The following is a 60948-nucleotide window of genomic DNA, read 5'->3' as shown; positions in this document are numbered from 1 at the left end:
TCAAACCTTTATCCTTTTACACATGGTCAATTCCAATCGGGTTCAAACTTAACCCACCTATAGTGGGTGATTGCACCAGAGCTGCCAACTTTGTTTGAACTTCTTCTTCTTATGGACTGGATATGATGATGAAACACCTTACCTTCAACAACTTGGTTGTAGAAGAATAGCGCCGGAGTGTTCGACTGAAACGAAGAAGAAGCTCTCTGGTTCTGCCGGAGTGTTCAACGAGAGGAAAAAGAGGAGAACTGAACTTCTTGAAGTTCTCTGGTTCTGCCGGAGTGTTTGAACGAAAGAAATAAGATTCGTAATCTCTGATATCGCTGGAGTGGTCGAACGAAATGAAGAATATCTTCGCTGGTTCTGCCGGAGTATTCGAACGAGAGGGAAACTTTCGCTGGAATGTTCGAACGAAATGGAGAAGAAGAAGAGATTTTGTCTATTTTTATTAAGGGGTATTATTGGTATATCAGAATAATAAGGGCATTTTGGGGTTTAAATGAAAATATTTTGGGTGATGTCATCACTTAACAGCCCTTTTTAACGGAATGGGTACGGTTGTTAGAATCTTGGGAATGCAAGGGAGGGGAGAGTCATTACTCAAAACCCAGGGGAGGGGTTTGTCATTCAGGCATAATCGAGGGGAGGGGGGAGTAATTTACTCAAAGCATTAACAACCCAATCCTTGTAGCTATTAATCGCCATATCTACTCATCAAAAATCGGGATCCGTGACCCCATATTTCAATCCGAATAGGGGAGGGGGGATTCGCAGATTCTTGAAACCAACCCTTGTTTAAGCTAATTCCCGTTTCAAGACTCGGGAGTCATTCCTCTTTCTGTAAAAAGAAGCAAAAAGTTAGAACTTCCCCTGCTCAGATTACAAGCTAGCTAGTTAATTGGGAGAGAGAGAGAGAGAGAGAGAGAGTCTTCTTTTAATAATAATAAGAGCAAATTACATGCACCCCTGGTGTTTGAAACAATAACAAAACACTCCCCTAGTTTTACTTTTCACGTATAACCCCTTGATGGCTCACGGTGTTAGTGAGCTATTAATTTTTAAAGTAAAAAGACTGTTTTACCCTTTTAGTTTAATGACTTATTTTAAGTACCATTTTACCCTTATTCCCATTCTTCTTTTCCAAATGTGAAAACCCCTAAATCGAGTTAGGGATTTGTTGCACAGCAGTTCCGGCGAAGTTGTTGCCCTTATCCGGCAGAGTTCCCCTGCCCCAGCCACCCTCCGGCGAAGGTAAGTTTAACTCATTATTTGCCTTTTTTGTTCATGCTTTTATCAGTCCCTCTCCCTCTCTCTCTTCCTATTGTTGATTCAAGTTCAATTGTGGAACTAGATCTAGATTGAACTCATTTTTTTTGTAGCTGCTGCTATAAATCTCCAAACAAATCTTGTTTTGTAGTTGGTGCCTCCTTTGATTTTTTTTGGCTGAAATCAGAGGAGGCTCCAACTATAAAACCAGATTTGTTTTCAAACTAAAATCTCACAACAGAGGGTGTTATGTACAATAGTCCCACATCAGTCCCGTAAGGGCTTGGATGTGGGCATATATTATATTGGGTCCCCTCCCCTTGTAGACCGGTTTATGAGGGTGAGTTCTTCCAATCGTATCAATTGGTGTTTTCACTGACCCGTCCTTTGCGGTTGGCTACTTGGGAGGGGCGACCTGGTGCCAGAGTGTGAGCCACTAGGAAAGAGCTCCCTGCCGCCGAGAAAGGGTCCTGGAGCAGGGTGGAGCCGTCTAGAAAGGGCTATTTGACCCGGAGTGGGCCGACGAGGACGTCGACCATTAAAGGGTGGGGTATTGTCATGTACAATAGTCCCACATCGGTCCCGCCCTCCCCCCTTGTAAACCAGTTTATGAGATTGATTGGATTTGTAATTAGAGAGTTTAAACACTATATTTGGAGCTGCTAGTGCAGCCCAGAAACAGAACTCAACAAAGAAAACGTCTCAAATGGACAGGAGATAATAGGAAGGAAGGAAGAGATGGAAGAAAAGGACAAAGGAACAGCCAAAGAAATAAAGAAAGAGTTATAGAAGAGAATACCTGAGGGAAGAACAATTGAAAGAAGAAATTCCAGTCAGGGAAGGACCACTACCATCATTAAACTTAAATAAATATTCATTCCATTCAAATCCAAATCTCCATATTCGATGTATACAAGCATATATAGACTTAAACTGAAAAAGTCCTAATCCTAATCTGCAAACTGAATTTGGAGCAATGTTTGGTTTGGAGATTTATAACAGCAATTTCAATTTCCTCTCTTCAATAGCAGCAGCAGCAGCAACGACGATGAATTATAGCAGCAATAGCATTGGCGATGATAAAGATACTTTGCAATTAACCAGAGAAGAAAGGGATAGGGGGAGATGGATTTGGAACGTTGGTTTTGGGGGAGATGAGTTTGGGCTATGGTTATGTTCTATAAGGGTAAAATTGTCTATGGAAAAAATTGAAGGGTAATATAGCTATTTTCAAAAGTTTAACTACACCTAACGGTTTAAACTTAACATTAGGGATTTATTTGTACGCCTCCCAATCCAATGGGATGCACATAAGAGTCTGGATCAGCTTTGTTATTGTTTCAAACATCAGGGGTGTATGTAATTTGCTCTAATAATAATAATAATATTAGATTTTATTATTTATTTTTTTCTTTTATGAAACACACAAACCACACACCAGTACAAAAACTTAACCGACATCTAAGGCCGTGCAATGACAGATATACACAACAAACACCATACTCACAAACCCAATGTGGGACTAAACCCACACAAGCGCACTAAGCGCAACTTGTTTTTATGAAGGTAAATACATAAACCAAAGTCCAGCACCCAAAAGGTTAACCGATTTTAAGGCCACGGATTGACAGATATACACAACACACACCATACTCACACAGGGTTAGGGTTTTACTTACTTTCAAGTTTGAACTAACTAATTGGGGGGTCGATAATACCCATAGACACTGTAAAATGTCTGAACCGAAGTGAGCAACAACAAGATGAACCCAGCAAAAAGGGAGATGATAGTCCATGGGTTCCTGCAGTGGTTTTGCCTAAAGATGGCTAGCCATTCGTTCCGCCTTTTGTTGCAGTAATTGTTCAAGTCCACCGACAATTCAGAGATATAAGTGTCCTGGAAATCAAACACTACCTGTGTACACAAACTGTTGAAGAACTCTGCCACTTGCTCATTACTACCCAACCAGTGCGCCAATATCTTGCGTCTATTCAGGTAACTCACGTCCTCAGCCGAGTTTATCAGATTGTCCATCAATATCAAGTAAGAGGTGACCTCGTTGCCACAGTCCCGGTGGCAGTGCTCGTAAGCTTTCATGTTCAGTAAGAGCGATTTGGTTTCCTCATTGACAACCAGCCTTGGGATCCAAAGGGTTCCTTTTTCGAACTTCACGTCCCACAATCGATCTGTCTTCCTCTTCTTGAACTTCACCCCGGCCGCTCTCAACTCTGTTGCGCACCGGACCTGTTGCTGCTTCTGCGGCAGCTTCCATCTCAAGGGCTTTCTGCGTATATGGTTTCGTCGGAATATGTCGAGGCAATGTAAGCCACGGAGGTCTGTGGATGAGTTTGCATGCCACTTCCAATTCCTATTCCACAATGGCTCGTCATCGTTCCCCACGAGAGGGTTGAGGAACCGAAGTGTTAGCTTGGCTGCTGCTTGGGATTTCTCGTGCGGTTCTTGGAGTTCAAGAAGGCGATTGAGGATGAAGAGTGGGATTTGGTTCTCGAGCATGAGCATGTCCTTACGGATGGAGCGCATAATGTTGGGTGATGTCATCAATTTTAAGATTGGGTTGTTTGGGTCGTTACAAGAGTATCCCAGTTTCTCGAAGCCATAGACATCGCCTCGGAAGAGCTCGAGCATGAAGCAACCGTCTAGCACCATCATCTGTATGAAATCATGGCTGCTGTAATCGATTTGGCCTTCGTAGCAGCTGCGGGCTTCGGTTTCTACATCTCTGATCGAATTGTGGTAGAAGTTGTCGTCTTTAGCGGTCCGTTTGAGAATCTGCCGGAGGAACAGTTGTTTGTACACGTCCATGTCACGGAGGCGATCGTCATGGTGATGGTAAGGACCAAGGGAGACGACTTGGGGGACGAAGGCGTCCTCCTCTCCAAGGGATTTGGGGACTCTGTAGATGCAGACCCTCGACGATGAAGAAGCGCGTTCGTCGTGACGGGCTCCTTGTTCAAGCCTCTCCCACTCCGAGCCCTCCGTTGTGATGACAGCGTTGACTGGTATTGACTGGGGAAAACAAACGCTTTCGTCGTGACGGGCTTGTTCAAGCCTATCCCACTCCTCCGAGCCCTCTGTTGCGTTGCCTTGTATTGACTGGGGACAGGATGAGGGCCTTTGCGGGTTCTTCTGCTCTGGCTGTTGCTGTTGCGGTTGCAGTGCTGGTTTGAATGGCAAATCGTGGCAGCTTGATGGGTTGGACTTGGCGTTTGCGAGGCCAATCTCCACGGCTTCCATCGTTTTTCCAGTCCAATGGATCGCCTCTCTCCTCCCTGTGTGGCTTAGCAACGATTAAAAACACGAAAGCATACTTATGGCCAGTGACTCTAGATCATTTACCGGTTATAATAATTAATCCAGATCGTCTACGGCCTATCTACCCGAAGTAGTTATAATAGTGCATTAATGAGATGTGGTGCAATGATCGTTTTACTTCTATTTGAATACTTTGTCTAAATAAAGGTAAGGTGATCATTGTATCGTGCGGTGCACTCACACACTGCTATGACTGCTATGGGCTGTAGGCCGTAGAGGCCTAGATGATCATTATCCTATAATAATTTATTGTGTATCTGATAAAGGATCCTATAATAATTACGGGACAATAATTATGTGCAAGTGACGCGTTTGTCACGAGGGAGAAGAATCTTTGCGTAAGCTAAATGACGTCACAGTACGTTTTTGACATGACATGCGTCATTTCTCAATTATAAGGATTTTTTTTTTTATATAAGAATTCTTATCTCTTAACACTACCATTTCATGTAAAAAATGTCTTTAAAACTTAAATGAAGATTCTTAAAATCTCTTTTGTTTGACGGATAAAAATGAGTGAGGGTGGATCTCACATGTGAATTAAATTGACAAAAAAATGAAATAATAAAATATGTATTTTATACCAGAGTGGGATTTAATAGAAAAGAGTACATAAACATGGGGTGAAATATCATGAGAAAGAAATGAAATAGAATAAGAAAAGACAAACTCAAAACTAAATTTTTCATGAATATGCTTGGTAGGATTTTGAAAGTACATGGGGTGGGAAAACAAGGGGTGCTACCATGGTTCGTAATCTCGGTATCGACTGGATCAGATTGGATCGATCGATACGGATTGGGATCGCCCAAACTCGAGAATATATGACACTTTTGTCCTTGTTTTTTTATTAAAAAAAAACTATTTTTTTACATTTTTACACCTTTCCGTATAGCTAGATCGGATCGACAGATACGAATCGGGATCGCCCAAACTCAGAAATATAGACACTTTAGTCCCTGTTTTTTTATATAAAAAAATTTTAATTTTTACATTTTTTACCCCTTTCCGTATAACTGGATTGGATCGGTCTCGACCGATATCGATACCGATCCGATCCGACCAAAATCGGCCGATCTGATCCAATACCTCAAACCATGGGTGCTACTTTACTAGACAAGAATAAATACATTAAATGCGTTTGTCTGGAAGTTTCCCACCCATCTAACCAAACAGTCCCAATTGTGACAGTTTGTAGTAAATAAGTACAAGTTTCTCACCCTTTTTATCTTTTCTATTTTTCTTCGTCTAACAAACAGATCCCAAACTACTGCTCTTTCACTTATTTGTACGAAAAAAAAAAAAACTCCTCTCCACAGGCAATTACTATCACTCCCCTACATTTTTAGCCTACATTTACTAAAATTTTCGTACCTAAACTTCTTTTCTTTTTCCATCTCTTTTTCCCTTCATATTTTCAAATGCCTAGTTACTCCCCTCTAGGTAAACCCATCACCCCTAACTTGCCATCCACATCACTCCACTTCCCCACCCCACCCCTCCCCTCTCCTCTAGTAGCCCTCTTTGCAGCGTATCCTGACCCGCCACCACCCTTGCCTCCACCCGGCTATTTGCAACCTTGTATGTCAATCCAACACAACGTGATGGACTGAACCAGACATTGTTAATCCTCCATTCTTCCTGTGGAGCCATCAGTCCAGGCTCCTATTCTCCAAGTATTCATAAAAAAGAAGTAATTATTCCCAATATCTGAACCTCTGCTTCAAATTCCTTCTCATGCTTCTGATCTAACCTAGTCTCCAAGTATTCATCTATGTTTACTTCTGCAATTTTCTTATGATACCCCATTGTTCGATAATAGTGCAATTGATTGAAGCAACTCATAATGATCAATCTGAATAGAAAAATAGGGGAAGAGTCTCAGAAAATAGAATCTTGTGGTGGTAGAAAACAGAGAAACCATTAACAATCAAGAAGAGTAAGAGAGTTATTACCTTTCAAAAGAGAGAGAGAACACCTTTTACAAGAGTCCAGTTGTCTACAAGGAGACAAGTGTTAGTGGGAATAAACAAGAGTCTAAAAAGTTAGGATATGATTTGTTGAATTCTCTAGTAACGTTAAAAATGGAGTGGTCCTTTGCATTTTCTTGGTTTGGTAAAAAAGACTTTTGAATCAGTCACTGTTTGAATGGATTAGTAGGTTACCGGATAAAAAGGAAAGGCAATCTGGGTAATTAAAAAAAAAGTTTAAGTACGCGAATTTTAGTAAATATAGACTAAGTTTGGGGGAGTGATAGTAATTTTTCTTTTTTTAAAAAGATTATTATCGGTGTCACCATTCTTGGTACCATAGAATGCTAATCATATTTTTTTATAATGAATATATTCTTCAATTTGGAAAAGAACTCCTTACCCTCCTGTGATTGGTGTATAACGCTAGCTCACCGAAAGCTTGTAGCACACCCAATCCTTCCATTACTTAAAATATACACGTTTTCCTAGATGTAACCGATGTAGGATACAAACGATTTGTTATCGATTTTCCCATTCCTTTCTACTAAAGTCATCTTTGGACAACAGTATAAAAGACATATTTTCACGGGAGAGAGATAGGTATGCTAGTGGTAAACCGTATGCTAGCAACCTTGGTGTCTATCTCTCTCTTCCACCCTTTGAAATGACTCCCTTACCCCTCAAAGGGAGGAAGAGAGAGATAGACTCAGAGGGTGCTAGCATACAGTCTACTACTAGCATAGCTAGCCTTTTCCCTGTTTTCACATATCTGAACTAAAAAGGGGGAAAACTTTGATGGTGCGGTGCACTACCGCTACACCCAGACACAATTATGTGAAATGACCGCTGGACCGACATGGAAAGGGGGAAAACTCCGATGGTGCGGCGGCTATTTTGCACGCCACAATGTCTGGGGGCAGGGGCAGCTGAGGACGATTCGGGTGGAGATGTGGACCTGGATGGTGCTTTCCCAGGAACAGCGGCTTCTGGTTCCATTTGTTCCGGGATTTGAAACCAAGTTAAAGGCCTATCTTTGAAACCAAGTAGGAGGTTATACATATCCACAGCTCCTTCAAGAGAAATTTACCTTGGGTTTTAGCCTTGCCTATTTACATATGACATAGCTAGGTAGGCTTAATTGTACAAATTATTCTTATGCACAATAGTTCTTCATTGATCAGAATTTGTCAAAGAAAACTCTAGGAATTGCATTAAGATGGAGGCCACCATCGATGTGGAGTGTGAGCATGGTTTTGTATGTTACTTGTTTCTTTTCATCTGCTAGTCTGAACCGAAAGAAACGAAGAAGGACCATGGCAAATATCTTCATCTGCCGATAAGCGAATTCCTTCCCCAAACAGATTCGAGGGCCAGCCTGTAAATCAATGAAACAAATGAATATGTTAAATTCTTGCTTAGTACTTATCATCGAACATGTTGCAATGTTGGGCAAGGTGCATCAAATATGAGGGATTGTGGGAACAAAAGAAGCCATCTTCAATGCCTAATTGGCTGCTTAGACCTATCCAGGTTATGGGAAACAAAACCTCTCTGTATGTTTGCGCTGGTGGGGTAGGGGGGAGGATGCTGTAACACTATGTGAGGATAGGGGTGATGGGATCTACTTGAAAATGATCATTAGGGCAGACATTGATAAATTTTGAAACAAACTAAGCTTGAACCTTGCCTGGCGCCGCATGGCTTATCTTGGTTCAGAGTTGGGAGGAACAGAGTATAATAATGGTCAATCCAGGTTTGCAGCCATTCCAATTACAAAATTGGAATGAAGCAACAAAGTCTCCAAAGAAGGAACTGATTGTTCTCTGGCTTTGTGCAATGTGATCATGCCTAGTAGAATTTGGGAGGGGAATTGAATACATGTATCATGATGGACTGATTGTTTGAGCATAGGTTACTAACATGAAATGACACGAATTTGAATGGTGAATCGAATTGGAATACTCCATTGTCGAGCCATCTCTCCGGTCGAAAATCCTCGGCATCCTCTCCCCATATGTAAGTCATCCTGCCCATGGCATAAGCCATGTAATACACATCATCTCCTTTCTTCACTTTGAAACCATCAGGGAGAACATCATCTGTTTCTGCACACCTCCCATCCTGTCATTTTTGCCCAATTAGTAGACCATTAAATCAATTTTCAATTCATTAACTCTCAGAGGTTAGCAAGTCACCGTGGGGACAGCAGGGTATAGTCTCAAAGTCTCTGTTAGGGTCGCATGGAGATAATGCATCTTATCTAATGCTGAATCAGTTAAACACTCCACGAAAGCATCGATGTCAGTTTCGTTCTCCTTACAATTGATGACTTCTCTTACTTCGTCTGCAACTTTTTCTTGTATCAGAGGGTTCTTGCAGAGGAGGTACAAGAACCAGGAGAGTGTGCCTGCAGTAGTATCTTTGCCAGCGATCATGAAATTTAGAATTATGTCCCTGAGATACCGATCGGTCATTCTCTGTGGATCTTTCTTGCTCTCCACCAGAAACCTTGAAAGTATGTCCTCCTTGTCGTTCTTGAATTCAACAAACAACATTCAACCATTCAATAGTAAGAAGAAGAAGAAGAATCTACTGTAATTGATATCTACTCACCTCGTTTTGTTGTTCGAACATCTGTTTCCTCTTGTTACTTATTACCCCAAACACAAAATTATCCATGATCTTTACATTCTTCTTAAGAGCACCTTCGGATCCCAAATTAAGAATCCTCTTCAGCTTCCAAAAGGGATCGGCATAGCGGCACATTATAAATCGATTTGAATCATTGAAAGCCTTGATGAATGTTCTCCCCTCTTTGCTTGAACCCTCCAAGCAATTCAAATCCACCCCAAACCCAACTTTGAATATGGAGTCCAGAGAGCATCTCATTAACAAGTCCTGCAAAAAAATAAACATATACTTTCAACAACATTTCTCTTATGTGTGCCTCGAATTCTTGTACCCGTTTTGAAGATTGACCCCCCCCCCCCTCTATTTTCTGGTTTGATGGATGAGTATTTATATTCTTTAGCCCTCTTGTTGTGAGGAGAGTTGAAATTGGAGTTTTGGATGTTTGAGGGATCTCCACATTGTAATTTTCTTCTATTACATGGTGAAACATCTTCAGCTTCACCCGTGGATGTAGCACATCGTATTGGTGTGTGAACCACGATAAATCTCTGTGTCATCTTGATCTATTTGTGTTTCTGTTCATATTTTGCTTGGTGTTTGTTCTAACAATTTCGATTTAATCAATTAGCATCAATGGTGTATTGGGATACTTACTTGGATGTCAAAGATCTTATTCATGGCTGCAAACCCCGAAATAGCCTGACCCAATTTGGCAGCTCTTTTTCTGAACACAGCACAGCTGAAATCCCTGAGAACCCTAGTAGAGAACTCGAAGCTTGCAATCTTCCTCTGTTGACGCCAATTGTCGCCATCAGCATTAAAGATACCATTACCAAAGAGGTCTCCAAGATTTTCATGGGTGTAGTGCCCCTTGCTGTATTTCTCAAAGTTGGTTTTGAGTATGTGTTCGACGTTTCGAGGGTCTACAGTGTAGATCTCGCTCTGTGAGGGAGCGAGGAGACGGAAGGTTCGATGCTTGCGAGCGGCATCGGTGTGAAAATCGTAGAGACGGTTGAAATAGAGTAGTTGGTGGAAGACGGTGCCCATTACAGGAGGGTACTGAGGGTGATTCAGTGACTTACCCATGAAGATTCTTAGTAACAGAACACAGAAGCATATGAGAACAAAGCAGAATGAAGCCATTAAAGCACCCACTGTGGCAGATAATAAATCCATCTCTGCAAGTAACTGATGGAGGAAAATCATCGGAAGGCTTGTGAGCAAGGGAAAGACAAGAGAGTTTTAAATTGCTTCTTACTTCTGAGCTACAAATTAGTAGTGAGGGAAAAGTTAATCGATTTCATCACCCTTTTGAGTCCCAACTGCCAACTTCTATCCAATAGCAGTAGGTGAAGAAATAACTTCCACCATTGAATTTTGAAAACGAAATAAAGACTTTGAAGTTTTCCTTCAGCGTACGACTCTGGTGGCTAAATGTCATTGGAGAGGATCTTTACCATATAATTTTTTTTTTTTTGGATGAAATCTTTACCATATTTTTGCAAGGCATTTAATAAGGGAAAAGGTTTCTGAAAGGACGACAAAGGAAGGCCAGAATACACTATCACCCTCTGCCTTTCATCCGTGATTTTAGTGCACATAGGATCGGGTATCGATCACCTACAAAACCGATATGATACTATATTGGTATCGGCATGGATCAGTTGTATCGGACAAATTTATTCCTGATCCTTTTAAAAAAAAAAAAAAAAAAACAGAAACTGGAAGCACAAGCGACAAATTATGTGAAAGTGGTGGCAGCATGGTTCGTAATCTCGTATCGGATCGGTATCGGTCAAGGCCGATCCAGAGATTGGACCAATACAACAAGGTTTGATTGGATCGGCCGATCCGATCCTTGGCCGATCCAACTGAATTTTATTTTTTTTTGCGAAGTTTTTTAAGTTTTTTTATATTATCTTGATCAATACCGATCGATACTGATCGGTACCGACCGATCCGATCCCGAGATCACAACACCCACCAACTCTAACCGATACTACGATACATGACTCGATCCATAAAAAAACGATTTTGGAGGGTTTTTTGACCAATCTTGACCGATTCTTACCAATCTGATCCCGATCCGAAAAGGTTTCGACCATGACCGATCTTGAGTCCGATACCTGAATTTTGAACCTTGGGTGGCAGACCTTGAAACTGCAAGAACAAAGATAAAAATGTTGAAGAAGAAGCTAAGGTCAGACGAAGAACAGAACAAGGAACTCCAAAAATTCCAAGAAGTCAATAGCCTAAATTCCCAATGTGTATAGTTTGCAGTAAAACCAGTTAAAAAAACGTGATGGAAAGGTTCAACTATGGTGTTGCTCTGAGTTTTGGGAAAGAAGCAGAGAAGAACGATAGAACTTTTAGGAGATTTTTCTTTGAAACGTTTTGAACTTTAGTTTGGTTTAAGGGTTGATGGGTTTGGTTTGAGTGAACTTGAGCCGATTTGAGTGAGTGTTGGGATTTAAGGTGATTCAAACTTACCATGGGTGATTTTCAAAAAAAATTTAGTTTTACTAATCTCAATCATTGGAAATGAGTCGGGCCATGTAGCTCTCTCAAAAGACATGGAAGTAAGATGGGAATACAACCGACGAAAGTAGAGGATCCGAATCCCACTTTTGGGAGCATTTATAAACAAGAAGGCATAGTATAGACCCGTTGGGATCATAACTGATTAGGAATCATCCCGATTGGCATTCTTACAACCACCAAGTTCGTGATTGATTGGTATTCTCAGGCAAGGCTCCTAGTTGCAAAGGAAAGGGAAGTGAAATTAATCAAAACTATGATAGAAGTTTTTTAAATTAATATCTAAAAGTGAATTAGTGATAGACATAACTAGCATTGGGCTTGGGTAAACTAAGATTGCAAGCTTCTCCTTTTTTTTTTTTTTTTTTGGGTAAGAGAAACATCTATTGATGATCACAGTTAACATTCAAGCCTTCTGTAAGAAGGTCTACAGATAGGCAAGGGTCGGAATTGGGCCAAACAGTCCTACCCGTGACAGACTAAGCTCTCCTGGCCAGGGAATCCGCTACAACATTAGTGGCCCTTAGAATAAAACAAAACTGGCATACATCAAGATTAGACACAATATACCAACTATCCTCCACAATAGACTTGGGTAAACTATGATTGCAACCTTCTTACTAGTATAAGCCTGCAATGTTAAAGGCCTACTTTGAAACCAAGTAGGAGGTTATGTATATCTACAGCACCTTCAAGTGAAATTTACCTTGGGTTTTAGCCTTGCCTATTTACAAGTGACATAGCTAGGCAGGCTTATTTGTACAATTTATTCCTTATGCACAATAGTTCTTCATTGATCAGAATTTGTCACTCTAGGAATAAGATGGAGGCTACCATCGAGGTGGAGTGTGAGCACGGTTTTGTATGTTACTTGTTTCTTTTCAACTGCTAATCTGAACCGAAAAAAGAAAAGGATCATGGCAAATATCTTCATCTACCGAAAAGTAAATCCTTTCCCCGAACAGATTCGAGGGCCGGCCTGTCAATCAATGAAACAAATGAATATGTTAAATTCTTGCTTGGTACTTATCATTGATGTTACAATGTTGGGCAAGGTGCATGTGCTGCGAGGGATTGTGGGAACAAAAGAAGCCATTTTCAATGCCTAATTGGCTGCTTAAACCTATCCTGGTTATGGGATGGGAGTCAAAAACCTCTCTTTATGTTTGTGCTGGTGCCTGGTGGGGTTGGGGGAAGGATGCTGTAACACTATGTTAGGATAGGGGTGATGAGATCTGCTTGAAAATCAAGATTCGGGTAGACATTGATAAATTTTGAAACAAACTAAGCCCAAACCTTGCCCGCCATGGCTTATTTTGGTTCAGAGTTCGGAGGAACAGAGTATAATAATGGATAATCCAGGTTTGCAATCATTCCAATTACAAAATTGGAATGAAGCAACAATGTCTCAAAAGAAGGAATTTGGCGATGGTTGGAAAAATGTAGGACAATAATTACTGGCTTTGTGCAATGTGATCAAGCCTAGTAGAATTTGGGAGGGGAATTGAATTCAGGTATCATGATGGACTGATTGTTTGAGCATATGTTACTAACATGAAATGACACGAATTTTCATGGTGAATCGAATCGTAATACTCCATTGTCAAGGCATATCCCTGGTCGAAAATCCTCGGCATCCTCTCCCCATATGTAAGCCATCCTGCCCATGGCATAAGCCATGTAATACACATCATCTCCTCTCTTCACTCCGAAACCATCAGGGAGAATATCATCTGTTTCTGCACACCTCCCATCCTGTCATTTTTACCCAATTAGTAGACCATGAAGTCAATTTAAATTCATTAACAATGTGAATATAGAAACTATAAAGGATAATGACTATGAAGAATTCTAAGAGTTTAGCAAGCAAGTCACCGTGGGTATGGCAGGGTATAGTCTCAAAATCTCTGTTAGGGATGCAAGGAGATAATGCATACTAATGCTGCATTAGTTAAACACTCCACGAAAGCATCGATGTTAGTTTCGTGCTCCTAACATTGAGATCCCTGTCCAATTTTGATCCCCCTACATTCCATAAGTTGCTCTATTTCTGTCTCAATCATGTCACAATGCAGAGTCCTAGACTTAGAGAACATACGAAATTCAATCTAACATCAAACTGCATTAAAGAACACATTCTAGTTTTAAATGAAAGTTCCAAGCTCCATCAGATTTTCTGATAACTTCTATATTAGGAAAATTCAAGGTGTAGAAAAGTTTACCGGTACAAATAGACTTTCAAAATATAGGACACAATCTACAGTGGCCTCAATTATCAGCTGCTCAAATGAATAGGAAAGTAAAATCAGTATACCAAGTAAATCACCTTCTTCTGGAGCTTGATTCTAGCTGGGACGAAACCCCACGACCCATCTTATCTAAACTCCTAATAGAACTAGGAAAACAGGGAATTTCCCTTCCTCTCCTCTTCCCTGTTGCTGCATCACCTCCGGAACAAAACCATCATAGATGTCGCAAAATTATACCAAATCCCTCACAAAATTAAGAAGAAATTGAGAAAGCTCTGTTTTATCAAGCATTAGTGATTTGGGTATCATGGAATTGGGAGAAAATGAAAATCGGATGGATTACTGGAACTTACAACTTTGGAATCATGACTGTATGCTGATGAGGAGGACTGAAAAAGGAACTCGAAGGGAAACACTTATCATCACCCAAAAGATAGATTGATTCAAAGAACAAAGAATATTTGAGAAAAGAGGACTATTATTCACAACAACTTAATCAATACACTGCCAGCATCAACAGAGTCATAATTGACCCTTGCTAGAAAATAGACCAGCTCTGTCACTGTTATTAAAGGGCATACCCAGTGCACAAGGCTCCCACCATTGCGGGATCTAGAGAGGGTCATAATATACGCAGCCTCACCCCCACTTTTGTGGAGAGGCTGTTTCTAGAACCCTTGACCAATTGGTCACAATGGAGCAACCTTACCATTGCACCAAGACTGTTATTACTTATATACAAATAATAACTACATAAACATGCTTTACTTCAGTTCAAAAGAAAATAGAGCACACAACATATAAAGAGCTTCCCCCTTCGGTATTTCTGTTTCTCACTAGACTTCTATGTATTACATCCTTTACCAAGTGTACTACTTATAACTTATCTGATCATCACATAGTTGGAAAAATATGAGTTTGATTACTTTTGATTCGAAGAACTCTTAATACCTGGTGCTCACACCACGAAGATTAGAATGGTCAACATTTATAAATGGAGATTCCTCTATTGAAACATGGAGACACTAAGTACATCACCTAGATGTCTTAACGGATCCATGAAGTTTTACAGACGTAGTAGATCAGGTATCTGCTCCAATTCCCAAAAAAAAAAAATCCCTCTCAATCTGAGCTCTACATATCCAGCCAACTACAAATCACATGCCCTTATAATCAGAGTAGTATAAAGCTCCACAAACATGAAAAGACATTATAAATAGGTAAGAAATGATTTCCCATCTCTTGCCCTCTTTAGGAGACTACTAAGAATAAGCTTATCAGTGCTCTGTATTTGGAAAATTTTGGGCGTAGAACAGAGAACCAATCACCTCTTCAAATTCTCATCTTATCTCAATTATTTAAAACCCTAGAGGTTTCAGAAGCTCTCTTTCTCCTTGGATAATGAAGAGTAAGAATGAACTCCAGAAACCAGATACATATAGCTCTTCATCTGGGACAGTTACTAACAATCCTCGCACCTACCCGATCAAGTCTCCGAACTATAGCAGACGCCTTCAAACCTCCATCATTGATGAAACCTTCCACCATTCGATACCCAATCTTTTTCCCCGTCTCCTCATCATCCGTCACTGCAACTGCCGTAGGCCCTGCGCCACTAATTGTACACCCGAACGCTCCCGCATCGATTGCGGCTTTCTTCACAGCTTCCATCCCAGGAATCAGTGGCGCTCGTTTCGGCTCCACAATCGTATCCGACGACAATGCCGACCCCAATAATCTCAAATCCCCCTGCAACACAGACGCCACCAACGCCCCTGCTTGGCTACAATTCCATATATGATGTGACATTTCGATTTCTAACGGCAACACAGCCCTCATTTTCTTCGTCGGAGCTTCAAATTCAGGAGTGACGAGAACGAAAAATAGCTCCTTATCGATGGGAAAACTCAATCGGATCAAATCAAGAGGCTCGTAGCAGCGGATAAGCACAAACCCACCCATAACCGCCGGTGCTATGTTATCAGCATGGTAACCTGAGACCTTAGCCTCCGATTCCAGCCCTGCGACGACAAGATCTGAGCTGGACAGTTTCCGACCAAAAATCTCATTCACAGCTACAACGGCAGCGGCGGCACTTGCAGCGCTAGATCCGAGACCGCTCCCTAGTGGTAATCCTTTCTCTAGAGAGAGCGAGAGACCAACCGATCTTATCCCGAGCATTTTCATGGCGGACATCGCTCCGATTCCGGCGCAATTCAAAAGAGGATCTTTGCTGAGCCTTGAGGAACTATCTCCTACGCCATTAATAGAGGAGATTGAGAGCTCACCTGGACAAACATCTGGATCGACTCGTAAAGAGACGAAATCGCCTACACCATCGACGGCGCATCCGAGGAAGTCGAAACCCGGACCGAGATTAGCGATCGTTGCAGGTGCGAAGGTTTTGACGGCTGTGAGGACTGGTTCTGGTTCGGCCTCTAGGGTTTTGGAGAGAAGAGTGCTGTTGCATCTGAAGCTGTGGAATCGAAAAGTGAAGGTTGAGGAAGTGGGTTTGGAAAGGAAGAGACTCGAAGTCGACGGAGGAGAGAGGGAGATGGAACGGAAATGAGATTGGTTACAGATCGCCATTAGGGCACAGTGAGTGTCGTAGAGTTTGGCCACTGTGAATTCTCTAATCTCTTATCTCTCCCATTCACGATTTGTAAAATAGAAATGGGAGTTGGTGGTTTTGTCCTCTCGCTGGGGATTTTGTCCCATCCAAAGGTGTGCCACCATGCACAAAACCTTCATTGATCATCTTTGTGTCGAGGCAAACCGCTAAAAAACGGAATTGGACCGTTTTATTAATAAATGTGATGATTCTTGCATTTGATTTTGGAATCGATTACCTTAACAGTTTTTTTTTGGTAAAAGATTACCTTAACAGTTATGTCATTATGGAAGATGTTTGGGCTGGATTTTTCAACCTGATGGGTGGGTTAGGGTTGAGATTTTAAGGCCCTAAGTCAGGGTCGGCTTGGGCTAGGATTGTGGCAAGATTGAGGCCCCAGCTCAGCCCGATGTTAGGTTATGTTTTACAATTTATTGTTTATATTTTTTAATTTTTGTTTAGTACCTAATTATCTATTGGTTTGCTTAAAAAAAAAACACTAGTTACCTATTAAACAAAAATATTTAGAATTTTAAGATTGGGTTAAGTTTTTTAACCAAAAAAAAAGTCTAATAGTCAATTGAGTATGAAACAAATCAAAACCAGGCCCTAGCAAAAATTAGGGTCAATCAGGGCCAACCCAGCCCTTGGCAAAAATCAGGGTCAATCAGGGGCGGGCTAGGCTGGGCTGGGCTGAGCCCGACAGGATTGGGCCTTGGCTACGATATATCAGCTCGACCTAGGTTGAGCTAAGAGGACTCAAGGTTGGGCTAGGGTTTTAAAAAACCCAGCCCAAGCCGGCCTAGTTTCACCTCTAGTCTACACGTGCACGCTGGCCAATGGAAGTGCATGCGTAAGCATTGCTTTGGTCAGGATTTCCACCTTTCCATAGTGGGAACGTGGTATTATTGCACACTTTTGTATTTATGTGCAAGAGCCACGCGACCAGGTAGCATTCTTTTCCCCTAATTAAAATTATGATTTTATCAAATTATTCAGGCAAAAAGAATGTTGATCCGGTATATATGTATTAAAATGACAAATTAAGGCATTTGGTTTATGCTATGTGGCATGCCAATTAGACAAATCTAACCATTTAATGAAAAGTTAAACCTTTTTTTTTCATAGAAATGAAAAGTTAACTTACATGTATTTTTAAGTCTCAATACATTGATTTTTATCCTATGGTCAAGGAATAAAAAATTGGATTGGAATGGGATCGGGATCAACCGATACAGATCTTAGTTCCCCTTACAATCCAACTTGGATTGGAATCGACCAAGGCCAGCTTGGATCCTAATCATAAATACCAAATAGCCGCTTTTAATGTAAAACATCCATATTCATCCAAGGCATTATTTAACATAGGGGTGAAACGGGGCTGGGTTGGGCCCAGTTTTTTAACACTCCAGTCCAACCCTGAGTTCTCTTAGTTCAGCCCAAGCCCAACCTAACCATGAGGTCAGGTTGAGAGATCTCAGCCCAGGCTAAAACATGTTGCACTTAGTCCAGCCCAGCTCTAAGTGACCCTGATCAGGCTGGGCTGGGCCAAATTGACCAAATTTTGCTACGTGGGACTGGCCCTGATTGACCCTAGTTGGTCTTAATATTTTTTTTTTTTATCATTTGTGTCCTTAAATGCACTGAAGGGGGAAGTGGGGGGGGGGGGGGTTTAATCAGTTAATGAGTTGAGTTGGGCTCACGTTATTATACAAGAATGGCTCACAATCGTTCAGATGGAATCACTCAATGTGGGTCCCACAAAGTGAATTCCATCTGAACGGCTGTGAGCTGTTCTCGTATGTTACGTAAGTGAACATGATCCTGATTCGAATGAAACATCATCAACAACAACCATTATTAAAAATAATCCTAAAGACTTGACTTAAATCAGGGATTATCAAAACACCAAACCATCCAACACAAAAGACGGTTTTAAATTTTCCAGTCAAGAGCCAATCTCCAAGGCAACTGATTCTGGAAATAAGGAACAAGGAGTCAAGACTCAAGAGGAGAGGTGTATTGGTTTGGGCTAGGCTGGGCTCAGCATGAGGCTTCAAAATAAGCCTGGCCCATCCTGGGCTCAGCCTGAGGCTTCAGCCCAGGACTGGCCAGGCCTGACCTCAAACTCCCAACCTAGGCAATGTCCGAACTCAGGATGGGCTTTGACGAGCTTGGGTTCATAGGGCCAAACTTACACCCATAATTTAACATATTGGGAATTGGGATCAGTCCATCAGCAACAAGTGATCCAAATTACATTGTTCCATTTCACTCCTACTTGCATCTTCTGCTATTGTTGTAGAAATGGAGGTTAGGCCTACATAATCACGAATCATAAACCTCCCTTGGGTGTTAAATGGTGCACTATCGGTTAAATAGTATGGTTCTGTTCATAGTGTCAAAGGTAGAAACCAAAATTGACCTATTTATTAAATGGTTCTATATAATGAAACTAAAATCAAATCGTTTATTAAATGGTTTCAAGGAAAATGACGCAGAAAAAAAATCGTTTCATAAAAAAAATTTAAATAATTATTTAAAATAAATCGACTCTCATACAAAAGACATAAGTAATTATTTAATATAAACTCAATTCATATTTTTGAATTTTAAATGATTACTTTTGAAACAAATACATAAATAATTTCATCAATGTGGGGATAATAAGGTCATGAGATGTCGAAGATTTGAGGGTGTTATTTTTCAGAGAAGAAGAACGTTGCTCGGTCATGTGGCCCCTACACTAGCGCGGGGACCGATGAGAGGACACACATCAGCTCAACCATGGGGAGATTTTTCATTTTGTACGGCCAGATGGTCATTTCAGAGGGTTGTGTCTGGGCGTAGGGCCACGTGATTAGGCATCGTTCTTTTTCCCTAAAACTAAACCAACTCTTTAACCAAGCTTAACCCATAAACTAAACAAACCATTGCATCCAACCAAATCAATTCACTGCACAATTAAACACAATACAACCAAATCAAATAAATCCACAATATACATAATAGGGAGAATGTTCTCTGTATGGGAGTGTGGCCTACGCCAGCACTTCCATGAGTCTATCTCTCTCCTCTCCATTTGAAAAGACACCTTTGCTCCTTGTTTTGAGGAGGAGAGAGATAGACACAAGGGAGTGCTGGTGTAGCCCACACTCCCGTACAGAAAACTATTTCCCTACATAATATCAAACAAACAATCCTTATTATGACATTCCACCACAAACATAGAATTCAATGAGAGATCCTTGAGGTTGCAAGCGGCTAAGATCAATTAATGACTGGAGTGCTCCATGTTCATACAAACAAGAGGGTTTATCAAACAAAGCTTCATGATCTGGTGGAAGCCTTTCTTCCCATCCAAACCAATCTCCTCGTATTGGTTGGGATGCGACGAAAGGCCTCCACCGGATCTTGAAGCTTCGTTTGATATACCCTCATGTTTGTATGAACATAGATCACTCCTTTCATTGATTTTAGCCACTTGCAATCTCAAAGATCTCTCATGGAATTCTATGCTTGCGGTGGAATGCTATATAAATCTCCCTCTTGGAGAGTGGAGAGTATGCATGTCCTGGCTGCATCTTTGAAGGCAGAAATGATATGATCAGGATTAGAAGGGAGTCTGAAAGAAAAATCAAACAGATCCACATTCCCAAGCATGGCTATGATGGACCCAACCCAAGGCGATGAAAAGATTCGCAGGGATCGAGAAGACTAATAGTTTGAGGGGAGGAGAGAAAAGATGAGGATGACAAAGGAATTGTTGATGGAACTTACAAGGAGTTGTGGGTGGGTATTTAAGCATCTAAGAGAAGAGGTTTTTGGACATGTAAGCATGTGTTGGAAACCGACGCCTTATCATCACTGGAATCCTTATCAATAATCCTATTATGGCTGGAGTCTTTATCATTTATCCTCTCAGAGATCCTCTTATTACGAGCGGGCATTATCACAAGTCCTCTTGTTGATCTGTTCAAGTTCGGCCTTATCACAAAAGACCTTGCCGAGGGGGTAAGGCAGTCATTTCCCCCCTTGTTGTGTCTGCGCAACACAACAAAATGCGGCAACTCGGCAATAAAGGATCTGGATCCTTCCGAGCTGGGGACTAGCCGTTAAGGCAAGATTTCCTCTTATAGGATGGATACACATTTCTCATTTCTCTATGTATTTACCTCGGAAACTTTGCCTTAAGTGTAGAAAAATATTCATCATTAATTGTAAGATTTATCATGGGTTCTTGCTATCTTTGTCTTGGCGCCTTTGACTGATACGTACATTGTACGCTTTAGTCAAATACCAAACCATGTACTCTCCATGAGATTTACCCTATACGAAGGTTATGTTTGTCTCAAAATTGACAATTGTGTAAACAATTAGGATAGTATATAAATGATTCCTGCTATTAAAGCTGTGTTGAACCTATTTGAATCCCTGTCTGGCCAGCAGCTTAACCTTAGTAAGAGCAGTGTCATGTTCAGCAAAAACACGCATCCTAGCCTCAGGAAGAAAATTTGTAAGGCCCTTGATATACAGGAAATGGGGCTAGATTCTAAATATTTGGGTACCACCTTGTTTCTGGCACGCTCTAAAGCCATAGCACTATCTCCCATTATCACAAGAATCCACAACAAGTTATCCACCTGGAAAGGAAAATTCCTCTCCCAAGCAAGACGCTTGACTCTTATCAAATCAGTGCTCCACTCCATTCCAACCTACCACATGTCGTGTTTCCTTTTTCCTAAGTCTGTTTGCACCAAGTTGGATTCTATCAGTTCCAATTTTTTCCATTCTGGGGCTTCTACAGGTAAAACCTTGTCCCTAATTTCTTGGAACTTGATTTGTCGACCAAAGCTTTCGGGTGGGCTTGGCGTCCGAACTCATTAGAATCATAACCAGGCCTTGATTCTTAGGCTAGGATGGCGTCTCCTCAATGAACCTCACTCCTTATGGGCTCGTCTGCTCAAAGGTAAATATTTTGCCAAGGACTCCCTTCTTAATCCTCTGACAACACTCAAACTTGGTTCTTGGACATGGAACAACATTCGTGTGATTACACCAATTTTATGAGGGTGTGTTCACTGGAGGATTGGCACCGGCTCCTCTGTTCATCTATGGAAGGAACCTTGGATTCCACCTGGAGCCTTTAATTCTCAAGGCCTCACCTCCCTCAATCAAATGGTGCCTGTAAACCCTCTTTTCCGAACGGTGAGTGAACTCCTAATTAATAGGGAATGGAATAAACCCTTAATTGTATCTCTTTTTCCACTAGCTATATGTGCCTCTATTCTCTCCATTAAACTTTCGGTTAACCCATTCAGAGATCATTTGTTCTCCCCATTGACAAAATCAGGTACCTTGACCACCAAAAAGATGGCTGCTCTGCTGGCTTCCCGACCATCTTCCATCCCTGCTACCTTACCCAACAACTTTTGGAAGAAACTGTGGGGGTTAAAGATCCCACCCAAATTTACACTCTTTGCTTGGAGGGTGATTCATGATGGGATCCCCACTCAGTCCAAGTTAGTTTGGAATGATCAGTCAACTAATCGGTGCCCTTTCTGATCTGTTGAATCTGAAACGCTGTGGCACCTTTTCTTTTCATGTGCCATTACCAAACGAATTTGGGCTGCGGGGCGTCTTGGCCTCCGAACTAAGGAATTTACTAGTACTACCATAATGGAAGCAGTGCATAGGTTCTTCAATGACTGTATAGTGAGTTGGACATCTGATTCCTATATCCTGAGTATCATTTGTATGACCCTGTACTTTGTTTGGATCCACAGGAATCAAGTTCTATTTTCTAGTCAACCTCTAAACCCACGACACATTTTGCAAAATATATTGCGTTGGACCAATGATTTGGCTCTCTATCCTCCACCCCTCCAACAATCCCATAACCTTCGATCCCCTTCACCACAACCCCCTTACCTGGACATCTCACAATCCTATTATCTACACTTGGGCTCAGAGGAGACTTGTATTATCATCTCGGATGGAAGCTTTTATCATACCACTGCATATGGGGGATGGGGTTTTTTAATTTGTTATAACAACACTTTCTACGCTTCTTCTATGTACTGTGGGCCTGTAGGGACAGCACAAGAGGCGGAGCTACAAGGACTCCAAGCAGGGCTCCAAAGGTCACTTTCACTGGACTGTAAGGAAGTAGTTGTATGGACTGATTCACAGGAGATGAAGGACTGGCTGGAGCATTCGAGTACGTGTGATTGGCCATATCACCTTTTTACTTTGTTGTTTGATATCTCCCACCTCATTTCATCCCTCCATTCTGTAAATATTATTAAGCAACTGAGATCCTTCATAACACCGGTAGACAGACTAGCCAGACATGCTCGTCTTACTAAATCCTCATCGGACGATTTAGATGAGAATGTAAGTATTATGTTTAGTTAGTAAAGTTCTTAATTTTCCACCAAAAAAAAAATGATTCCTGCTAGTGAGAGTATATACACCATATTGAAACCGTGTTGTGCTTATCTGAAAAATGGAAAAAAATACAGTAATAACACAAGGGTTACACTGTATGCTATACAATTTTGACAAGAATATTGTTTTCTTAATATTTTGTATCTTTGTTGGATTTCCTTTATAATCTGTTTTTTTGTTTTTGTTTTTTCCGTAAAAATTTTTGTCCGTTTCAGCTATAGGAATATGTTGTTTGGTCGTGGTTGTAGAGTTTGTCTCCCCTTGTTTCTTATTTATTTATTATTTTTTTTTTCAATTGGGGGAGGAGAATCGAGTTCAGATTTGCTCCCCACATGGGGACGGGTGGGAACAGATCTGAACCCTCCATGGGGCATGGGTCCCACACCCCCATGGAGGGGTCAGATCTGTCCCCACCCATTCCCATGTAGATAGCTGATCCAGACTCGGAGAATCTTGGGCTTTGTTGAACATATTTTTCTTTCACAAAAAAATATATATATTCCTCGTTACTGGGATAGAGATTAGATGAGTTGGGTTTATGTTCATATTCTTGATTAAGACAACATATTTTAAGTAATTAATTGACTTTAAAGAGAAACAAAAAATACTGAAAAGAAAAATCACGTATTTATCAATTTTTGGATTTGATTTGATTTTTTCTGATCGGATTCGATCGATCTGATTGATTTGGGATGGAATTTTTTATTTTTGCTTATTAAGGATTTGGGCTGGAAATGAGTCTAGATCCTTTCCAGCGCACCAGTGAGTGCAAGGAGCATCGAACAACTTAGGTTGTCTAACATATAATAAATCCATGTCGTTAATTTTAATTTGAAATTAAAGCATAAAATTCGCATGGTTATGTGAATACCTATTTGAATAAGATGATTAAGCTACAGGAAACAGCATAAAGCATGGGGACATCACATCTCTAATAACTGCACTACAAGTCATTTCTAGGAAATCATTTACATACAATGAACTCATACAGCAGAGAGTATGAACTCTTGGTTTCAAATCTGGTTTCATTCAATTTGTGAAAAATAAAATTAAGTTTATATATTAGGAATTAACATCAACTCCTCTTAAGGTTAGGAATATCTATTCCTAATTGCTGTCACTTTTACCAAGAAAAACCAAGTAATCAAATCCCGTTATAAGAATGGCTAATGCCCAAAACCTAATACTGAATCATTGCTCTTATGTATTGCATATGGTCTAAGGTGGTGAGCTTAGTTTATTATAAGGATGTAAATGGATATTCGTAAATCTGTATTCGATCCACGTTCGTATCCATTTAGAAGAACTCGAATCCGTCCGAAATTAATCGGATACGAATATGATAATCCCCCTATCCGATCGATTATTATCCGATTCGTTTAGCAGTCCAACGGTAATAAAATATCTGAAATATAACTCTGTGTTTGTCTATCCTTTTAAGTCACCTTATTGGATTTTGTTATTTTATTTTTATAAATTTATAAGTTAAGATAATGTGATTCTTTTTCTAGATTTGTTATTGGTTTATATGTATTATTTTATGCAATATGCTACATGGAATTACATATCTATTAAAAAATCAAAAGTAAAAAACGTAAGAGAATAAAAGACTAAGAAGAGTAGAAGAAAAGATAATAACTGAACTCTCAAGTTTCAACCCTAACCTTCATCATAAAAACAGTAAATATGTCAACAGATAGTCAAAAAATCATATTCGATCTGTATTCATATCCATTTAGGAGAACCTGTATTCAAAAAATCATTATCCGGAAATTATCCAAATCCGTCCGAATACTAATAGGATATTATCCGAATCCGTCCGAATATAAACGGATACGAATATGATAATGCCACTATCCGACCTAATTCGATCCGTTTACATCCCTAGTTTATTAGGCTGCTCTTTCCACAACGTAGCACTTGTCAAGGAGAAATGTTGGAACTAGATCTATTTACGTAGGACCGAGTTTCCCTCCACCCATGGTGAATGGGATTCCATTCATTAAGGGGCGGGAGTGGGTATTGGACAAGGTTCGTAGGTATTGGACAAGGTTCGTAATCCAGGTATTGGACTCAGGATTGTTCAAGGCCGATATCGATGCTGATCGGTCAAAATCATCCTAGAGTGGTCAAATGACCAGATCTAGGCTTTATGGGATCGGTTATTGTATCAGTAAAAAAATATTAAAAAATTAAAAAAAATCTAAAAAAATGATAGCATGCCTAATGATTAATTTTCTGTTGAACTTATTTGATCCCTATTTTTGTGTTGAGCGGATCTTTTCCACCTCTTCAACCTCACCCACTACTGCCATATATCTATAGAAACTCCATATTTAATTCCTAATAAAAAACGGTAAGATCCCTCTACGGTAAAATCTTTCCCTTTTCTCTCATGCATTTTAAGCTCTCAAATCTCTAAATCAGGGCGTGAAAGGCTAGGACGAAGAAGAATTGGTGGGTTTTAAAACCTAACCACCTTAAGCAGATCTATGTTTACATGGAATGAAATATTCCTTTATACGATTTTCCATTAAAAAACTGCAAGATTCCCCCTTTTTTTCTCACAGATTTGAGGTTCCCAAATTTGTGAATCGCGACTTGATAGGCTCGGGACTCGGGACGAAGATACTGATTCACAAAACCTGGTCAGGATCACTCTGATGCCAACTGTTAGACCTAATTGGGTTTTGCACATAATCCTAATTGTATCTCATACAAGATCTAGAATACGAATCATATAAATTCCGGAAAATAGATCCGTACCTTGCACCGAAGTACGTTGGAGATGGTTTCAATGCAGTTTTACATACTCTTCTTGTCCTTGAATCTAGATCTTCCACAGCACCTTAGACCTCCTTTGGTTCTCTCTTTTTTGTGGTAAAGTGGAGAAGAATAGAATGAGAGGTACGGGGATCCAAAACATAGTATATATAACATTGTCATGACCCTAAACCCTAAACCACAATGGGTCGGGTCGGCATATCCCTAAACTGGAGAGTTAACTGAACCGATTTGTGCAATTCTCACCAATTAATCAACATAAATAATTAATTAAGCCCATAATTCTTACAAATCTATCATGGATCTTATATAGCATTTTGTGGGCCCTTGAACCTTGAAACAAAAAAAAAAAAAAAATGATGCAGGCTGAATCAACTTAGTACGTTAGCAGCTCTTTGTCTATCTCCCCTCCTCACATGAAATGACCTCATAGCCGTAATATGTATGGATCCTAACTCACAAGGAGGATGAAAAAAGAGAGAGAAAAGGAAGATGCAAGGAAGAGAGATTGCTTGCCATAATCGTAGGAGAGAAGAAACCCTCTTATGCTCCTCTCTCTTCCTATGATTAATTATTTATAAAACCCATAACTCTATCTCTTTAGTAATCTAATGTCAATTGGTGGGATCCTATTGGGTGATCCCTCATAAGTTTTGTATGGCTTCTTGTGGGCCCTTGAACAAAAAAAAAAAGAAAAGAAAAACCAAGAAAATGCTGGCTGAATGAAATGACCTTGCAGCTCTCCTATGTATGATAATGTTTTGTTTCACTTCAATGTTGCACTCTTCTATGCCACTTACTCGGAGAACACTCTCCCAATGTTAATATATATAACGTCAAATGTGTGCTAATTTATTCTTCTTGTCCATTTGAATCCCAAAATAGCACAAGGTTGGTGGATTCACGTAGTAGTCACTTGTTAATATAAATTTGCTAGCACAAGGTTGATGGATTCACGTTGTCACTTATTAATTTAAATTTACTCAAGTATTTTGTATTTTTCCTCGCTCGTATATGTGCATAGAGTCTGGTGAAACTAGATATATTCTATCTTTGTCAAGTTCTTCTTTTGATTTCCTTTTCAGTGGTATGTTTTTTATATGTACCAATATTGAGATCAATAGAAATTCTTGGTTTTCTCTTTCAATTCTATCATTTGGTTTTGCAATTGTCTTTTTTTTCACGCATTGGAATTTGGTATTTAATTCAAAGTCCTTGGAGCAATCGAGGCAAAAGGAGAATCCACATCTCCCGATAGAAGTCAGATCGAAGTGCGATCTTCTTCAAACTTTGAGTCTTGCAGACTCTAGCACTCTCGCGCTCTCTATCACACGCTGTTTAATTACGATTGACCAATCAGACGAAAGACCGATTGTTTGAGCTACCGGAAAAGAACCAAACACAAATAAAAAAAGGTATAAGAACGAAACTAGCTAGCTAGCCTCGGTTCCTTTAAAGAAATTGACTTGGATATTTGCTTCCACCATAAAAAAAAGTTCTTCAACTTTGATTGGCAAGGCAAGGCAATCAAGGTTTCTGAAACACCTTCCAATTAGCTATGCTAGTCAGAAATATTAACAAAACAAGATTGATCAGGTTTAGGCTATGAACTCTACATAACTACCCCTGCCGAACCAATTCTTCTTCAGCTTAGTTTAGTTCAATTTTAAGTGACCGGTTTCTGTTTCGTTTTTCGGTTTTGGTTCCAACTTGGCACCCTAAAGTATAGTTTAGTACAACTACTATGTATAGGCTATGAAGTCTACATAACTACCCCTGCCACTTGGGCTGAAGAAGGAACAACTAGTGATTAGCATGACCTACCACTTGGTTGAAGAAGGAACAACTGAGTGATTAACAAGACTATTTTTGCATAGGATTATTTGAAATAAGTATTTTTCTGAATGACCCATTATTTGCAATTTGGTTTTCTTTCAGTCGTGGCAGGAGCTGGAGGATCCAGCCCAGCAAAGCAAGTGGGGGTTTTGATCATTTCACAGGTGGGATCCAAATGGTAGATCATGCTAATCACTATTATTTGTGTCTGTGCAACGGATGATGTGGCAATTCTAATGGTTGTTGAGAAAGGTCGATCTACATTTGAATTAGCTGCAAATTTGAGGACCTAATCTAATCAAATGTCCTTTTGCATGGCATGCATCCTTATTTTTTTTCATCTGTCCATGTATATATCCATTCAACCTCTTATAGTCCATATACTTTCAAAACTTAATTTTACCATTTATTAGCATTATCGATACGCTTGAGTTCAACACCAAAAAAATAAAAAAAAAACATTATCCAATATATTGGTGGAGGACCTTGAAGTCTACCTGTGCACAAAATTTGGGTTTCATCTAATCCGCTTTGTGGCAGTTATTTGGATAGTTCATAACGGTTGAAAATTTTATTTAAGTAATGATCCTTCTAATGTCTAACTTGTTAACTCTCCATGCATATTAAGTTCTCATCCTCTATATTAATTGGAGGAAGATTTTTTACTAGAGAAAGGCTAATCTTTATTCCAAGTACAAACCAGAACAGGGAAAACATCAAAACTATAAGTTTAATGCTGAATGTAAAACCAAAAACAAAAAACAAAAAACATAAATAAAAATACATATAACTGAAGTAATGATAAAACTCTAAAATCTAAATCCAGCTCTAAGTGATTGAACTGATGATATTCTTTTACCTTGGAGAAACGCGGGCCCTCAAGGAGTTCTTCATCACAGTGGTGGACTCGTCCTTCTCTGTCAAGTCAATATCATCACCTCCATTTATATCCGTCCATTTGTAACTCCAGATCAAACTCGCTACAAAATACTCAAGATGCAGTGTACCTAATCCAATCCCAGGGCAAATCCTCCTCCCTGCACTAAACGGCATCATCTTAATCTCCCTACTCCCAGTTATATCAACAACTTCCCCTTCACCTTCATTCCCAACCATAAACCTTTCGGGTTTAAAATCCAACGGATCCTTCCAAACATTCGGGTCCCGACCCATTTCAGCCACCATGAAATTCATCAAAGCATTCTTAGGGATTAGATGACCATCCAATACAATATCTTCCCTAATCAAATGTGGCAAAACAAAGTGACCAGGTGGGTGTAACCTCAACCCTTCCAACACTACCGCCTTCAAATATTTCATTTCTGACAAATCCTCTTCTCTAACTTCTTTCGATCCAGAACTGTTCACAACTCTTTTGATTTCATTATAAAGCTTTTCTTGAATCTTCTGATCCTTCGTCAGGTGAGCCATGACCCATTCCAGCACAGTAGCTACTGTGTCAGTGCCAGCGTCTAGAAACTCGGAGACAAGAGTCACTATTTCTTCATTGGCGAGCTTTCGTCCACCTTCAACTGTGATTTCAAGATCAAACAATGAATCAACATATGAAGCAACGTATCCATTTGGATTCTCTTGTTTAATCTTCTCCCTTCGATCTCGACGAGATTTTATAGGAGGAAGTAAAACAGATTCTTGCTTGCTACGTATCTCAAGTAGTTGAATCCAAGTTTTTCTAAAAACGAATTTCCCAACTTTAGGGAATAAGTTGAAGACATTGAATTTGACGAAATTGGCAATTACAGCTCTCTCTACATCTTCAATATCTCTGATCGTCTTCTCATCAAGTTTCTCACCAAAACACATGAAAAGAAGTAAACAGAACATGGCATATCGAATATGTTCCATTACAGGCACGAACTCGCCTGACCTAATTTGGTTGTTGAGCCCTTCGGTTATTATTTCCAATGCCCATTTACGAGCAGCATTGAAGGATTTATAGCGAGAAGAGGTGAGGATTTCTGATGTGAGATTCTTACGAAAGAGCCGCCAACGAGCGTCGGAGGAGGAGCCAAGGTCTTGGTTGTTGTTGTTGAGGACACGGCTAGGAGTGACAGGACCAGGGCGGTGAGCTAGGGCTGCACCATTTTGGATTAGGGCTTGATGAGCTAAAGAGTGATTTGAAATGAAAATGGAAGGGGTAGAGAAAATATGAAGAGTAATAATGCCACCATATTTGTGGCGAAGTTCATGGAAGAAGGTACCAATACCTGCTGAGAAGTATTTGCTGAGTAAAAGAGCGTGGCCGAATATAGGGACTTTAGGAGGGCCTGGTGGGAGAGTGGGAAGATTGGTTGGTTTGGTTTTCTTGGTTTTGTTGTGAGAGAATTGATCGATTAAGAATTTTAGGGTTGTAACGAGACAAAGAGAGAGGAGAAGAATGAGCCACAAAGCCATTTAGGGAAGTGTAGCTTCTGCTATAGTAGTGAAGGGATTTGTGGAGTTGGGTGGAAAGTAAATGGGAGTGATTAGGGTTTATATAGTGTTTTGGAGATGGACCCCTTTGTATTATATAATTTTTTTCTAAAGAAATTGTGGCACAATGCTATTCGTTATATGGTTTTTTAATTTTATTGATTTTTTTAAAAAGAATAAAATGGATAGAAATAATCTAATCTCTGTGAGGTGGCGTAGCTACCACGTATTTCAGAGATTTCTTCCATAATTTAATATGGAGATCATTAGACGTTGGATCAAGTCGATCTTCCATAAGTCATGGTGAATGGGAATTCATTCACGACCCTCCCGCGTGCGTGTGTACGTAGAGGAGATACAAAAATCCTATAGGGGTTTGTGAACCTTCAGGGTGTGGCATTATAATTTGCATGAGTATGTGCATGTTGGTCAGACATATTCTTTTGATTTGTCTTTATTTTTATTCTCTACTATCGATCTGCCTGGCACTGGGGCAGGGGTAAGGCGGTCATGCGCACCTCACTGTGTCTTGGCAGCACGATTCTGCCAGGCAACTCGACAGTAGAGGATCCTAATTGCTATTATAGAGGTAAAAAATTGAATAGTGGTTTCAATGTTTTTTTTTTATATATATATTTAAGCTGTGTTTAGTATGCAATCTTAGAATGCATTCTAGGTCGATTTTACATTCTCGGATGATAAAAATGGCTGTTTTTATTGTAGCTAGAATGCAAAGTCGACCTAGAATGCATTCCAAGAATGCATACCAAACGCAGCCTTGGTTTGATCACATGCATGTTTAGTGACTTGACTTTACTGATTTATACGGTTTTTTAAATCCATAAGAATACATACCAAACACAGCCTTGGTTTGATCACATGCATGTTTAGTAACTTGACTTTACTGATTTATACGGTTTTTTAAATCCATAAGAATAGAAACTTACTGTGCTACGACCAAGGAAATTGCAGTAGTCACCTTATGCTATTCTCTCCCTACTCAAAGTATTAATACGTACGAATCCTTAGTCTTCTATGTCGATGACACTACGCTTCTCATATGTGTCTAATTATTTTTTGATATGCAGGAAGGGAGAGTGACGTTTCGATGAAGGGAAAGTGATGCTTGACTGAAGGAAAATGGTGTGCCTGGGAGCAGTCTGCGCTGTTCTTTGTGCCACAGCGCAGGCTGTGCCCAAGCACATGGAGGTGGGCACAATGACCACCCTGGCCCCTGCACAGGCTGCCCATGTGCCTAGGAGCAGCCTGCGCTGCGGCACAGAGAACATTCTCCCTTTCTTTATATAGGATTCAGAATAGTCTTTTGCTCTACATTGTAATGAAACTGCAGTGCAATGTCATTGTGGCCCATAATAATTTAAGGGAGGGGATTGCTGCCACGTTGTGTGGTCTTGGCACCAACGTTGGGTCTAATGAGAGTGTGTACAAAGGCATTATCAGGGTAGGATTTTTCATTTCAATTAGAGACAAGGAATTAAGACATTTCACCATTCTTGTGTCTGGGTGCATGCAGCCACCACACAACCTGGCAGCCTTCTTTTTTATATAATTTAATATTAATATTTTGAATATAGTTTTAGTGAAAAATGAATAGCAGCTTCAAGGGTTCATTTTTGTTATTTGTTCACATACACAATATTTTGACATTATTGTTTTATATGAGGGGTAATGATGGAACCCAATGTGGGTATGTTAATCTCCATTGATTTTCAATTTTAGTTTATAACATCCTTATTTTATAAGAAATGACTGATTGGACACATTTCATCCCTGCTCATAGATGAAATTACCAAACAACATTTTTTGACTATTTTGTGAACCTAAAAATATCATTTACTGACCAACGACCAAGGAAATTACAGCAGGCCACTTTCTAAGTCTCCCTCCTCCCAAGTATTAAAACCTTTGAATCCTTAGTACTTTTTTTTTTTTTTTATATCACTTCTTCAATATGTAGCCCATTTTTATAGCAAGAGTATACAACAAACAGGAAATTTGTTGATGCGATCCGTAGAGTAGCTAGTTTTACTTTTAACAGGGAAAGCATTCCTTTCTGTTTTGATAGGTTTCCTTCTTGACAAGTCAATATATATAGACTGATTCTTGGTAAAGGTACGGGTGTCAAAATCAAACCAAAATCGAATTGAACTGTTTAAACCTATATCGTGAAATCGTTTAATAAATGGTTCAGTTATGATTTCAAAATTAAGTCCATTTAATTAAATAGTTTGAATCGAACCGAACCATTTAATCAAATAAACCGTTTAACACTCTTAAACGTACATAAATATATCAAAAATCAAACAGAAGCCATTTAATAAATTGTTCGATTATAGTTTTAAAATTAAGACCGTTTAACACCCTTAGGTATAGGGGATCTCAGCCATTCACATGTATATACTGTTAGGGTTTAGGGTTTAAGCACAAGGTTGCTTAAAGCATTACACCCTGGGTATCTAGTTTGGAATACCCAGACTGCTGCCTCCAGCTAGTATTTATAGGAAAACTAGGGTTTAGGTCAGATAGGCTAATTACTAAATTGCCCCTCACAGCCTGAGTATTAATACAAGTAGGATTATATTAGAACATATGAAGAAATATTACATAAATACCCTTACATATACATCTCTAACAATAGTAAGACTAAAGGGTAAAATTACAAGACAAATGGAGACAAACCCAATGTGCCACTTGATCTCATTAATCTTTATGAGTATGTTTTTTGTCACATGCCTTCCCTCTGTGGTTATTCGATAGTAGCTTGAGTAAATCATAAATATTTGTCTATCTATTTTCTAGTAAAAAGCTTAAACCTTTTTTAAGTATTACAATTTGTACGTTGATAATTAATATAAATATTTAATTCAAAAGCTCGAATTATTGGTGGAGGGACTCAGATGGGTATATGAGGGGACAAAAGGTCTTAGGAGTCATCGATAACATGTAAATATCCAACAAAAAAAACTCGAACTATTAGGTGAAGAGACTCACATATAGGCATGTGAAAGGACAAAATGTAACCAATATGAGACTATTCTCCAAGCAAAACTCGAACTATTAGGTAAAGAGACTCAAATATATGTAAATGGACAGAATATAACCAATGTAGGACTATTCTTCAAACAGGACAAATGAATAATTTTAATTTATCTTTATTTGATATTTTTATATGGCAAAATATTGAATAGCAGCTAGCTTCAATGGTTCATTTTATTTTATTTGGTTTGATCACATCTTTAGTATCTTATCACCAAATAGTATTTTTTGACTCTTTTGAAATCCATAAAAATATAAGATTTAATGTCCATACCAAAATCAAGTTGCAGTAATCCCGTGCCCCAAGGACAATTTCAGCCGTTCAATGTGAGATTGACCAAACATTTTCTTCTGATTTATTTTTATTTTTATATTATCTTTTAGAGAAAATTTGAATTGCGGCTTCAAGGGTTCATTTTATTTTATTTCGTTTGACCATATAAGCATTTTTTTTGAATTGCGACTTCAAGGGTTCATCCTCCATTTGATAAGAAATGATTAATTGGACACTTTTTTTTTTTTTTTTTTTTGAGGTTGAATTTGGACACATTCATGTGTGTGTTAGGATAGGAGGTCACCAAATAACATTTTTGACTTTATGGAAGCCTAAGAATATTAAATTTGCTGCCTAAGGATCAAGGAACTAATAATAGTTTTCTGATGAATTTATAAACTTATCTTTCTTTTTATGTACACTTTGGTAACAATCTTGTGCACATCATTCACCATCTAGCGTACACTGCTATATGGCTAGGAAGTTATCTTTTTTGTCGCATAGTCCGTATGTAAACATTACTAATATATATATATTAATTTTCTTCTTTCTCATAAAAAAAGAAAAGAAAAAAAAAACTAACAATAGTCACTTTCTACTCTCCCTCTTCCAGGTATTAACACTTTTGAATCTAAGTCCATAATCTTCTATCTTAGTGACATCATGCCTCACGTAAGTTGGTAATTGTTTTTTGATACAAAGGAACATTGATGTTTGATAAAAGGGAAATGGGAGTGACCCACCCGGCATCTCTTTCGTTCAATAATGCCAGAGCTGATACACTACTGGTTGAAAAAGACACTACACTTGGAGTGAACGAGCGTTGCAATAACGAGCCGTAAGAAAGAAGGGCATTCCTTCCATTGTCATTGACGTGGTGAGATAGATAGACGTCCAATCCATTCTTTATATAAGATTTGAAGTTGGTTTTTTGTTTTTGATATCCATTGTAATGACATTGTGGTACATTGTCATTTTGGCCCATAATAATTTAATGAGAAGAAGATTCCTACATTGCCCTTGTATAGATTCTTTTATATCATTTGAAATACAATAAACAATAGAATCCACACCGACGTTTGAAAGAAACTTTCTCCTTAGATGTTTAGAATTAAAATTTGCAGGAATATTTACACGTTGGTCAAACGTATTCTTCTGATTTATCTTTATTTTTATATTATTATGTGGGTGAAAATTGAATAGCGGTTTCAATGGTTCATTTCTTATTATTTGGTTTGATCTAGATATTTAATGTCTTGACTTTACTGATTTATATGGCAAATCCAAGGGAAAGTGATGTTTGGCTGAAGGGAGAGTAATGCTTGGCTGAAGGAAAATGGGAGTGAGTTCTTTATATAGGATTTGGAGTTTTCCTAGCCAAATTGTGGCACAATGCCTATCCCAATAGTTCAAAGATTGGATCAAATCTGTTTCAATAGTTTTCCCTTCTCCGCAACGGATTCGTGAAGTTGGATGGCGTAAGCCAGATCCTAGATGGATTAAATTAAATATCGATGGATGTTCTCTTGGAAATCTAGCAAGAGCAAGATTGGTGGAGTTTTTCGTGATGATAGAGGAAAAGTGAATTTTTTTTTTTTAACATATATCTACAGTGTTGGTATGAACTATGTTGCTGAAATGAAGAGTCTAGTCCAAGGCATTGGTTTTGCTAAACAAATGGGAATACGGTACCTGTGGATAGAGAGTGATTCATCAATTGTGGTATATTGGTATATCCTATTTACGTGCAAGAAATCAATTCCATGGTTTGTTAGTATGTCAATCCTGGATATATGTCAAAGATTTCTTGGATTCCATTCCTTGGAAAATAACGCATTGTTGCAGAGAAGCCAATCCGGTAGTAGACTTTCTAGTGAAGGATGCAGCTAAAAAAGGTTCCTCCTCTACTCCAATTGTTTTCCCTTCTTATATTCACTTTGAACTTGAGCGGGATGTTCAAAGCAAACCACTGTATCAGTTCTCTAGTTAAATCTTTTTATCTTTATTAGTCTGAGTTGTTCCCTACTGATGGCATTGCTGAAGTTGGGGCTTCTTAAGCTAAATTGTTTCTTGTATTCGTCAGGGTATGCCTAGACGTTAACTTTGTAACTCTTTTTTATTATAATTTATACGTGCTGACTTTTAGCCAAAAAAAAATGTCATTGTGTCCCATAAAAATTTAAGAGAGGGGGATCGTTGCCAAACTGTGTGGCTCCTATATCAATGCTAGGACCAATGAGAACGTGTACGAGGGCATCCATCAAGGGTGGGATTTTTCATTTCTTGGGGGACGGGGTGGACATTTTTCCGTTCTTGTGTCTGTATGCAGGGACCATGTAACCTGGTAAAGTTCTTTTTCCCATAATTTAATATAAATATTTTTGAATCTTAATGTTAGTGGAAAATTGAGTAGCGGCTTCAAGGGTTCTTTTTTCTTCTTTTTTTTGATAGAATTTTTTTGGTTTATTGACATACACAAAATTTTGATATAATTGTTTTATTTGGTACATTTTCCTTTGATACAAAATGATTGACTGGACATATTTCTTTTATTGTGATAAGTTTTCTTGTTGACAAGTCAATCTATATAGATTGATTCTTGGTTTCTCATTAACAGGTAAATACACCTCTGACAAGATTAAGATTATTAGACAAATCTCATAGAAAAATGGAGAGAAATCAATGTGCCACTTATTAATCTTAGGGATTTTTAAAAATGCCCCCCTCAAAACGCCCATTACTCCAAACGCCCCCTACAATTTTTCTAATTGTAAATTTCTCCTTAGTTTCAAAACATTGTAGCACTAAGGGGAATTTATAATTAGAAAAGTTGTAGGGGGCATTTGAAATAATGGGCGTTTCCAAGGGGCATTTGTAAAAATCCCTTAATCTTAATGAGGACATTTTCTTGTCATATGCCTTCCCTCCGTGGATGATGGATCGTAGCTTTTGGCTCAATCATAATTTCTCTATTATGTTTTAGTCAAAAACTTAAATATTTTTAGTATAACAATTTGTCTATTGGTGTTGTAAATATCTAACTCAAAAACTAGAATTATTGGTGTAGGAACTCACATGGATACATGAGGGGACAAAAGGTCTCCGTGGTAATCAATGTTCGACTATTCTCTCAATACTCCTTTTCACGTGTAGATAGGACAAAACCGTGTAAATGAGCACAGATGAACGAGATAGATCTAAAGACACTTGTAGCATGACTGGAAAGAATCTGCTCTAATACCATGTAAATATCTATCATAAAAGCTCTAACTATTAAGTAAAGAGACTCATATATGTGAAGGAACAATATGTAACCAATGTGGGACTATTGTTCAAATAGGCCAAACGTATTCTTTTAATTTATCTTTATTTTGATATGATATTGTAACGAAAATTTGTAGCAGCTAAGCTTCAATGTTTCATATTATTTTATTTGGTTTGATCACATATTTAGTATCTTGACTTTCCTGATTTATATAGTACGTCCTCCCATTTGATTAGAAACGGTTATTGAATATGTTTTAACAATGGTATGAAAGTGCGTTCACCAAATATTATTTTTCATTCTTTTGAAATCTATAAAAAATATTCTTACCAAAAAAATTATAAAATTATAAGATTTAATGCCCTAAGACCAAGGAAGTTGCATTAGCTACCTTCTAATCTATCTATTCCAATTATTAACACTTTTAAATTCAACAGAGCAAAATAGTTTTGCTGACTCTCTAACAAGGAAGGCTCTATCAGTAGCGTATATAACAATTTGACTTAATCTCGATCCATGGATTGTGGGATTGTATTCTTTCAAATCTATGTGTAATACATGTTTAATCTATGACACAATTCTTCTCGTAAGTCAATAAATTTTTTTTAGGTGCTGTTCTTTGTGCCGCAGCGCAGGTTATGACCAGACACATGGAGATGGGCTTAATGACCACCTTGCCCCCTTGCACAAGCCGCTCATGTATCTGGGAGCAGCCTATGCTATGGCACAGAGAACATTCTCCCATTTTTCTTTTTTAAATAAGAAGAGAAAGTGACGTTGGGGTGAAGGAAAATGAGAGTAAGTTCTTAATAAAGGATTTGAAGTTGTCTTATCATATCCATTATTGTAACAAAATTGTGACACATGTCATTGTGACAGAAGCACTTGAATTTTTAGTTTACAAATTTGCATGGTACGTTGCTCAAACGTTTTCTTATGATTTATTTTTATTTTTATATTATTATTTAGTGAAAATTTGAATAACGGCTTCAAAGGTTCACTTTATTTTATCTGGTTTGACCACATACTAAGAATTTTGACTTGTTCTTCAGTTTACATTCTCCATTTTGATAAGAAATAAATGATAGAACACATTTTCTCTATGCTGACAGATCGAGGAGGTCACTAAACAATAATTTTTTACTTAATTTATAAAGATTTTTAAATTGTCTTTTGACATCCATGATAACTAAATTTGTGGTCCATAATAATTTAATGAGATTTTTCTTATTGATATCCCCATGGTGTCAAATACTTTGTAATTTTATTTTTAACATTTTTAGTATATGGTGCATAATTTTTCTTTAATCAGTGTGATAATGTCATTTCATATATAAATTCAAAAAATGTACATGAAAATGACACATTTTTTCGATAATGGACATAATAATATATAACTTTCAAATTATTTTTGAAAACCTTTTTATATTTTTATCTTAAAAAACTTTTGGAAATAAGACAAGAGACTGGTTCTATGCACTTGAGTTAATCTGAAACTATGAACTCCTAACTCTGGTTATTTACTACATCGTTTCAATTCTTAGTTCCTGCTACCATCACACTTGTGGTTGAATAAGAGATTTTTATACCTATTTATTCCCCTATCAATTGAGTCTGAAATTTCTTGGGGTGTTCATTCATACTTTGAAAGAAATTGTATAGTTTGAGTTTAGATTACAACCACCGTGGTGAACATATTTAATCAAGCTTTGATTGCTGGATTGGGGGTGGGTTGAGTCGATTCAAAAGCCCTACATGTTAATTACCTAATTCCAGAAGTTCAGTTCGATTGATCTTCATTGGAGAGAGTTCACTCTTTGAATTAGATCCTAGTTTTCTGCCATTAGTTCTGTTGCGGGAGGTTGAAGACAACCCCCATAGTTGTTCTAGAGCTGTTCTGGAACAGATTTGCCAAACGGTCAATTATAGACAAAGAACATTGGTCCAGACCAAAAACATCAAAAAAACATTTCTGAGAACAAACATCTATTTTTTACGAAGAACGTTACCAAATGTAGCCCAAATATTAACACCTTTGAATTCTTAAAATTCTATCATACCAATATATAAAAAAAAATAAAAATAAAAAACCTAGTCTTGAATGTCAGTGATGCCATGCTTCAAGTAAGTTAGCAATTATTTTTTGATATCATGGGAAAAGTGATGTTTGATGGAAGATAAATGGAAGTGAGGGCCTTTCTATAGAGTTTAGAGTTTGTCTTTTCGTATCCATTGTAACGAAATAATAATTTAGGGGCGTTGTTCTTTGAGCTGGAGCGCATCTGGACGCAAGCTGCGTCCAAACACATGGGGTAAGACAGGAGCGGGATTACTGCCATTCATGGGGGCGGACTGATCATTTCGCCTACCCCCCATGTGTCTGGGCACATCCTGAACCCCCAGTGCAAAGAAGAGTTCAGATCTGCTACCCATATGAGGACGGGTGGGGACAGATCTGAACCCTCCATGAGGGTGTGGGACCCGCCTTTAGGGTGTGGAACCCACATCCCATGGAGGGGTCAGATCTGTCCCCACCCGTCCCCATGTGGGTAGCCGATCCGGATTCTGTAAAGAATACTATTCCAATACTTTAATAGGAAAAAGAGCATTACCTGGTCATATAGATCTTGTGTGCGAAATTACCACCCCATCTCCCGTCAAATCAAAAATCTCATCCACGTTAATGCACTTATCCACACTCTCATTGGCCCCGCACTAATGCAGGCACCATGCAACCTAGCACCGATTTCTTACGCTAATTTAATATAGAGGCTTGAATTTTTAATTTACAATTTGCATGGTACTCTTGACCAAACATATTCTTCTGATTATTTTTATATTATTATTTAGTAAAAAGTTGAATAACGGCTTCAAAGGTTCATTTTATTTGATTTGACCAAATGTGCAGTTTTTTGACTTTATTATTATATATGGTTCATCCTCCATTTGATAATGTGTGACTGGGAAAACATGTTTTACGTCTAATAGGGGATGAGGTCACCAAACAATATTTTTGACATTTTCAAAACCTAAAAATATTAAACTCACTGCCCCACCGGACAAAGGAAGTAAGAGCATGGTTCTAGCTCACGGTATTGGAACTGGTATCGATCGATTAGAAAATCGATATGATATTGGATTGGTATTGGTAAGGATCAGCCGTATCAAAAAAAGTGCACAATAATAATAGTTGGAGAACAATAAGCATGCATAAACATATATGGTGGTATATAATTGAATTTAAATTTGAAAAATACGTAATTGACAAATTAAGAGCATATAGTTTATATCTAACGATTAAAATAGTTTAACACATTTGTAAATATGTCAGTCTAGGGTTTTGGCTGGCTTTCTTTTGAATGTGCGTGGGAGGATGTGTTCACATTTGTGGCCACTTGGCAACCAACAGATAAACATATAGGTGGCATGTTTATGTTCTATAGATCCCAAGTCCCATCCTATTAGTCAAATTTCAACCCAATATGAATATGTTATATAGATAAAAAGTATGTCCAAGGCTATTGAAAGTTAGGTGCGTATGGCAAGGTTTAAAAAAAATAGTTTTGGTATTTTTGTGTTTTTTCTAGAATAAATTTGGAATAAAACATTTATATGACGTCGAGTATGGACCTGTGCCTAGGCCTAGGATGAGATATCTCAACTCAAACTCAGATGATCGAGGTAGATCTAAAAACACTTGTAGCATGACTGGAAAGAACTCGCTCTAATACCGTGTAAATATCTAATGGAAAAATTTGAACAATCAGTATATCTAAAGACACTTGTAGTATGACTGGTAAGAACCCGCTCTAATACCATGTAAATATCTAATACAAAACTCGAACAATTAGATAGAGAGACTCACATATATGTGAAGGAACAATATGTAACTAATGTGAGTTAGTTAACCTTTTGGGATTGGTGTGTGATTTGTGTGATTACACTTTCATCAAAATATGAGACTATTGTTCAAATAGGTCAAACTTCTTCTTTTAATTTATCTTTATTTTGATATTATATTATAGCTTTAATGTTTTATTTTATTTTATTTGGTTTGATCACATATTTAGTGTCTTGACTTTCCTGATTTATATGGTACGTCCTCCCATTTGATCAGAAACAGCTATTGAATATGTTTCATCTGTGGTATGAAAGTGAGATCACCAAATAGAAAAGAGAAAAAAATATTTATAAAAATATAAGATTTGGGAAGCAGTTTTCTCTATGGGAGTGTGGCTTGCGCCAGTACTCCCATATGTCTATCACTCTCCTCCTTAAAATAAGGGGACAAAAATGTCTTCTCATATGAAAAAGAGAAAGATAAACCCATGCGAGTGCTGGGGTAAACCACACTCCCGAACAAAGATCTTTTTCCCATAAAATTTAATGCCTTAAGACAGAAGGAAGTTGCATTACCCATCTTCTAATCTACCTACTATACTCTAATTATTAACACCTTCAAATCCATTTTCTTCGATCTTGATGACACCATGCTTCTCGTAAGTCAATAAATTTTCTTTTTTAAAAAGAAGAGAAAGTGATGCTGGGCAGAAGAAGGGAAATGGGATTTGAAGTTGTCTTATCATATCCATAACAAAATTGTGACCCATAATAATTTAACAGAAGCACTTGAAATTTTTAATTTTACAATTTGCATGCATGATACGTTGCCCAAATGTTTTCTTCTGATTCATTTTTATATTTATATTATTTTTTAGTGAATATTTGAATAGCGGCTACAAAGGTTCATTTTATTTTATTTAATTTGACCACATACTAAGAATTTTGACTTTTTCTTCTGCCTTTGATAAGAAATGATAGAATACATTTTCTCTATGCTGACAGAGTAGGTCACCAAACAACATTTTTTATTTTGTGAAGGATTTTTAATTGTCTTTTGGCATCCATTATAACTAAATTGTGGCCCATAATAATTTAATGAATGAGATTTTTCTTATTGACACCCCATGGTGTTAAATAATTTGTAGTTTTATTTTTTTACTTTTTTACTATGATGCACAATTTTTCTTTAATCAGAATATTAGTGTTGTTCTATATATATATTCAAAAAATATGCATGACAATGACATCTTTCCATAATGGATATAAATGATATATAATTTTCAAATTATTTTTCAAAACCCTTTTATACATCTATTTTAAAAAACTTTTGAAAATAAGACAGAAGAAAATTAAAAGGCATCAAGTTCTAAATACACGTTAGAGGTGTCATTCAGACACTACTACAATAACAACTCAGCCTTATCCCAGTTAAATGATCCTTGCCCTTCAATCATCTTTATTTGATGTCATACTTAATACAAGGCCTAAACTATGTATGTCTTTCCTCATCACTTCTCCTAAGTTCATTATAGGCCTACCCCTAACCCTTTTAGTTCTTTCAATTTGAATAAAATCACTTTTTTGTACTGGAACATCCCAAGGCCTCCACCTCGATCAAATGAATTTCTCGAATCTTATCGTGTATCAGGGCAACTCTAATATGATCAATATTTACTTTATCTTTCCTAGTTTGGTCACACACACACCTCAACTTCTTCATCTCCACCACACTTAGTATATCTCTATGACGCTTCTTAACTGCATAACATTTTGTATCATACGTTGTAACCTATCGTAAGACTGTCCTATGGAATTTTTCTTTAAGCTTTAAAGGAATACTTTGATCACTCAATACTCTAGACGCACCTTTCTCCATCCATCATTTTTTAATTCTATGTGATACATCATCCTCTATATCACATTCTTTATTTATGATTGAACTCAGATACCTAAAATAATCAATTGTGAATATTTATCTCATCAATTTTCACCCTCTCATTATCCGCTTTAGTGCCACTAAACTCACACAAGAGGCAATTAAAAAGTGTGAAGTTCTAAATATACCTATAGAGGTGTCATTTAGACACAAATTTAAAATAGATTTGTCATGGCCTGTTGTAAGTCTGTCTTATTAAATTTTCCTTTAAGATTTAAAAGCATACATCGATCACACAATACTCTGGACGCACCTCTCTCCATCCATCCTATTTTAGTTCTCTATGAAACATTATCCTCTATATCACCTTCTTTATTTATGATTGAACCCAGATACCTAAAATAGTCACTTTTGAATATTTATCTCATCAATTTTTACCATATCATTATCCGTCTTAGTGTCACTAAACTCACACAAGGGGTAATTAAAAGAAGGTATCAAGTTCTAAATATAACTATAGAGGTGCCATTCAAACACAAATTTAATATAGAGATTTTTGAATTTTTAGTTTTACAATTTGCATAGTAAGATGGCCAAACATATCCTTCTGATTGATGTTTATATTCATATTATTATGCGGTGAAAATTTGAATAGCGGCCGCAATGGTTCATTTTATTTTATGTGGTTTGATCACATGTTTAGTATCTTGATTATATTTTTTGGGAAAGAGATCTTTGCTTGATTGTGTGGTCCCTACACCAACGTTTGGGCCAATGGAAAAGCATACCTTGATATCCACCGAGGGGACAAGGATGCCATTTCATAGTGTCTTGTGAGAGGGCGTAGCCACATAGGGGGCACTACCAAACAGAGATCTTTTTTCTTATTTTTTATGTATACAGTTTTTTGGTAGAAACTGCTAATTATACATGTTTCATCTGTGGTAGGAGAGTGAGGCAACCGAACAATATTTTTGACTCTATGCAATCCATGAGAATAGCCAGCTTCTACTCTCCCTACTCCAAGTATTAACACCTTTGAGTCCTCAATGCTATCAAAAAAAAAATCCTAATCTTGTATGTCAGTGTCAGTGATGATATGCCTCACATAAGTTGGCAATTTTTTTTTTGGTAGAAAAGTTGGCAATTTTAATACCAAAGAAAATGTGATGTTTGATGAAAGATAAATGGAAATTGTAGGTTAGAGTCTGTCTTTTGTTATCCATTGTGACGAAACTGTGGCACAATCATTGTCGCCTATAATAATTTAACAGGAAAAAGAGAGCATTGCCTGATCGTATGATCCTGTGTGTAAAATTACCATCACATCTCTCGAGAAATCAAAATTTTCATTCATGTTAATGCTTCTGTCCATATTCCCGCACTGAAGTAAAGCCCAAGCAACTAGACCGCGATCTCTTGCCCTAATTTAATATAAAGATCTGAATTTTTAATTTACAATTTGCATGGCACTTTGGCTAAACATATTCTTCTGATTATTTTATTATTATTATTTATTAAAAATTTGAATAACGACTTCAAAGGTTCATTTTATTTTATTTGATTTGACCACGTGTGTGGTATTTTGACTTAATTATTTTATATGGTTCATCCTCCATTTGATATGAAATGACTTGAAAGACTTGTTTCACGTCTAGTAGGAGAGGAGGTCTTCTACTAAAAAACAAGGAGAGTAGGTCACCAAACAATATTTTTGACCTTTTGAAAAACCAAAAATATTAAACTTGTTGCCCCACGGACAAAGGAAGTAAGAGCATGGTTCTAGCGCACGGTATCGGAACAGATATCGATCAATTTAGAAATAGATATGGTATTGGATCAGTATTAATCGTATCAAACAAATTTACCTTTGATTTTCTTTTAAAAATAGATTTTTTTGATCATTTTACCCATTGTCCATACCATGTCACCAATATAGTATCGACATGGTATCAAGATCGACAAAGTGCAAAACCAGTATGAATTGCCAATCCGATATCGATAGTTAGAACCATGAGTAAGAAAAACCACTTTCTACTCTCCCTCCTCCAATTATTTTTTTTTTTAATTTTCAACATCTTTAGCTCGGTTAAAGTGCTAATCTTAAAGCCGATTACATGTTAAAAAGACTACTGATTATCAGTCAAAAAAATGTTTATACATTCATCTTTTGTAACCCTTTTGCATGTTGTGTCAAGTTTTAGACCAGATTCAAGAGGGGAAGATAATAGTGGTTGGGTCGTAGCAAATGTAATGGAATGCAAAATCTTCCAACTCTTAGTATTTAGTTTAGAAGGATTGCCAAATTAAAAGTAAAACAAAGAAAATGTATTATTTTGTTTTCTTTTGTTAGGGTCTTAACCCTTGCTACCCTTTGTAGTTATTGGATTTTGTCTTTCTTTTTTTTAAATATATTATCCATTTTTTTTGTAATAATATATTATTCATTCATTAGAGAAAAATATTGTGGTTTGCTATGGATGTTTGTGTTAGGTTTTTTTGGTAAACTATGGTTATATTAGTCATGGGCTTGAACATTATCTCTTTTCTTTTACAAAACCATGTGATCTCTTTAGTCGCCTAGTTTGTGTTTTTTTTTTTTTTTTTTAATTTTTAATCTCGTAATTGAAATACCTTTTTGTTTACAATAAGATTTGTAGAAAAGGGTATGATCAATGGGAAAATTATTGCCCCCAGCACTATTGAGGGTGTTGCGTCGCACGATGCGCACAGCAGTACTGGGGGCGATAAAGGTCCATGATCAATGTGATCATGACATTGTAAGTGCTTGTGATGGGACAGATGCGATTTCCCTCATAAGTAATGGGAGGCATAACCCGTTGCAGAAGTCCACCCAATCTAAGTAAATGAGTGGATTATCGTACCCAAAAAAAAATGAGTAGATTCTTTTAAAATATGGCATGAATTGAAAGTCTTCTTAACATAATCCAAATATCTGTCATCTGACATATTAAATGAGATCCAAATTTTGTAGACAGATAGATCTCAAGGGCATCCGCTTATATGTCAAAATTCAATGCACATGGAGTTTGTCAAGTGACAAAGATAAAGTTTGGAAAAATTCAAGACTACGGAAGAGTGCTCAATAATAGTAATTGGAGAACAATAAGCATGGATAAACATACATGACTGTATTTAATTGAATTTAAATTTAAAATTTAATACTTAATTGGCACAAATTTTTTTTTTTGGGTAACAGTTAATTGGCACATTAAGAGTATATTCTTTATATCTAACAGTCATAATAGTTTAACACATTTGTAAATATGTCGGTCTAGGGTTTTGGCTTTCTTTTGAATGTGCGTGGGAGGATATGTTCATTTTTTAATTATTAGGGGGTGGAAGAAAATTTCACCATGAGTAGTGAGGTCACTGAGTTGTGGCCACTTGGCAACCAACTGATAAATATTTAGGTGGCATGTTTATGTTATATAGATCCCAAGTCACATCTTATTAGTCAAATTTCAACCCAATATGAACATGCTATGTAGACAAAAAGTGTGTTTTCAAGGCTCTAGAAAGTTAGGGTGTGTATGGCAAGGTTTAACAAAAACAGTTTTGGTCTTTCTTTGATTTTTCTTGAATAAATATGGAACAAAACATTTATGTGACATCCAGTCTGGGCCTAGGCCTAGGATGAGATATCTCAACTCGAACTCCGGCTGGGCTAGACCTAGGCTGAGTTAAGGGGATTTAGGATTGGGCTGGGGTTTTAAAAAAACCTGGCCCAGCCCGGCCCAATTGCACTCCCCTACATTCAACGTTCAATTTACAGTTTTAGCCTCCTTTTTTACACACAAAACAGTCATTTTCATGGGATTTCAGCATTATTAGGACAAAATTACTGAATTTGCCCATTACAGGAAGTGCTTCCATCAATAACAAAAGGGCATTAGGTGTCAATAGATACCCAATGGAAGTAGTTGAGAAAGTTGCATTCAGATTTCAGAGAAGAAGAAAGTATAGTTGTAAAGTTGATGCTTTAAAGGTTGTACTCAATGGAATGGTCGAGTGGGCCTCGCTGCATTGCCCACAGAACGGGCAGCTCTTTTTCTAAACATGACTGCATGAGTGGAGAGAGCTGCAGAGTTTCTTCTTCTGCAATTAGTAGTCTTTAGATTATATATTCTATGGATATGGCCTAGGGGGCCCTTCGGGTTGTAACCCACAAGTCACGACCTGAAACCAGGCCCACCAACTTATCCAGAGACCCACTACTGTATCAGGGTTTTGGACTTTGGATCATTGTAAAACTATTTTTTTTCCCCTCCCACATTGATGAAATAGTAAGATTCCATTTAGAATCAGCCATGATCAATCCCGAATTTAGACATTTTCGAGTAGTCGATTCTAGGGTTTTTGAGACCAAAGTGTTTGGTTTTTAGATCTAAGGGACCGATTTTAGGGTTTTTGAGACCGATTCTAATCCGGATTTGATCGAAATATTGGAATAGTAGGGGACTTAACCCCGATTCCAAATTTAAAATTCTTAGTAGAAAGACAGGTTAAGAATTCAATATATACTTACCCCCATATAAGTAGGGCAAGGGTTTCCTTGTTTCTTGACTACCCAAATATCTTCCACTCGGCATATCTTTTTCGGTTCAAATTTTTTGTTCATGTGGTTCACGTGATAATACATTTATCTACTAATTTTTTTCTCAATCAATTTTTGTCATATGGAGATATAAAACCTAAAATTTTGATTCAAAATTCATTATTTATTAATTTTGGGGTAATTTTGATTAATCATTGAAATTACAAGGGTTAAAATCTTAACAAGGTGGATGACAATGCGGATGAGACCTGAAACTTTATATGTGGTAAATCCAAAGGGAAGGGCTTCCCATTCAATGGTGTGTTTGACTAAGCCTACATGGCTCCACAAAAAAAAAAAAAAGGCTGGACTGTCAAGGAAAGGTTTCCTCAATGGGTTAAATGATCGCATGGTTTCTGCACCCAGACACAAGACCGTGTGTTTTTATCGTTCAGCCCCAATGAACTAAAAAATTCAATTCCCACTAATCCCTTTATGTGCATTCTCATTGCCCCCGCATTGGTGCAGATATTACATGCCCAGACAACGGTCTCTTGCCCATGATTAATGAAGATATGTGTAACTAACATATTTTCATATAAATATTTACACACATGCACCTTGAACTACTCACATCCACATAGCATAAGCACACCACAACTCACCAACTGCACTAGAAAATACGTGTGATACAAGAGATGAAATATGATTGGCTTAAAGCCTAATTTTATTTTATAAAACAAAAAACCATGAAGTAAAGTAAAAAGAGAGTTGATTCATCATCAGATATGCCTGATCTACGCTTACTCTATCTAGTTGTCATAGTCAGCCTATGTACTAGCTCATCAAAATGTCTGTCCTTCTTACACCAACATTATGGGAATCGCTACCACTCTTACAAATTTATTTTGCTCACGTAATATTATTTCTATAATCCCAAAATTTGTGTGTTTATTGTCTACATTTCATCCAGTAATGATTTAATTTTCAGAAATTGTTTTTTGTCCAAGTGTGTGGCATACGCCAACACTCCCATATATCTATCTATCTCTCTCTTCAAAATAAGGGGGTAAAGGTATCTTTTCACATAGGAAGGAGAGAGAGACTCATAGGAGCGCTAACATAGACCACACTCTCGCACAAAATTATTTTTGCTCTTTAGTTTTTTATTTTTTGTAGCACAAAGAAAAGACTTAATTTTCAAACCAATTTTACTTTTACACATGTCAGCATTATGCTTTAAAGTTTGTTTGAAAAAAAAAATTTACTTGGAACTATTGTTAGAACAGTAAACATCATCAAGAATGGAAAATGAATGTACACACTATTAGGGTATACAGCTCTCTTACAGGCTCTCTCAAGGGAGCCCAGTGCCTAGGGAGTGACCAGAGGACATCCAGCCATTGGGCTGTGCCGCATACATCCCAATGGCTAACTTGGTGTGCACCAGAATGTGTGCGGCACACAGCCCAACCCAGCCCTTGAATGCCCATGGGCACTCCCTGGGCATTGGGCTCCCTGGAGAGAAGCTGGATTCCCTCCGCCCCCTCCCTCTCCCTCTACCGCATTCTTTCTTTGTTTGTTCTTTCTGCCCCTATTTGACGAACCGTCTTGCACGCACGCACGCGAGCATCTAGCCCTTAAAAAACTAAGGGAAAAGACATTCATAAGCTAAGACATCAAATTTGACATCTGGACCGATCCAAGGTGTTCCCGGTCTATCTAACGGTTAAAATGCTAAACTATTGATACAACAGAAAACTGTCGATGTAGGGGTGGTTTCCCAAATTGGAAAATTATATCCTATTAAAATATTAAACAGAAGTGTAGATAAAACGCTGTACAATACTACAATATGGAAATTTATGTATTTCATAGGTGTTTAACATGTTTGAGTATATATAGAAGAAGGGAGAGAGATAGGGACATCGCCCTCTTGCGGTAAGCTAATGGGCGGCATCAATGGGACCACGGGATGGAGGATCATTATCCGTTGTTGTAACTGCAGCATTGCTATACTCATCGTGGATCAATTGTCCAAGTTGGTTAGTTGAGTTTTAAGATAATGGTGATCACCATTTCTTAAGATTCAATTAATAAAAATCTGATTCTGCCAAAAAAAAATTTTAATTAAAATCTGATGAACCTTGGACAGCAAGAGATAATCCTCCATCTTTTGCCACGATTTCATGCTGATCCAATGGTTGGTAAACGAGTTCAATTCAAAATTTAAAATTACCGCTCAAAATTAAAAAATTCCAAGCCATCGAGGAGCTCGTCTACCAACTATTTGGTCGACATGATCTCCACGTGGTAGCTTGTGAGTTGAGCGCAGCATGATGTCCGCTCATACGTCCCTGAGTTGTTGCTTTCTAAAATCAAATAGAGTTGGGTTAGTGACTGTCAATTTGGATCCTTTGCTGCCACTGCCCATGTGGTTAGCGTGCAGCCTCACACAGATAGGGCGTGGACCCCACCTGAGCAAAGTGCTCGTGTAGTGGGTAGGGCAGTCATTTTGCACCTGCCTGTGTTAGGACACATGCTAGCCGCACTGGCAGACGATAGTAGAGGATCCGAATTACAATGATTGTGATTGCCACCGTCCAAGGGAAAATTATCCTCTCCAATTCCTAACAATGTGCAGTGTGATAGTGCTAGGTGAAAATGTCGACACCTGGCAGCTCAGACATCCAACAGTCTGAGCTCATTGACATCCACCATTGGATGTTTGAGCTGCCATGTGTTGACATCTCCACCTAACACTGCCGCACTGCACACTTATAAGAATTGGAGAGGATTAAAAATTTAAAATCCACACCAAAGCTGGTTTCTATTTTATATTTGGATCATTATCGGCTCCATTTCTCGGGCAGTTCTATTTTTTCAAGTTCCTCGAATTGAGGGAACAAAAATGACCATCCTACCCCTGCCCAACCACACTGCTCGGATGTGATCTACCTCTCCCCCTTCTTATTAGAGGCACTTAAGGAACTGGAGCGGGCACGAAATGGAACCGATAATTTTTCGTTTTTTATTCTTTTACGATAAATATTACTGAAACCATATAAAGCTTCTTTTTCTCTTCTATGTGGCTTGTATCTAGTGATGTAATGGAACTTTTAATTAAAGAAGTGGCACCCACCCAAAAGAACAACAGGTCCCTTTACCCAAAAAAAAAAAAAAATGAACAACAGGTCCAACATCTTATAATCCTACTTATTTAGTTGTTTGACTGACTAATCACATTTCTCCATCCCTAATTTCTTGGAGAAATGTCAAATAAAATATCGGCGAAGTCTATAGATCAAACCACCAACACCCCCCCACCCCTCCTGACTCATAAAATGGTTTTTTCTTATCTTGAATTAAAATCACTTAGGTTATAACTTCTGGGTCCTAATTAAGGGTGTTAACTCTTCCGTTCAGTCTGATTTTGATCGATTCTTTTGGTTTTTTTACTTAAATACTAGGTAAGACCAATAAAATTATTTGGTCTACAAAATCAAACCGAGGCCGATAGGTATTGGTCTGGTCAATTCGGTCCATTATCGGCATTTCCAATTTTATCGGGTTTTTTTTCAATTTCAACCCAAATGATCATTTTTTGTCGTTTAATGGTTTTAAAAACCAAAACCAAAACCAAAACCCAAAACCAAAACCAAAACGATAAGAAATTCGATCACTTTGGTCTAATTCAATCAATTGAAAATGAATTGGTCTGATTTTGACACCCCTTGTCCTAACTCCTAACCCTAACCCATCATAGGCACGTGACAAAAACCCACCATGTCTTGTTCCCAACGACCCCCCATGGCTCTCTATATCAGATACCCACCGGCCAGCATATATGTTATAACCGACCAGCTTTTCATCAACACATGAAGACTTACATAACCAAGCCCACATATGGTTCAACTTTCTTAAAAAAGAAAAAATAAACTATGAGGAAATTTGGTTTTGTCCATATTAATTAATTAATTAATTCCATACCAATTTAGGGTATGGATTCTTTCTTTATTTGTTTTTTATATCTAAGAAGAAGAGGATATATATATAAACTATAAGGAACTTTGGTTTTGTTCATATTAATTAATTAATTCCATACCAATTTAGGGTATGGATTCTTTCTTTATTTGTCAAAAGAACATGCATTAATTTATGGCCCCAATAAGCTTTTGTTGTTTCAGAAAGCTACTTAAAGTGGTTATGTCAAGCTTGCGTCCCTAATTGAAAAGGCTCAATATAATAATTTTCTTGTGATATTTAGGATAGTGATACCAATGTTCACAAAATAGGTAATTAAGAAGTAACTTAATTTCTTATTTACTTATCTTGCCAGACAATCTAAAAATACTGTATATTTTTCAGTCTTTTAGTAATATATATAGTTTTTTACCAAAAAAAAATTAACTTAACTCAATTAAGAGTTAAGCTTAAATTGGTTAATTTGTTAATTCTTCTTAATTAATCCTGATATTTATGGTTAATTATGTATTAATTTCCACCACCAAACTTCACAATTCATTTGTTCCATGCACGGAAAGCGTTGCATTTAACGTAATCATTTAATTTTTTTTTATTATATTAGTGCATCTTGGGTCAACATCACATATTTGTCATCTATTTCATTAGAAACTCGAAAGCATACAAAACTAACTGTGAATTAACATTGTTTAATGTAATGAACGGCAACAGAATGTTGCCTAGGCCTTTAGAGCCTGCACGCACGCTGGTCAATGAGATCGTGCGTATAAGCATTTACCTTTGATTTTCACCTTTCCATGGGGGCAAGGAGGTTTTGCGTCTAGGTGCAGGAGCCACACTGACCATGCGACCAAGTGACATTCTTTTTCCTTATAATTAAGGGAAAAAGATCTCTACTTGATGGTGTTTCCTACACCTTCTCATAGGGCACCGTGAGATGACGCCACTGCCCCCTAGGTAGATACCCAGGCGTGCTCACCCATTGGCCCAAATGCTTGTGTAGAGACCATGCAACTAAGTAGAGATCTCTTGCCAATTAATTAATTATGAAGTTGATAATAATATTTCAACAACAGATCTTTATATGGATTTCCTACCATCTTAGAAATGTATAGCCTTTGAAATCTAAGACAAACAGGATCTTGAGTTCACTTCATTAGTCACATCCATAGTTAAATTTTTTAGCTTTCAGCTCTTGTTAAAACCGAAATAAAAAGGAGAAATTTTGATAAATTTTCTCATGTAAATTTTGCTAGTTATTTCATTTTGACTTCTCAAAATTAAAATATTTCGTCAAAATTTTGACATATCAAAATTTCGAACCACGGTCATAGCTGAATACCTAACCATCCACCTCTCATACAACCATGCATTATTTTTCTTTCCTCTAATGGCATGCCATGATCATCAACCCAAGTGCTTAATGCAACCTTACATGGGGTTGTTTAGGGACAATAGATTTAGTTGGTAATATAATACTTTGAACCAAGTTTTCCTTGAGTCATAGAGAATGAGACTCCAAGCAAGACTGAGTTAGCAATTATGGTCCATTGTGTAGGATAATTTTATATTTTAATAATATAAAATCCTCTCCTATTTTGTTGGCCCATCTGACCGAGTCGTATAGACGTTACATAGTTGTTGTGTAATGTCTCTTTCAACTTTGGATTCCATCTCCCCTATTTCTAAGGAGGTCGTAGATTAGTGGGATACTCACTTCCTATAATTTTCAGTTATTATGGACAGCTAAAGATTATCTATATAAGAGGAGACTTAGGTCTTCCCTCTACCATACGCAACACACAAGTCCCCATTATTTTGTGAGTTTTACTGAGAAGGTTGGAGATAGAAACTTTGTCTTCGTGTAACTCTTATTTGATATTGCAGTAGCAAACTTGAAGTAGGACACCATCAATAGCTTTATCTTTGTCTGTGGGAATCAATAATTCGATAGTGAACAGTTTGTCTTGTTTACATGTTTATTATTCGTGATTCAAGCATATGTAGGCAAGGTTATGATTATGTATAGAACGGAATTAATCCTTACACATTGAAATCATAGTTCTATTAGATTGAATGATGTGAAGTTTAGTTAGTGACATTTCATAGAAGTACTGGTAGAATAGCTTTATGGTACATATGGGACTAGTGTTATTACTTGCATACCTTTTAATTGGAGTTTGGTTTCTCCATTGAAATTTCATAAATGCCATAGCCTTTATTTGTTTAACCAAAAAGGATTTCTTACCCTTCCCCTTGGATTTGAACAAATGAGGAAGGCCACAATCTAGACAAAGATGTACTAACTGATCAAAAGGGGCTGAAATGGTGAAAATTCTTCATAAAAAATGCCAGCTTATCTAGATATGCCAATATTTACAAAGGTTTGGATTCTTAATTTAAAATAGTTTTGAGTTTGCAGAATATTGCATATACCTTCCATTTTAGTGATTAGTGATTTATAAGGGAATTTTACCCACAAAAAAAAAAAGATTTATAAGGGGATTGGTTTTGAGCTTCAAAATGGACAATAACCTAACCCAATTTATTGAGGAGCTTTATTTTATTTTATTTTGATAAAGAACTGAGGAGCTTTAATAACTCACCATGTTCTGGATGTTATTTCATTATGGACCAATAGCCCCCCCATATTGAGATGGTCTTAAAGATACGTAACTCCCATTTATAATGATAGTGATGGGGTTGGTTTTGAGTTTTTAAAGGGACAATGACCCAAACCAATTAAAAGGGGAGCTTCATTAACTCACATTGTCCTGGATGGTTTTTCTAATGGACCCAAAGGTCCCATATCGATTGTGGTCTAAAAGGCCAGAAGGGTCCAGTGGGAATGGTGCAAGCTAAGACATCAATGCAACCAAACAAAGCCGCCGGTTTTGACAAGACCAGTGAATGGCATGAGAAAAGAAAAAATGTCCTAAGTAAAGTTTACATGATCTTTCTAATTAATAAAGAACAAAATAAACTTTAATATTCTCAAATTTCAAAATTAATAAAGGAAAAAAAAACTTTCTCCGGGAGTCGGAATGTGGCCTATAGTAGCACTCCCATGTGAAAATATATTTCTACCCTTTGTTTTGGCAAGGAGAGAAATAGACACAATTAGCATTGGTGTAGGCCGCACTCCCAGACAACAAACCACTTCCTAATTAAAAATTATGGTTATGTTTGGTTGCAAGAAAAATTTAAAAAAAAGAGAAATGAAATTTTAAAACCTTAAAAAAATAGTGTAATCATTAACCCCACATAATTATATAATTAACTCCATATCATTACATCTTTGGTTATAAAAATCCACTTTACTTTGCATCAAAACCCCTGGATTTGGGAAGTAAAATAAAAATTATATCTAAAAATCATCATTACTAAATATAATAAGAAATGTAACTAGTTTATACAACCATGTTAGATAATGGTTACCAAAGTTTCATTTTTAGGTAAAAATTTTCATTTTCTTTCCTTTAAATTTCCCTTGTAACCAAACGGCGCCTATTAATCTGATGAGAAGCAAAAAATATCACCCATAGCTCATCTCTTATATTGTGAGAATTTTGTTTGTTGTCGTAATTCAAACAAATTTCTATTATTTAAATTTTCATCATCACACAAAAAATTGTCATGAATCAGGGTTTAAAAGCACAGAATTGAGATCAGTCTAGGCTGATATTAATCTTGGATCAAGATCTATCTCGGGCCCTTGACTGATTGCAATCTAATTCCAGTTCTTGAAATCTGCTACCAATTCAAACATTGAAGCTATTTCTTCCCCAAAAAACGCCAAATGAGTTGATCAATACTGTAAGATACAAATTTACATTTGAGCAATGAGAATTTGATCAAATAATTTGATGATGAGAAGGAAATTGATATTAATTCAATCATCTACTCAGTTAACTTTGGCGGAAGAGTTCTTTATGGGGGAGTGTGACCCCTTCAAATAATGCATGTGAAAGCATCAATAGGGCAAAGATTTTCACCTTTCATGGGGGGTGGGTGGGGTGATCATTAGTAACTGTAACAAAGGGAAGTCTAGGTGATTATTTTGCTTCTCTTCAAAGTATTGATTAATTATTTCTCATTAGTGTGGGTGTCACAAACCATGATTTTGGTTCAAGCCAAGGCTCAAGTGTGTTGATTGACTCACTGAGTCAACTCCCCTGACCCAAGTGAGTTAATCTCTAGGGAGGCGTGGACCCAGGGTGCTGCCAGGGGACATCCAACAGTTGAGCTGTGCCACACATATCTCGACGTATGCCTAAGGATGTGTGTAGCACAACCCAATAGCTGGCAACGCCCTGGGCGTTCCTTGCTCCCTGGACACGACGATCTTGATCCTCAAGTTTCAACCATTCAACCATCAGAATTTTTTAAAATACAAAAAAAAACAAAAAACCGTGCACCAACAAAATCTAGAATCGAAACGAAAATCATGGGAACATTTTCCTTAAAAATGGCAAAAAAATAAAGAATTAGAAAAAAGTTTTCCATGCAATTAATTTATCGTATATCTTCTGACATGGTTTTTTCTATTATTTTTTTCTTTTTGACAATGTGGGTCTCATGTGAATCATTCCTCTTGTAATTTTCAATCTTCCCACTCCACCTCACCATGACCGGTGCCACCGTGACCGGATATCTCTTTTAATTTCCACGGAAAACAAAATTTTCCCTTTCTTCATTTCTTGCTACATTCTTCTCTATTACCTGTCTATACTTTTTCTCTCTGTTTCCCCATCCTCTCCATTTCTCCGCCCAAAATTATAATCACTCTCAAATCTCAAAAAGCTCAAAAGGAAGAGAGAGAAAGAGAGAAACCGCAATTATTCACTTTTAAAGTGTTCTTTGCCAGCTCTTCAAACGGCTTCATTTCTTATCTCACACCTCCGGGCTTCATCAACTGCTCTGCACAGAGAAAAGAGAAAAGAGAAAGAGAGAAAGAGTGAAAGAGAGAAGGTGAAACCAGAGATCTCGGGTATGTTCAATTCGTACCTGATGCTTCTTGAAACTGATTATGATACTTCTTTGATCCGGTCCATGATCACTGAGTCTCGTAGATCTTTGTGTATTCTATTGGTTGTTTGATCGGCTTTGGCATTTGCTGTAATTCTTGGAATGCTGGTTGATCTGAGCTTCTGGTTTGTTCAATTCTGTTTTCAAGAGGTCTTTAACGTTTTATTGTTAAACAATTCGTCCAATTCTTTTATTGTGTGTTTCATGTGAGATGATCTGTCGTTTTTGTTTGATCTTTCTTAGTTTTTGAATGTTAGAACAGAATTGCATGGATGTTTGGATAATTGAGTATTGACGAGCATGTTTAGAAGCTGTTTTTCCGGGTAAAGATCATTGAGTCATAATTCCGGTATGATATGATCAAGGAGTCTTTAGATTTCTTGGAACAGAGAACATTATGAAGGCTTCTGTAATATGTCTATCTGTTGGATTGAAATATCTAGGTTTGCATATGATTAACATTTGGTTGATCACTATAACACTGTAATGAAGTTCTTTTTTTCTTTTTAATTATAGCGAGTCATAGATTATGATATGATGTGAATGAGAATGTAAGAGATGCATTTTCAGCTCCTTGATTGCCATTTTTAAAGGGGAAACATAATGGAGTGACTGGAAGTCATTTCAGATGTCCAAGTATATGTGCATTGCAAGTTGAGCAACCTGAAACCCATAAGAACACAATGAGGAACATCCTGTATTTTTGTTTACATGGAAAAGTTGAGTGTTTGGATTGAGTAATGATTTCTGCTGATAACCAGCAGACTTCCTTCCATTTTGATTGCAAAACAACTTGGATTTGGAAGAACAGTTGTTAATAACTGTTCATTGTTAAAAATAATACTATTGCAACTTCCTACTGTTTTCCTCTCTTTTATAAGTTGAAGCTATGGTATCCAGAGTCCTAGCATGTGCAAGACCTTTAATACAGTCACTTACTAACTGCTAAATAGGCACTTTTTAGAAAAAAGAAAGACACATCGCTGTAATTGATCATTTGAGGGTGTAAAAATTCCTTTGATACCTTTAAAAGTTTATAGATCCAGAATCTCACAAAGAAGGCATCTTGGGATATTCTCTGTGAAGAGGTCATACCATAGCGCTCAGAAAGTTCATTCTGAAGTGATCAGTATGATTTATTGAAGAAACATTCAGAACCATTGAATGTACAAAATATTACTAAATTGAGAGGAACTATGAAGTGGGTTGAATGTTGACAAGGTGGCTGAAATCTGTGCAAGAGCAACATATGTCAGATATCTTGGCCAAGCAGCATATTGACGGACTTTTCAGGATAATTCCGAGTCTCCGAGGATTGTACTTCTCAAGATCTTGGAATGTTTATGTGTATGATATTTGAGAATCACATTTTGGGTTTAAATAGTTATGTACCTAAGATTCTTGAGGATTTCTTTGCACTACATTTGACTTTTGAACTTGTGGAATAAGAGTTGAACCTCAACATTTACAACCTAATCCCATCTTCTAATGTGAGCTAATGTATAAAACCCAGGTTTGGATGAAAAAGCCTACTATATTCTTTGTCAAAATGGAGTGTAGCAGGAAGTTCTACTTTGGAAGAAAGGATTTTATGAAGCTTATTTAATTCAAGGGAATAGAATGAACTTTTTGAATAGGAGGAAAATAGGAGGAAGCTGCAACATGATAATTGCTCCTTAGTTAATTTAGGATGCTATTTCTCAGGGTAGAGCTTGAGCCTGATTGTATGAAAGCCAATAGAAATTTTGCAGTTTGGAGTTTTGTGTTTGGACATTTTGAAAGTGATGCTTCTCAGGGATAGAGTGTAACCCCGATTGCCAAAGACAATCCTAGGGGGCAAGGACTATGAATATCTTACGGGAGATGGAGCAATTGGTGGGCTGCTACGACAAACACCTGGTGGCTAGGCATCAGATCTAGAATGCATTTGTCCAAAAGAATCATCTGAAATTGACTGGTTTAACTTTATGGGGATGAGTGTAAATGGAGGGTGGTAGACATGTTGGGATTAGTTGGTATGCGCTGAACTAATGAATTCGATTTCATCACTGGCCTCGCACTTGTTAATTTTTGCGCAAGTTCAGCCTGAGGTCTGAACAATGTAATTCAAAGTTGGGTCCGAACTACTTCATGGACTTGCCCATAGACACCCTTTCACATAGTATATGGTTGTGACTTTTGATGAAATTACTAGATAGCCTATGGATTCTTGTGTGATGTTCATTCTGACACCCTTGTGCAAGCTCTCCTCTTTTATCACTGTTGTAGATATATTTGGAACTCATCCATTATAAGGGAAAAAGGACACTTTATGTGGAATGTCTTGAGAATAGAATCTTTAAATGGGAGATTTTGGGTATTTATAGGAAAAAGATAAGATAGTTTTGGATAACAAGATGGCTTTTCTAGATCTATCCAAAATAATAATAATAATAATAATAAAATAAATAAATAAGAAGATGGTGTTTCTAGTAAGAAATGACCAGGTCACTTTGTGCTGATTGTATATCATCCATTATCCATTACGACATGAGTTTTCCCGTATATAATTTAATTAGAAGGTTAGAAAGAATCCAGTGCTCGATTCTACATTTGTTGTAACTTGTGAGGTATGTTTTTCTCTGCAACCTTAAATGGCAGCAAGTGACTCTGTAATGATATGGACATGCTTCACTTGCCTAATTATGACTCGTGGCTGGGTGGCTTGCACATGATTATTCTCTGCTTGTTGGTGTCTTTTATTTTAATTTGTGGAAAGATTGTTAATTGTTAAACTTCTAACTGTAAGACATCGTGTCCTGATAAGCTCCTGTATTTGTTATCTGGATGACCAATCAAATGTGATTATTTTGTGCTTGGCTAATTTGGATATGAAGAAAATAGATATTGGTTTTGTTTGAACTTCGAACCTCTGAGACTAAAGTGCTTGTAGTTTGTTATGTGCATATGTTACATATTAACAGTTTCTCTTTTTGCAGCAACCCCTATATATTTTTTCAATTTGGGTTGTCAGAGTCTTAGAAATCAGAAGGTACAAGTTGGAAGAGCTTCGCTTTAGTCTGTTAAGGAAAAGGAGTTGAGAAGTTTGCCGCACAATGTCTAGCTCTACAAAAATTCTGGATCCTGCTTTTCAGGGAGTTGGTCAGAAAGTGTATCCTTATCATTGCCCATGCATTGGATTGATAATTTGATGTCCTATTCATTACACATATCAAAGAATTATAAAAAGAAAATTAAGGAGAAAAGGAAAAGGAGGAAATGCCACTTACCTTGAGTCATGTTTTCTTGTAAATAATAAAAGCGAAAAATCCGTCAATAAATGACGAACTCCATTATACAGATGATAGGACAGGGCTAAGGCTGTAATCTCGATGGAGATTAGGATGAGCTTTGATGAATAAAACAAGAATTGGTAGAAATTCTCATAGGTGAAGCAAATCAAACCTATTTGTTTGCTCATACTAAATCATTGCAACGTAACATATGTGAGAATGAACAGTTCGGTTTCTGTACTTAACATCTTGTAGAGGGACTGAAATTTGGAGGATTGAGAACTTTCAGCCAGTTCCATTGCCTAAATCTGAAAATGGTAAATTCTACATGGGGGATTGTTACATTGTTCTGCAGGTATGTAGAGTCTTACTATGTCATATTTTTTCCCATTGTAGTTTGTTTTATTCTGAGCAATTTTAACAGCTAGTAGATATGTTGGAAAGACTTCATTGCTGGCTTGCTGAACTTATCTTTTTACATTGTAGGGGTTTTTTTTTTTTGTGTGTTTCTCAATAAAGTATTGTATGAAGCTTTATAAAAAATGTAGGGCACTAGTCTTCTTCCTGATTATGACAGTTTGTATACATTTATAAATCATCACTAAGTGTAAACATTTACTCTTATTTCGGAAACAGAATTTATTAAAGAAACATGAGGTCATGGTATACAACTCAAGGGACAGACATCCACAAGAATAAATAAATAAATAAAAAACAAAGATAGCTGAGAAAAGAGAATAACAACAACTCAGCCTTATCCCAACAACTAAATGAGGTCGGCTAGAAAAGAGAAAACTAGATAATTCAACTATGCCCCCCCATGAATAGTCATGTGAACGATAAATTCTGCTAACCCCTCAAGATAAGTCAACCCCCTCCATGAGGAGGTAAAGGGGGGGGGGGGGGAGGAAAAAGCATACAGCCTGTCAATGACTTCACAAGTAAATCCTGAACCCCTAGAGATGAGAACTTGTCTTCTAGTTCTTGATTTACTCCTAGGGTTCTTACCCCTATCTCTGCCCCTACCAGGCCAGCTTTTGATGCTTTTCACCAACCAGTAGTTGGGCTAGGGTGCAACTGGGTGGGTTGGGGGGGGGGATTTGAGCTACAGTGGGGATGGATTTCTTGGATCTTTATTATTTGAAACAAAAATAAACGGCTGGCTCTCAGGCAGGTCTGGGCTTCGCAAAGGGGTGCTGGCGCATTGGTTCTGAAGTCTTGGACCCATGCAGGAGCCCACCCATTTAATAAATTGGGCTTGATGTGGCCCAACCCATTATAAGTTAGTTATTAGCTGGGTTAGGTTCAGGAGGAGACCTGCCCTAGTGTTTTGGTTATGGTTTGATCCTTGTCAAGCTAGAGTATGGTATTTGACACACCCTGGCTATCCACCTGACCCAGCTTACCCTCTGCAGGTACCCACCTTCATTACCTGGTAAAATTAGTGAACCTCATGCATTTTTTTCAGGTGTGGGGAGGGGATGGGTTTGGTTTATTTATGGTTTTGTTCAATATATTTTAAAAGGGTCGGGTACGCCATTACAGTATTGTTGAACTGTATGTGTTTTTTTGGGGTGGGGTTTGTTTGTTTATGGTTTTGTTCAATATATTTTAAAAGGGTCGGTTACGGTATTGTTGAAATGTAGTAGGCTGAGTCTGGCTGACTAATGAAATTGATTCTCATGA

At 37.7% G+C, this 60948-nt stretch overlaps 5 protein-coding genes and 1 long non-coding RNA gene across 7 annotated transcripts in view; 1 reads left to right on the top strand and 5 right to left on the bottom strand.

Moving 5' to 3' along the window:
* Nucleotides 1–2960: 2960 nt before the first annotated feature.
* Nucleotides 2961–19540, bottom strand: LOC122644189 (UPF0481 protein At3g47200-like). Its single transcript, XM_043837802.1, has 4 exons — nt 19534–19540; nt 12866–12870; nt 10773–10779; nt 2961–3532 (listed from the first exon to the last, which is right to left on the bottom strand). The coding sequence occupies exons 1-4, from the start codon at nt 19534–19536 to the stop codon at nt 2963–2965; spliced, it is 585 nt and encodes a 194-aa protein (XP_043693737.1). The 5' UTR covers nt 19537–19540; the 3' UTR covers nt 2961–2962.
* Nucleotides 3853–7436, bottom strand: LOC122644191. The gene is made up of 3 exons (XR_006330247.1): nt 7426–7436; nt 4514–4515; nt 3853–3953 (listed from the first exon to the last, which is right to left on the bottom strand). It is a non-coding gene; the product is annotated as an uncharacterized LOC122644191 (long non-coding RNA).
* Nucleotides 7610–10466, bottom strand: LOC122644185 (cytochrome P450 704C1-like). The gene is made up of 5 exons (XM_043837797.1): nt 9859–10466; nt 9187–9471; nt 8769–9107; nt 8494–8694; nt 7610–7948 (listed from the first exon to the last, which is right to left on the bottom strand). The coding sequence occupies exons 1-5, from the start codon at nt 10408–10410 to the stop codon at nt 7751–7753; spliced, it is 1575 nt and encodes a 524-aa protein (XP_043693732.1). The 5' UTR covers nt 10411–10466; the 3' UTR covers nt 7610–7750.
* On the bottom strand, nt 15227–16592 carry LOC122644188 (homoserine kinase). The gene has a single exon (XM_043837801.1). It carries the CDS (start codon nt 16578–16580, stop codon nt 15438–15440), a length of 1143 nt encoding a protein of 380 aa, XP_043693736.1. The 5' UTR covers nt 16581–16592; the 3' UTR covers nt 15227–15437.
* An 8987-nt stretch (nt 19541–28527) lies between the features above and the next one.
* On the bottom strand, nt 28528–30087 carry LOC122642352 (cytochrome P450 89A2-like). Its single transcript, XM_043835793.1, has one exon. The coding sequence runs from the start codon at nt 30085–30087 to the stop codon at nt 28528–28530; it is 1560 nt and encodes a 519-aa protein (XP_043691728.1).
* A 25611-nt stretch (nt 30088–55698) lies between these two features.
* The window catches only part of LOC122642902 (villin-2-like), a 92502-nt gene continuing 87252 nt past the window's right edge, over nt 55699–60948 (top strand). For both annotated transcript variants that reach the window (XM_043836519.1, XM_043836520.1), the window contains exons 1-3: nt 55699–55952; nt 58969–59141; nt 59518–59617. In XM_043836519.1, the coding sequence (XP_043692454.1) occupies nt 59086–59141; nt 59518–59617 (156 nt within the window). In that variant the 5' untranslated portion in view covers nt 55699–55952; nt 58969–59085. The remainder of the gene's footprint in view (nt 55953–58968; nt 59142–59517; nt 59618–60948) is intronic.

This window comes from Telopea speciosissima, chromosome 10 (genome assembly GCF_018873765.1).
Source record: "Telopea speciosissima isolate NSW1024214 ecotype Mountain lineage chromosome 10, Tspe_v1, whole genome shotgun sequence".
Taxonomy (NCBI): domain Eukaryota; kingdom Viridiplantae; phylum Streptophyta; class Magnoliopsida; order Proteales; family Proteaceae; genus Telopea; species Telopea speciosissima.
The sequence above is the reverse complement of the archived record's forward strand: the minus strand, read 5'-3'. Positions and strand labels throughout refer to the sequence as shown.

Coding starts and splice junctions, on each gene's coding strand:
- LOC122644188 (XM_043837801.1), bottom strand. CDS start 16,580: ATGGCGATCTGTAACCAATCTCATTTCCGTTCCATCTCCCTCTCTCCT.
- LOC122644185 (XM_043837797.1), bottom strand. CDS start 10,410: ATGATTTTCCTCCATCAGTTACTTGCAGAGATGGATTTATTATCTGCC. Junction 9,108..9,186: donor TGTTCGAACAACAAAACGAG/GTGAGTAGATAT, acceptor GTTGAATTCAAG/AACGACAAGGAGGACATACT. Junction 8,695..8,768: donor TATACCCTGCTGTCCCCACG/GTGACTTGCTAA, acceptor CAAAAATGACAG/GATGGGAGGTGTGCAGAAAC.
- LOC122642352 (XM_043835793.1), bottom strand. CDS start 30,087: ATGGCTTTGTGGCTCATTCTTCTCCTCTCTCTTTGTCTCGTTACAACC.